Source organism: Acartia tonsa, chromosome 13 (assembly GCF_053477335.1).
Source record: "Acartia tonsa isolate MP-2025a chromosome 13, ASM5347733v1, whole genome shotgun sequence".
NCBI lineage: Eukaryota > Metazoa > Arthropoda > Copepoda > Calanoida > Acartiidae > Acartia > Acartia tonsa.
The window spans coordinates 26,946,457-27,005,082 of record NC_137272.1 but is presented as its reverse complement, the minus strand read 5'-3'; the positions used below and the strand labels follow the sequence as shown (position 1 = coordinate 27,005,082).

Sequence of the window (58,626 nt, the reverse complement as noted above, 5' to 3'; positions counted from 1 at the left end):
AGTCCTCCAGTCCCGGGTTACCACTGTGGTTGTCCGGGCATATGTTTCTGGAAATATGAAGGTCGTGGAATTAGGGGGCAGGTTGATGTTGGTTTGCTAAAAATAATAAATATTAATATGTGAATCAACATTTTAAACCTAAAGCTTTATCCTAGCTACCAGCCTTAGTTTTCCCTCCCCTTAATTTAGATACAATAGGGGTTAGGATACAATATTTACTTTATAAAGAGAAATGGCAGCTCTACCTGTATATTGGATAGTGCCAGCCTAGATTTCTCTTAAGAGCCGGCAGACATTATAGATAGACGGTCTGAAAAAAGTTTTGTTTTTGAATAATTGGAAAAAAGAAAGAACAGACCGATTATTTATAATATCTGCCGCAGTAGACTGAAAGCAACCTTCTGTTCTGGCTCGACCTAAAAATGGACGGCCGTTAGATTGGACTGCACACATAGATATCAACAAAGTAATCTAAAGAGCACATATTTAATCAGATAACTTGCAGTTAAGATCATTTATTAAGACCCCAAATATTTTAAATAATCTGTAATACAAAATAGAACGATGTCTGTCCGTCTGAAGCTTAAGATCTCTGTAACTACTGCACTGAACCGATTGGGCTCTACTCTTCCAGGGAATATATCTACTGATTATGTGGTGGATTTAAGCTATTTTCTTAGGGGTAGCCAAGACAAACAAAAACATTAGATATATTTAAACAAGGATGACAACATCCATAAAAGCGAAGCACTGAAACGGTAGGACAAACGGACATTAACACTTGAATAGTGTCAGAACTTAATAATCATAATATAAATGTATAAGAGTCAAAGCAAAATTGTAAGTAAATTTGTTGAAAAACTGCTTGATACAGGATAATGTTTATGGACATACCTACATTTTTAGGACTTGATTAAAGAGTTGCTTCGCTTATTACATTATTCTTTGTTGTACGAGGAATCAATATACCAAAAATCAGATCAATCCGATGATTAGATCACATAAAAATTTTTTGTTAAAAAAGTAAAAAAATCAACATGTTTAAAATGGACGTACGGACATTTTGGTAATGATTATAGAGTTGCTTCGCTTTCTAAATCGCACCTAACTAAAATTTGAAATCGATAGGACAATTCTAACATGCCTAAATTAACGAAAAAAGCTATCCGTTACGGACGGACCGATCCTAATTATAGAAAAGCTTCGCTTTTAAAAATGTATTTTTAACTGCTGTAAGTAAACCTTTATACCTAGAAGGTATGGAAATTTAATTTTGATATTATTAACCCTAGTTTAAAGAGTAACTGCGCTAGTAAAAAATGTATAGTTTTATAAATGACATTATGTAAGTGAGAAAGAATCTTGGGAAGAAATATATTACTTTAAGAGCTTTTTTTTTATTTTTCCTTACCATAGATTAAGGGATCATACATAAGAAAATTTTGAATTAAAACATCCTTACAAATCTAATATTGTATAATCCACAATATTTGTGGCGAAGCTACTATATAATTATAAATTTCTGTCAGTTTGAAGAAACTTGAATTTTTAGGTTGCTGTTCAAGATAGAAAGCTGGTTTTTTTAAAAACTAGATTCAATGAACACCAGAACTGGTTCTCAGCTGTACTGAAAAACCATATATAGCATCATATTACAGACAATTTTCCACGAATACTGAAATTAAATTGTAACATTAATACCAGTTTTGTTAACCCGAGCGTTCGGCCCTCGGGTCTACAAAAACTAGTTAAAATCTTAAAATTTTACGATGCGATATATAACTATTACAAAATCCTAAGTAAAACGTCATTCTTTTTGTTTCAATACAAGAGAATTTATTGACTTTTAGCAAAGAATTTGTATCAAATTTTCAAGAAAAGTAAATTTTCACAACTTTTATTTTAAAGGGACTGTGAACGTAATTTTTTCTCATCTTAATATCAAATCTTAACATTATCTCATTCATAATATCACACAGATAGAGCAAAACGCGCTTTTGTTTGCTTAAAAAACGGCTTTTTCCGACGATTTTTATAAGGTACAGGGAAAGGAAGAAATTTTCCGTATTATATAAAATGTGCATTAAATTGCTATTTTCTCCCATTATAGCTAAAATTAAACTTTTTCACATAGTTCATGATTTTTCCTAACGGTTAAGCTGACTTTTAACATAATCCTTGCTTTAAACCAATGTATAGTTACTTAGAAATTGATAAAATAAGCAATATTTTTTATTGAAAACCAAATACAATAACAAATTTAGAAACAGGTTTTTTATTAGTATCCAATTAACTTTAGATGGCCCATCTCTCGCCCACCTTTAATTACAAATTTGTAAATAATAAAGACGCAACATTTCTTTATAAACAGTCTGATAAAAGTGTTAACTAATTCTCCAAAGTGGGTTATTTATTGTCCAACACAATAAAAAAGGATATTATTATTTTAAATAACCTGTGAGATAGCCTGATATCTAGTTGCCGAATGTGTACGCAGTTTCCTGGGTGTTTCCTCATCCTCGCTCAATATTTACTACTAGCTACAAATCTTCAAACTTCCCTTAAAAAAATCAAAATTTGAATGTGTAAACGATTTATACAATATACATTATAAATTTGAATTTTTTAAATTTTGATTTTTTTTTTTTGAAGTTTGAAGCTTTTTTAGCTAGTAGTAAATATTGAGCTAGGATGAGGAAACACTCAGGAAACTGCGTACACATTCGGCAACTAGATATCAGGCTATCACCTGTGAGATTCAACCCTTTGTAGACAGTGAGGTATTTTTATGTCAATACTACGAATTTAAAATTGGTCTTTATTAACCAATTACTACGTTATAAAAAAACTAATTGGCAATTTTATATCATAAAATAAATCCTTAACAGTAAGTAAATTGTTTCAACTATATATGACAAGTTAAATATCCCTACAAACATTATAAGAAACAAAAACGTTCAGATTTTCCCTGTTTTTTCCTTTTTCCCTCCCAAAATACCATAAAATCAAGGCATTATTCCTGCATATTTTTGTTAATAGGACGTTTTTGGTTGATCAGTGTAGTGAAATGTGCTTAGAAAATGTTAAGATTTGATAATCAGATGAGAAATTATTACGTTCACACTCCCTTTAAGTATCAAAGTACATAAGAGTTATTTCTCTATACAGAATTATACAGCGTGGCCACATATTTCAGTATACTGAAAATATTCAGTATTCTTCAGTATTTAGAAATTGGGGGTTCAGTATTTTCAGTAAATACTGAATATTAAGTATTTGAAAATTTTATTCAGTATTTTTCAGTTTTTGGAAATTTTCATGATTCAGTATTTTCATTATTTCTTAAATTCCAAAAATTTTTGCATAAATAAGATGTTTTTTCAAGTAGTTGATGTCAGATTTTTTTCGACGCTTCGCGCCTCACTTTACTTTCCTTTAAATAACCCTATAACTTTGTACATTAATTTTGCTTTTTTTTATGGTAATATACATTTTTTTTCAATTTCATCCCAAATATAAATTTTTTAGATATTTGAGATGCTTTTATACAGTATTTTTTTCAGATATTTTTTTTGTCTATTAATAGAATGAATAATCTAAGGTGAGTACTTTGCATGATTATTGAAGGTAAAGTTTTTTAGCATGCTCTTAACCATAGACGTCCAAGGGGGGGGGGGGTAAAGTGGCGATTACCCCCCAAAAATTTTTTTTCATTTTAACCCCCCCCCCCATTCAAAATTTACCCCTACCCATTTAGGAGGGGGTATTTACCCACCCCAAACAATTTTGGGGGGGTAAATACCAAAAAAAAATCTCTTAACAAAAAAAAATTTTTGCGCGCTTCGCGCGCATTTTTAATACTAAATATTTAATAAAATTAAATTACCCCCCCCCAAAAATTTTATCCCGGGGGTAAATTTTGGGGGGGGGAAACAAAATTTTCCCCTGCCAACAGATTTCATAGAGGGGGTAATTACCCCCCCCCCCTCCAAACAAATTTTACCCCCAGGGTAAAAATTTTGGGGGGGTAAAAAAAATTGCGGCGCGCTTCGCAAAAAAAGGTTGGACGTCTATGCTCTTAACTCAACTAAAAAGCATTTAAGTTTTGTAATCATTTAAAATAATTATCATTCATTTTCTGCTTAATTGGTGCAAGAAAATCTAAGAGGCAAAATTAAAAGATCTTTAAAATATCCCCCTAATAATAAAGCTATGATGATATGAAATTTTGAAATGAGGAATCATATAAAAAAATACTTATTCAGTATTTGTATTTTTTTGATCAGTATTTCAGTATTTTTTCTTATTTTAGGATTCAGTATTTTCAGTATTTACTTTTTTTTCTTCAGTATCAGTATTTTTTTGGTTGTAGCCACACTGAGAATACTAGCGGCTACGTTTCTAGGGCCTATGAGATGCTATACTGTAAAGGAAAATCATTTCGGTTCAACGGTTGAAGAGATCCTTCGATACAAACAGAAAGACAGATATCCAGTTACTTTAATATAAGGATATTAGCATACTCAAGTTGATATAATAACAACACAAAATAAGGAGGTTTGGGTCCCTCCCCTTACAAATTAATCATTTAAGATTCGTAGCATAAATGCATTATTTAAATAAACTTGGCTTAAAATAAATTGAAAAATATTACAGAATTTTGTAGTGTTATGATTGTTTTTAATAAGACTCTTATATACAAGCCTCTTCAAATAATGGATATTCAATACCTGGATATTGTGACAGGGGAATTTTTGTCCTTAATTTAGGTTAATAATAAAGTCCTTTATATTATATATATAAGCGGCTACGCCCCCCTAGAGGCCTCTAGGGGCACTTGAGGAAAGGAGAGTTGAATTTAATAACCCAATTTTAGATTTTAAAAGAAAAAGTAAAAAAAATTTCTATAGGCGATTTCTCTTGGGATAGTGGTGGTACCCTCCTCAAAAATAGTTATAAACCTTTCCGGGACCTGTTCAGCGGTTAGCGAGATCCTTAGGTACAAACACACAGACAAACAGACATCCTGTTACTTTATTATAAGGATTGGTCAAAAGCTTCTCTAACGGAGGGGATGGGGACAAGTCATAAAGGAGGGGGGGGGGGACTTATCGTAATATTAGCCAGCTGGGAGATACATGTTATCAGAGTATGCGAGAATCTCTCGCAATATCCACGTATTCTATATCCATTTATAGAATCCATCTCTTCAACTCTAGTATTTCAAGTACTCCAGGGACACATGGATTGATATAGTATAGCTTCTTCGAAACGGATAGTTATTTGTTGGATAAGAACTGGTTCATAGCTTTACTGAAAATTATGTATAGCATCGTGTTACAGACAATTTTCCAAGAATATTAAAATAAAAACAAGAAAATTAAAACCGGTTTTGTTAGCTCCCTTACCCGGGGATAACAAAATTGCAGCGTGGCCACATTTTTCAGTATACTGAAAATATTCAGTATTCTTCAGTATTTGGAAATTGGGGGTTCAGTATTTTCAGTAAATACTGAATATTCAGTATTTGAAAATTTTATTCAGTATTTTTCAGGATTTGGAAATTTTCATGATTCAGTATTTTCATTATTTCTTAAATTCCAAAAAAATTTGCATGAATAAGATGTTTTTTCAAGTAGTTGATGTCAGATTTTTTTCAGCGCTACGCGCCTCACTTTACTTTCCTTTAAATTACCCTATAACTTTGTACATTAATTTTGCTTTTTTTTATGGTAGTATACATTTTTTTTTCAATTTCATCTCAAATATAATTTTTTTAGATATTTGAGATGCTTTTATACAGTATTTTTTCAGATATTTTTTTTGTCTATTAATAGAATGAATAATCTAAGGTGAGTACTTTGCATGATTATTGATGGTAAAGTTTTTTACCATGCTCTTAACCATAGACGTCTAGGGGGGGGGGGGGGTAAAGTGGCGATTACCCCCCCCCCCCATTCAAAATTTACCCCTAACCTGGGGGTGCCTACGGCACCCCCAACCATTTAGGAGGGGGTATTTAACCCCCCCAAACAATTTTGGGGGGTAAATACCCCCCCCAAAATAAAATATCTTAAACAAAAAAAATATTTGGAAATTTTCATGATTCAGTATTTTCATTATTTCTTAAATTCCAAAAAAATTTGCATGAATAAGATGTTTTTTCAAGTAGTTGATGTCAGATTTTTTTCAGCGCTACGCGCCTCACTTTACTTTCCTTTAAATTACCCTATAACTTTGTACATTAATTTTGCTTTTTTTTATGGTAGTATACATTTTTTTTTTCAATTTCATCTCAAATATAATTTTTTTAGATATTTGAGATGCTTTTATACAGTATTTTTTCAGATATTTTTTTTGTCTATTAATAGAATGAATAATCTAAGGTGAGTACTTTGCATGATTATTGATGGTAAAGTTTTTTACCATGCTCTTAACCATAGACGTCTAGGGGGGGGGGGGGGTAAAGTGGCGATTACCCCCCCCCCCATTCAAAATTTACCCCTAACCTGGGGGTGCCTACGGCACCCCCAACCATTTAGGAGGGGGTATTTAACCCCCCCAAACAATTTTGGGGGGTAAATACCCCCCCCAAAATAAAATATCTTAAACAAAAAAAATATTTTTGCGCGCTTCGCGCGCATTTTTAATTCTAAATATTTAATAAAATTAAAATTACCCTTGCCAACAGATTTCATGGGGGGTAATTACCCCCCCCCCCGAAACAAATTTTACCCCCGGGGTAAAAATTTTGGGGGGGGGTAAACAAAATTTGCGGCGCGCTTCGCACGCCATTTTACCCCCCCCAAAAGCGAATTAACCCCCCCTTAAAAAAATTTTAACCCCCCCCCAAAAAAAAAAGGTTGGACGTCTATGCTCTTAACTCAACTAAAAAGTATTTAAGTTTTCTAATCATTTAAAATATTTATCAGTCATTTTCTGCTTAATTGGTGCAAGAAAATCTAAGAGGCAAAATTAAAAGATCTTTAAAATATCCCCCTAATAATAAAGCTATGATATATGAAATTTTGAAATGAGGAATCATATAAAAAATACTTATTCAGTATTTGTATATTTTTGTTCAGTATTTCAGTATTTTTTCTTATTTTAGGATTCAGTATTTTCAGTATTTCCTTTTTTTTCTTCAGTATCAGTATTTTTTTGGTTGTGGCCACACTGAAATTGTTTAAATCTTAAATTTTTTTTTTAATTTCCGCGGAAAAAACGATGCAATAAATATTTTAAATTTTTTAAAAGCGAAGCTATTCTATATGTAGGCTCTGTACGTCATGGTTAGTTCTTATCGTTAATTTAGGCATGTTAGAATTGTCCTATCGATTTTAAACTTTGGATGATTATTCCTGTTATAGATAGGTACGATTTAGAAAGCATAACAAATAAACATAGAATAAGGTTTATAGATTTTGAAGCATGACCGAAAGACAGACAAAACAATTCATATATTTGATGCTTATATGTCATGGAAATCTTTTCTAAACAATAGCTGTGTATAACAACCATAAAATCAAATTTACCCTTCAGTTAAGGACTGACTGACGGACGTATAAAGTAAATTACAGAGTGGCTACGCTACTAAAGATAAAATTTTGTTGTTTTGCTGTGCATGTATATTTGTTTCTTTAAAAGTATTGAAAGAATGTATAATATAATTTACAATTTAATGCTTAACCTAATAATCAAACAAAAAAAAATATAGATATAATTGAGCAAATTGCAGATAAAATAATTAAAACATGATCTATTATTTTAGAAAAAAAGTTTAAGTTTTCAAAAATTGAATTCTCAGATTTTGGTAATCATCAAAAGCTAGGACATCCTTGGCTGGGTCAATTAATCCTCAAGATCAACAAGGGTGTAGTCTCCAGCAGACTGCATGATGGTCCAGGCTTTGGAGAATTTCTCCAACCATGTAGATTGACTAAAATATTACTAGTGTTCAATTCATGATGCAGGAAGAGGAGAAAAATTTCTAAACAATATTTTGACAGTGTTCAACTTTTAAAGCTGTTTTTTATGTTTTTAAAATAATGACGATTTTCTTAAAAGTGTCTAGTCAAGCACTGAACCCACCTTAGTTCATTTATCTGTTGTTACTTTAGGTCAGATTTGGGTAGGTTATATTGGATAATAATTATTATCCAATATTTAAGTAACCCCGCAGGGTTAGAGCACCACATGTATAGGCTCTCAGGGTTACAGCCTTCTACATGGGTTAGTTAAGGTGGGAAAAGTACCCTCCCCCTTTATTTTTAGTTTACATAAAAATAGAGGGTTTTAGTTCTCGTTTGGCACTGTAATGTAAAGCACCATATCTTTAGCTTAATATTTTTTGTTGTCTATTTAACACTTTTGTCTACTGTTACAATAAAATTGTCTCCTAAGTAGAAGATAATAGGCATGGTGAAATGTCGTCTTGAAGAAGAAAAAAAATGTGACCCACCTGTCAGCAAACTTCTGGACATAGTTAGCTCCGCCTGACTTTCCACATGTGTCAACTGTACAGGCACTTTCTCCAAATTCGTCCAGTTCAAGAGCCTAAAAAGATAAAAATTACGTGATTTTTAAAATTGGCGCTTTTCTTTACCCAGCCAAATAGTCGGACAAGCTTTTGTACAAGCTTTAATAGAGGTAAGCTTGTACTAATTTTTTGTACGAATGATTAGGGCATGAACATCAGTTTGTAACTGTTAGCTCTTCTTGTTAATTTAGACATGTTAGAATTGCCCTATTAATTTTATTAGTTGCACTAGAATTCTTACTTACTACTCTAAAAGCATATCAACTCTATAAAAGTCAGTACATTCATACAAAACATGCTGATTTTTAACATTTTTGAAGGAAATAATCACCTTGAGAAGACATAAATCAGCATTCAGCATCATTCCTGTTCTTGAAGTTGCTGCATTCCACTGCCATCTGGGCTCAGTCTCATTATTCACATTTCTATAATAATGGATTTATAGAATACATGAATATTTTGAGATATTATCAAAATACCTGATAAATTGTTTTATTCAGCTGGGTAATATAACGATAGTACCCCCTTTATGACTTTACCCTGTCCCCTCCCCTGCACAAGGAGGAAAGTATTGACCAATATCTGATGATCTATATGGACGACAAAAATTTTATTGTTACAATATCCACATATTCTATATTCTTAATGATTATATTTTCATCTATATTTCCTGAGAAGACATAAAAATACTTTACAAAGGCTAAATTCGTGACGAATACAGTTTTTAATTTTATAGCAGTAAACTTTGAAAAAATTAATGGCGAAGTTAGGTTTATAACCAATTCTGAAAAGATTGGCTCATATTTAGGATATGTTACCTCTGAATCCAGTCTTCACTGAGCATGAGGGTGTAGTAGTTGTTGTTGAACAGGTTACCCTCACCAGATACCCAAGAACCCTGAAAATAGCATGGCAATTAAAAGTAACAAGATAATTTATGTGTGTCATTTTGCCTGTTCCAAAAGATATCACAAACTACTGGACCAATTTAGATTTTCTTTGCAGTTATGATTCTTTTAAGGCCTACACACTACACAGGTTGTAAAAAAATTGGGGATTTTTTTTCTCCACAACTCAAAAATTACACTCTTCCCAAAACAAATATCTTCTTACTTTTTCTTTTCAACTTCCTCAGCAGCATTACAACATTATGAATCATAATACAGAAGGATATTTGTATTGTATTTGTAGCCAGAGTTTTCAGGTGAAGTGTGGCTCAAAGTGAAAACAGCCATGATGGCAACAGCAAGATTTTTACTCTTGTAGCCAGAGTTTTCAGGTGAAGTGTGGCTCAAAGTAAAAACAGCCATGATGGCAACAGCAGGATATTTACCTTGTAGCCAGAGTTTTCAGGTGAAGTGTGGCCCAAAGTGTGAGCACCCATGATAGCAACAGCTTGCTCCTCATTCATTCCAAATCTCTCAGAGTAAAAGGCAGTCAGTTCTAAAATTGTAAGAATTTGTTATATATATATCATTATATATCAGTAACAGGATGTCTGTCTTAACCTAGTAAAAAAGTCTGACTCTGATTATGACGTAAAAAATTAGCCAATGAGAGGCCAGTATACACTGTAATTGACCAATGGTAAAATTTATAGTGGCCTCTCATTGGCTAATTTTTTTTTTACGTCATAATCAGAGTCAGACACTTTTACTAGGTTCTGTCTGTGTATCTGTAGCTTTGTAAAAATGTTTCTCCAAAATTTTTACAACCTTTTTAAACTAAAATGGAAAGTGGTTGTTCGACTTTCACCCTCCCCCATTACCCTAAAGTTTCCCTAGAGGCCTCTAAGGATTGTAAAAGTACATTAAAAATTTAACCAAAAAAATATGCAGCATAAATCTGCCTTTTTCGTAAAGGTATTAAGCTTGTTAAAGGGAATATGCAAAATAAATATAATTTGCTAAATTTTTTTCTTTAAAGACAAGTAAAAACTAGGGAGAATACTTTTTGGAAGCATAAAGAGGGAAGTCATTTTCTAGTAAATCTCGTAAAGGTGTGTGTTATAAGGCCTAAAAATAGTAGTAGAACGATAAGGTGCTCTATATATTTGTATTCCCTATTGAATAGAACAATAGGGAAATTTTTTTTTTTTTTTTGATAACCGTACCTGGAATATCTTTAAAAAATACGAAATTTCTATCAAACGCTTTGTTTGGCTCAAACTGACAAAAATTAAAAAAAAATATAATTATATTAATAATGTTTTCTATAGGTACAAGGTAAAGGTTAAGAACAATCTATACTATTAAACAAAGGAAGAAGCCATTCTTTACAGGTTGATTTATTCAAGGTGACAAAAATTAGTTTTATGTTTGTGGAATTTCATGTTTGTTTGCTTTGAAGTAGAAGGTTTCAATGTGCATTGTTTCATTTCAATTTCACTACAGCGAACAACTACCTTCTTATATAGATTGTATATCTGAATGTTTTCAAAATTGTCTGTATGTAACTTGTTGTGTTGGTTTGTTTCACTAAGTCATTGTATTAATGATTTGTTAAAGTTTCATTTTAATGTCCACTGCTCGTACAACCTGTAAAGAATGGCTTCTTCCTTTGTTTAATGGTATAGATTGTTCTTAACCTTTACCTTGTACCTATAGAAAACATTATTATTATAATTATATTTTTTTTAAATTTTTGTCAGTTTGAGCCAAACAAAGCGTTTGATAGAAATTTCGTATTTTTTAAAGATATTCCAGGTACGGTTATCAAAAAAAAAAAAAAAAAATATTTCCCTATTGTTCTATTCAATAGGGAATACAAATATATAGAGCACCTTATCGTTCTACTACTATTTTTAGGCCTTATAACACACACCTTTACAGGATTTACTAGAAAATGACCTCCCTCTTTGTTCATAATTTAAGTTGAAAAATATCTTTATAACATGGGATAAATCTAATTCTTAAAGTCTGGTAGTTTTTATTACTGAAACTAAATGAAAAGTTAATCTATAGAAAAGTTTGATATTTCTTAACCATGTAATGAAATGATACCTTCATAAGTAAGTGTGGCAGAAGGTAGTTCAACATCATCATCAGTATAAGGAGCTGTATCACAATCAACTCTACCTGTCTGGAAACTGATATCTGAATTAAATACATTTTTAAATAAACACTCCTTGCATAAAAGTAATAGAATGTCTGTGATTATGTCTGTCTGTAGCGATGGATCTCGCTAACTGCTGAACCAATATGGTTCTCCTTTATAGTAAAGCTTAACTTAAGTCCAGGGTAGAATTATATCTAAATTAAATACATTTTTAAATAAACACTTGTAAAAGTTTTACTTTTTATCCTTATGTAAAAGTAAGAGGATCTATGTATGTGTCTGTTAGAATTAACTAAACCAGTCTGCAAGCTTATATCTAAATTAAATACAGTTTTAAATAAACACTTGTAAAAGTTTTACTTTTTATCCTTATATAAAAGAAAGAGGATGTTTATGTATGTGTCTGTCTGTAGCGTAGAAGCTCGCTAACTGCTGAACCATTATGATTATACACGCTTGGTTTTTTATTAAATGAATAAGTTGGGGTACAATGTTTGGCACTTTCGATATAAGTAAATGATAATAAAAAACCCATAGAATGCGATAATAACTTCAGAAAAATCGAAGAAAATAGTTTTCATACTTAATTAACGTTTTTAAGTTTTTCTTCAAAAAGTTTAGATAAGATGCCTTTAAATGTCGTCTATGATTTTGTCAGGGATAAAAATGTAACTTTAAAATAAGAATTACAACATATTTTTTCAATTAGTACAAAGTAAAATATTGAACATTTTATTGATCAGTATGTTTTTAAAAATGTGAAGTAGAAACCTGAATATTTTATCATGAAAATTGTGTTATGATTTGATTGTCTGCTAGATTACAAGAAAAAAGATACTGACAGTACTTGTTGGTTCTTTAAAAAAAATTAGGTAGATTACTTTCAGAACCCCTCTTTTTGCAACGTTATTTCAATAGAACAGAGCCGTAGTCTTAGTGTACTCAATATCTAGACAGCCAACCATTATTTTAGAATTGTTCAATTTTTTTAACTTCTGATAAAAACAGAATTAATGGTATTTTTGTAAATATTATACCTCCAAGAAATGGCTATACTTCCCAATCATATGTTGTGTGGTATTTAAGAGGAATTATTTTGATATAATGTCATTAAAATATTCGTTGAAAAAAGTGCTATTCTAGCTTATACTTCACATTTTAATGTGTATGATAATTCAAATAAAAGATAAGAAGATTTATATTATATTTAATTGTTATAATTATAAAGAAAAACCTGGAAACAGTAAAAAACTGACTTTATTTTATTGACGTAGGGAAAATTTTGTCAAATATTTGAATAAAAAAACAATATACAACAAAACAAACTATTTTTAATATAGTCACAAAAAGGCTTAATGAGTTTAGGAAATATTTCATTCACTAATCATGTCATTTAAACTCTATTACACAGAATACAATGTAAAAAGATGTTCTCATTTTAATTTTAAGTAATTTCAAATGCATTTTAATACCTTTTAATGATTTATTTTTTGAAACATCTTTTTATAAAATGTTATTGATTTTTGAAGTTATATATTAGAATGTTTTTAAATTTTGTTAACATTTTGTTTTAAATGTAGAAAATTGGTAATTCTAAACATTCAAAAAATGATTTTATTAAATTTTCATCACTTAAATTGCATGTTTGATGAAATTTTCAATTGATAATTCAAGAAAAACCGTTTAAGTTTTATTATATTTTACTTTGAATTGTTAAAAAAATATATTATTGTCAAAAAAGGAGAAGTTATGTTTTCCTCAAAAAAAGACCAAAAACATGAAAATTAACACGTGTAATGAGAATTTTTTTCTTTCAGGTTTAATTTTAAGTAATTATTGATATTTTTTGTAAAAAGGGTTTTATATAAAAAGTTTTATAACTTGAGTTAAGTAGTTGTGCTAAAAAAGGTTGCGAATTTATGCAATTTTCTTGCCAAAAAAATTTTCTAGGATTTTAAAAATAGCAAAGGGTGTTATTAGACGTACTTACAGATACAATTGCTAGGTCATTTTGGCCAAACACTAAAATAAAGTTTTTACATCTGAGGGTCCAGCCGTGTATAGTAAAGCTTAACTTAAGTCCAGGGTATAAATAACTGAGTCAGTCTGCAAGCTTATATCTAAATTAAATACAGTTTTAAATAAACACTTGTAAATGTCTTAATTTTATCCTTCTGTAAAAGTAACAGGATGTCTGTGATTATATCTGTCTGTCTGTAGCAAAGGATCTCGCCAACTGCTGGACCCATATTATTATCCTTAAATTAAGCTATTTTAGAGAAGGGGGTACCTCTACAATCCATAAAAAAATCGTCCCTGAATAAAGATTAGCCTTCCCAACTCTCATATTTGTTCTTTTATTTTTTTATTTTTAAAACTAAATTTAAAGTAAAAAATCTTCTTCACCACCCTTCTCCTCTTTCCTCAAGATCCCCTAAAAGCATATAGGGGCGTAGCCGCTAGTACATGTTTGTTTTTAGATAGTATAAAGTAATTGTAAAACTTGGAAAAACTGAAATGAAGAACCTTAATGGCTTACCTAAATCAGATTCTTCAACGCCATCAGTCACACTGACAGCCTAAACAATAGATCCATAATCAGTATAGGGGACCAATAAGAACACAATGCAGGAACAATCTAACCATATTATTGGTTAGAACGTACATTTTGGTACCGAAGGACAGTTATTTTTTTATTTCTTCTAAAGATGACAAGTCAGATATGAATAATCAAATTTCTTAAGATGAAGTTCACAGAAATCTTCCTCTGCTTGCAATTCCTTTTTGAACTTTACGGATTTTTGTGTCTAATAGCCCATCTAGGGTAATACATCTATTCCTTTTAGATCAATTCAACAATAGAGTAAAACACTAGAGGGTGATGAGGTTAAATAACTGTATTTCCATACCCTAATGACCTTGTGCCGACTCTCAATTGGGTCTTTGAAAATCAACCAACGGTGTTGGAAATATTTACACAGGCAAGTAGCAAAAAATTAATTTGCTAGCAGACGAAAAAGGTCATTGTAAAAATGGGGGAGGTAGTTATCTGTACATACATCTATACTATAAATCTGTTTATTCATTCAGGGTATTTCTTATAGTATATATAAAGTATATAAACAGTTTTAACAGCTTTAAAAACAAATAAATTTATAAAAAGTATTATTATTCCTTTCTTATAGAACAATAATATGAAGAAAAAAATATTTTCTATTTACTGTTCCAAGGGCTTTTGATCAAGACATCTAGCTGATAAAATTTCATACCTGTCTTAGGGCTAGTTGACCAGCATAGGCCCAATAGTCAGCTCTGAAATTAATAAAATAATAAGGGAGAGAGTGGACAATGAACTGATTATTACTCTAGTCCCCAAAGTTTTATGATAAAGTTGGCTGAAACACTTTGAGGACTTTTAAGGAATTTTGATCGGTTGGATCATTAAGTTGAGTGTCCAATCGTTTCAATCACTGATTGTAAATGTGCAGAAGGGGTAGTTTTGTGTATGATCATTGGGAGTGTACATTAATTTATCGACCATTGTCTTATCCCTTTAATTCCCAGTGGAATAATATTACTATACTCATGGTTCTTGGGGTATACAACAATTGACAACAAATTGGCGTTAATCACCAATTATGATAAACAAAATTATCCCCTCTTTAAATCAAATTAATAATTGAAATTATTGTTTGAAATGTTTGAACACAAGCATCCTACGATTGTGTCTATCCTTATAATCAAGTAACAGGATGTTTGTGTGTCTGTGTGTTTGTGTGTTTGTACTGAAAGATCTCGCTAACCGCTGAACCGATCGGGTTCTCCTTAACAGGGTAGCTTCTCATAGGTCCCGGAAAGGTTTATAACTATTTTCTTGGGGGTCGGGACACCCCCACCCCCCAAAAAAATTAAAAAATGAGGGGGGGCTGCACCCCCCCCCAAAAAAAACAATTTTGGCCTCACCAAATTTTTTTAAAATTTTTCTTTTAAAATCTAAAATAAGAAATTGAATTATTAAATTCGACTCTCTCCTCCTCAAGTGCCCCCTAGAGGCCTCTAGGGCGTAGCCGCTAGTAAATCTATAATACATTACATGCAGGGCTATATGGATATTAGGTGTTTTTGAGTTTTCTTAACCAGATTTTAATAGAATAAAGATCAATCAGGCAACAAGCCCTTTCAATTTTAATTTTATAAGCTTTATCTAGATATAGTTTAGAACAACTCCTACTCTTACTTCAGATGGCATATGCCTGACAAAGCAGTAGATTTATTTATACAAATAATGCAGTTTAAAAAAAAGAACTAACCTAGAAAGAAGAGCATCAAATTCGTTTTCAACATAAAGCTCCTCCAGAGCTTCAACTAAAATAACAATGGATTTAGAATATTTAATTCTTATAATGAAGTAACAAGATGTCTGTTTTTCTGTCTGTTTGTACCAAAGGATCTCGCTAACCGCTAGAGGCCTCTAGAGACGTAGCCGCTCGCATAAGATATAATAGAGGGGAGGAGGAAAGGTAAATAAGATGGATGGGGGCTATTGTTATTTAAGCTCGCTATGAGTTTCACTTTATAAGAGAAGATGAAAAACTGGTGCAGCATCCAAATAATAATAAATCCATTAAAATGGCATAAGTTCTGTTTAGAATAAAGATAATTCAAATTTAGTTTACATAGACTCATATATACACAGGCATAGAACAATGGACGTTAAAACATCTTTTTTCCAATCTATCTTATATAAAGTGTCAGTTTCTGCCTTTGATATCAATTTTATGATTTTATTTAAATTTTTGTGTAAAATTGTCTGTAATACGATGCAATAATTGATTATTCAGTATGGCTGAGAAGTGGTTCTAATCCAGCGGATATTATTCAGTATTGAAGCCATACTTGAAAATGCAGAGAGAGAGAGGGAATAATGGGCTGTTTATTACACTAGTCCCCAAACTTTTTGTAATAACGTTTTCTTATTTGTTGTCTTAACGTCTTTGGGGACTTTACTGAATTTTGATTGGGTGGTTTATTAAGTTGGGTGTTCATTCGTTTACACCAATAATTTTAATCTACAGAAGGGGTTATTTAGCGTGCCATCATTGGACATGTACATTAATTTATCGGCCATTGTCTTATCTGTTTAGAAAATGATTACCTACTCCCTGAAGACCAGCATTATCTGGGTTGTTGACGTTCAAACATCCGTTGCATCCTCCAACACAATCATGGAAAGCAAGCCTAGACAACATTTCAATAAAAAAAAAAAATGTTGGACTCTTAGGAAATATATATCTTATTCAGACATCAAGTTCAACTTTTTAAATAAATTTTTTTTTAGAGAGGGGTTCTCCTAACCTTCCGCAATAAAGGTACTAAGAAAGAGAGGGAATGTCTGATTGAGCCAATAGGAGAATCGCATCGGAATTTACATTGGATCTCATTGGTTGAAATTGTGTACACATTTTGCTACAAAGGCATGTTTTTTTTCATTTCATACATACATAAAAGTCAGCTGTTAACAGCATATTTTCTTAGTAGAAAGCTTTGCGGAATCAGAATTAATTGCCCAAAAATTTCGTTTAAATTTGAAAGCTTAGTAACGAGGTGGATTCTTAAAAAAAAGTTAGGCTGGCTACTCGCTGGTGAGGCAAAATTATTTTTGTGAAAAATCCTCCAAAATCGAATAAAAAAATTTACAAAAATTAAGTAAAATTTTAAAGGGTTATTAACATATGATTTTGTTTAATTTTTGTAGATTTTTAATGTGCTTTTGGATGATTTTTCACAAAAATAATTTTGCCTCACTTTCGAGTAGCGAGTCTATAATTTCTTAAGAATCCACATCAGCTTGAGTCGAAAGTAAACAATACTTTTGTCTGCTAGAAATGTTCCTTCTTAGATTTGACGAAAAAAGGGTTCATAATATGCTTCTATTCTTCTATTTCTATTCCTTCCGCCCACATTAGACGTCATATTTTATCAATCCTTATAATAAAGTAATAGGATGTTTGTCTGTTTGTCTGTACCGAAGGATCTTGCTAACCGCTGAACCGATCGGGTTCTCCTTAATAGGGTAGCTTCTCATAGGTCCCGAGAAGGTTTATAACCACCCCACCCTCCCCCCCCCAAAAAAAAAAAATTCCACCCCCAAAAATTTTTTTTACTTTTTCTTTTAAAATCTAAAATAAGAAATTGGGTTATCAAATTCGACTCCCTACTCCTCAAGTGACCCTAAAGGCCTCTAGGGGCCGTAACCGCTAGTATTATATAATTAAACTATAATACCTGACAATTGTTGCTGTGTTTTGTCTGACAGTGCGCAGAATTTTCTTATCAATACGAGCCAGGTCACTGCTGCCAAGTCCGTGCACAGCCACAGCAAGACTAAAATCAGGACAACTTCAAAAATGAAGAGCATTAAACCATCACGAGACCTATGTGAAGCTTCCATGAAATGGAGAACTCAATAGGATCAGTAGTTATTGAAAGCCTAGGCTACAGATAAAAAAAACCTAACTATTTTATATAACAGAATAGGAATAAAGAAATTTCCTTTACAATATAGCTTTCCTTAGGTCCTGGTAAGGTCTATGACTTTTTTTGGGGGGAGGTTACACTACCTTTCCATGAGGAATCACTCCTAGAAAAGAGATACGAAAAAATATATTAAAGTACTACCAGAAGCCTTCACTGGCATAGAAAACATTTTAAAGTGCCACTAGAGACCTCTATGATTATATAATTTAATGGAGAACTCGAGCTCACCCATAGAAATTTATTTCCTTTATAGTGTGGTATCCGCCGAGGATCAATGGCAGACACCGGAGTTCGATTAGATTACGGCAGTGTGACAGACGTGGACACCTTACTATAGAGAAGCTACGCTTCTCTAGCTTTCACTAGATAATGATCAACATCTACTTTCAGTTGTCACTTTATTGAAGGGTTAAGAGATACTGGAGTTATATACAACAAACAATAATTACATGGATAGGAATAAATAATCATAACATAAAAGCATAAATAATATATATACAATGGTCAGTTTGGGCAATAATGATTCCCCCATCCCTGGAAAGGGTGGGGGAGAATTAAGAATACAGTTAACCATAATAAACATGACAGATTCAAATCATTAATTCTAAGCGTAGGGAGGGGGTCACTAGACCCCTTCCCCAGGACTCGGGGGAGGGCCATTGACCCTCCACCGAACCCCAGATCAGGGGTGCCATAGACATGGCTCACGGTTGCCGAATACCACAACTCTCCCCTCGGAAGGCTGGGAGATGGTTTCCCTACCAGACTTCCGACAGTGGTTGAGGCCTTCGGCCCGCTCCTTAGGGCTAAAAATATATACAAACGATAATGATTCAATGGAATCCTAGTGGTGAGTATCTTCTTAGGGTTGATGGGCTCCCAATGTGGGATAGAAGGCAGAGGCTGCCTTGGGTTGGATACGTTGGTCAGCGCCGGCAGGTATCAGGTTTGGTGGTGGCACATTTGTTGCTGGAACGGTCAGCAGTGGGACCTGCGGGTTGTTGTTGGCAGCGGCTGGGGCACTGGCTGCCAGGTTGAGTGTCTGAGCAGCGGCCTGTCCTCCTGAGGGGCCGCGGGGTCTGCCAGAGGGCGGTCCTGGTCTACCTGGGCGGTCATGCCCGCTGTCCGTTGATTTCATAGACACCATTTCCTCGGCTGCTTCCCTGCCGATGGGGATGGCATCCCAGTCCACTGAAAAGTCCCGGGACTTGGCATGGTTGAGCCTGGCTCTAGCCATCGCCTTCTTATACAAGGCTGGGTGGTACAGGAACACTTGTGATATCGCATTCAGGGCTGCCCGGACTCCTCCTTGTGCTGCTGCCAGAGAAATGATGGTGAGGTCCCCCAGCAGTTTGAGGATCAGCAGCAGCAAGCACAAGATGGCGGCGCCATCTCCCCACTCGTGGATGGCTTGTCTAAATCCTGCCCAGACATCCAGGGCTGCCTCTCCTTCCTCCGCCAGTCGGTCAATGTTGTAGGACACTATCCCATGGTCTCCTGTGGCCGAACAGCTGCCTTGCTGAACGCAGGAGCCATAGGATAGGCCGGTCAGCATGGCACTCTTGTATGCTGGGAACGCCAGCAGCTGTTGCCAGTCGTTCAACTCAGCCTGTGAATACAAACCACCTGAACTGAAGTCATCTAAGGGGTCTGTCAACAACTGCTTAGGCGTATCCAGCGGGGGTGGCCTCTTCTTGGGAGCAGGGGTCAACTCTATCCAGCCTTCCTCTGCGTGCACAGTCAGGGGGTAGGTGGAGGAACAGGGAATCTTGGTGGCGTGCTCACTGTATACCCGCGTCACGGCGTCTACAAAACCTGTGGGCTCCACTGGCACTTTGTCCCAACACTCCTTGTGTTCGCGGACAACATACTTGTGCCTTTGGCAGGTCAGCTGCAGCAGGATGTCTCCCCTCAGTACCGAGAACGTGCTCCCCTGGACACGCACCGGGTGGGCCGGATCTAGTTGCTGGAGCTTCCAGCAGTTGGCCGCTACTTCTTCTGCTGCAGTGCTCCTCATGCGTGTTTCCAGGGTGAATCCAATATAACCTGCATGGATCTGTGCTTGGAGGGGAACGTCAACAACCCTGGCCGACACTCGGGGCAGCGCAGCCGCGGCTGGGTCAGCTGCCACAAACAGCGCTGGATGGTTGGTGGCATGGGCCTCGAAGTCGCAGTTCACAATTGAGGTGGGGCTGGTCATGTTGATGAAAAACTGGGCCTGATGGTCGACCAGATATGCATCCCTCACCAGGCTGGGCTGGAGGCTGCGGATCAGCCTCAAGGGGCAATCTCTTCCCAGGTGGTCCCACACATAGGTTGCTTCCCCAGTGATACAGGACAGCTCAGAATGGGGACAGTCGAGGGTCAGGTGGTCAGACTGGGACTCCACCCGTCCATCCTCCACCACATAGGTCTCCTCCTTGACCAGCAGCCGCCGCTCCTGGAGCACTAATTCATTGCGGTAGAGCTGGCCCTCAAAGTGGACGTCCTCCCCCTCGCAACCCACCCCCTCGGGGCTGTTGACGAGGGCGCCCACTACATCCACGGTGAAGAACAGGGGGTGGTTCAGCTGGAACGTCAGTGGCTGGGTCTTGCCTGGCAACGTGTATACTCGGTTCCTGGCCAGGTCTCGGCACGCTTCTGGGTCTATCTTGGTTGGCCTCATGAGGGTGGGGACCGAGGTCACCTTGAGGTGACCCCATACCCCACACCTGAATGTCCACTGGGACACGGTGAGCTGACAGCTGAACCCAGTGGTTTCCCTCACCTTGACTTGCTGCAGGACGTGGATGTCGTGGCCCAGGGGCACCTCCTGGTGTAGGGGCTCCGTGTCACACATCTTTTCTTTGTTGTAAGACGTGACATGGGTGGGGTTGGCACAGTCCCACCCCACCAGGACGTAGCTGGTTGTAGGCCACACGGCTGCCAGCAGGAGGCCCCACAGGACCATCCACCAATGGGAGAGGCTTCCAGGTAACCATCTTCCTCGTGCACGCGGCTGGGGATCTCCGGTTCTGGTCACGGCTGCTTCTTGGGGCTGGACACGGCTGGGCTGCTCCTGGCTAGACACAAATTTCCATTGAGCGTTATCTGTATGCGGCCGAGGCACCCCGATACCCTCCCCAATGACAGACTGGCAAGCGACTGGCACTTGCCTGGGTGTCGGCTCCCCTAGCCCTAAATGCTCCCTTCCCTGGTCCAAGGCATGCCCAGTGGCATGGGGCTGAAGTGCATGTGGCACAGGCTCGCCCTTACTCAATGCTCTCCCCTGCCCTAGGAACTCAGGTGCATGTGGCACAGGCAAGCCCTTATTTTCCCAATTTTCAATCTCCCCAGCCTCAAGTGCAGGGGGCACAGGCAAGGCTGGGTGTTTACAAGGTTTTGGATTCAATACATTTAACAAATTCAACTTATCCTGATGGTGAGCCGCTGGGTTCCCTTGGCTGGTAGAGGGCTCTGGATGGCATGTAGCTGGACTCTCCCTGCAGGCTGGTGGCGCTGGCTGGCATGTAGCTGGGCTCTCCCTGCAGGCTGGTGGCGCTGGCTGGCTGGGGGTGACGGGTGTCACCCCTTCCTCTGGGACCGCTGGCTCGTTCCAGGACTCAGGTCTCTCGGTGGCGGCGACGGGTGTCGCCCCAGACATCAGGTTGGAGGCTGGTTCGTTCCAGGATCCAGGTATCTCGGTGGCGGCGACGGTTGTCGCCCCAGGCACACGGTGGGAGGCGCTGGATAGCACCCCCCCATCATCCCAGGTGGCGATGCCGGGTGGCGTCCCATACATCGATGCAGAGGTGCTGGCTAGCACCTCCTGCCTCTCTCGTTCAGCGGCTGCCAGGGCCTCCCCATACATCGTCTCAGGGACGCTGGACAGCGCCCCTCCACTCTTGCTGGGTAGGCTCGGTCGGGCAGGTTCCATCATATTGAGACTGAAAGGCTGGGGCCTCAGCACCTCTGGCTCGGCTATGTTGTTGGGCTGTATCAGCTCTGGCCCCAGATGGTTAAGACTGAAGCCTAGGCCAACCCGGTTGGGCTCAGCCGCGCCGCCCAGTACGTTGATCCTAGCTGGGACAGTCCCGAACTGCGGCATCCCATCGGCTCGGTCCGCAGCTCTGGAGGCGGCTGCTTGCGGTGGTGGTGCTGGGGGCGCGCTCCCTTCCATATGGACCACTCTGCTGGGCTTCCCTGGAGGGGCACCTTTGTCGGCGGTGCGCCTGCGGCTGGCTACCTGGGCCCAGTCAGCTCTACACTCGGCCGCCGTGTGGCCGTCATAGTGGCAACGCTCACACTTGGCAGAGCGGTCACGGCGTGGCTGGGTGCGCCTCTCCTCTAGGCTAACTTCCACAGGCGTTGGACAGTCTCGAGCTCGGTGGCCTCTCCCCTGGCAGCGGTAGCAGCGGCCTGGAACCTTGTCATCTGGAGCGACCTTCCCCATCTGGTGGAGACCCGGAGCCAAGGAGCCAATCTCCATTGGCTCCGACTCGTCATATTGGGGCAACTGGATGCAGGCAGATCCAGTCAGCCCGTCGGTCGAGTCCACTAAGCACACACCCTCCTTCAGCTGCTTAGTAACCATGGTCACGGTGAACATGGCCTTGCGAGTGTACTCAGGTACACTCGCAATTTCATGGTTCATCATGAGGCGTTTTACATTGGCGTTACGAATTCCACGGTTTAATTCGTCCACCAACAATTCAAGATCCTCATGATTGTAGGCGTCCCTATACAAGGCGCACTTTGTTGATATGTACGCCTGTATAGGTTCTGTCGAGTGTTGCTTGTAGTCCCTAAACGCTTGTTTAAGCGTTTGGGACTCAAAAGCAGGACGAAATAACAATTCACACTCGGTCTTGACCTGCTCGTAGGTCAAGGCTTGGCCTGCCTCGCCAAACAGATGGGACGCCATTTCCGCCGCTTGCCCTACCAATGACAGTAGTAGGGCGTTGCGGCGGTTGAGGGAATCATGAGGTGGCACGCGGTAAGCCGCCCATGACATTTCCAGTCGGCGGATATGTGCCGACCAGGACTGCTTGGGCGGCCCTCTATACTCCGGCAGATTGCTCAGCATCAGCTTGCGGTACTCGGCTGGGGCCGGCTGAGGGTCATCCTGGAGCCATCCTGGGGCTTGGTCACCTCCTGGGACTTGATGCTGGTCCATTGGGTCAACGGTGAAACGGCGGGCACAAAGTTATACAGGACTACAATGAATGGGTTGTCACTTGAGGCTTCCTAGCCTAACAGCCAACACTGTTTGTATCACTAGGTTGGGAGTTTTAGTTGCAAAGGTATAACTTAGCTGTACTTATCAATAGTTAGGTGTTGAGGTAGATAGATGTTGAGGGTCTGAACTGCTGTCAGGAACTGATTGGGTTTTCCCTTATCACACTAGAGCTAGGAGGAAAGAAACTTGCAATTCTTTATTTGCTAAAAATACCCCTGTTAAATGCTATGGAGTAGCTCTGCTCTGGTGTGAAAGTGTGTGTGTGTGTGTGTGTGTGTGTGTGCGTGGAATCTTCTGTCCTTGTAACGCGCGTTCGCGCCGTCAAATCCGCGCACACGGGGAAAACGCGCTCTCACCCCTCAGCTCGCTCCCTCATTGGTCCGTTTCGTCCGTTGGATTTATGATGTTTTCCGCACTTTGTTGCGCTACCCGTGAATGGCGCTCTGTATATCCGATCGCTAGCTCCACACTACAGACGGACTTAGCCTAGTGTGGGTAGGAAGGGGGAAGCGCGTGAGGGGACGGGGGTAACTCCGTCCGTTCCCACTGTGAGGGAGGGGGTAACTGTGTGTTGGTGTAATGGGGCCTCTGCTTCTTAATCTTAGGCTTATCTGTTATATAACCCTGATTGTATTTGTCTTCAAATGGAGAGGGGCCCCCTCCCCTTCCCTTGGAATAAGGGGTGTATTTGTTATTGTGCTGTGGGCTTGAGATTGTTTTGATTATATTACATCTAACTTTTATTGCTGTCCTTATCACAATTGCATAACAGATTTGTTGACCAACTCTGTTCTATTTTTAGCTGTTATCACAATAAACAGTAATCCAAGCCTGTTCTATTCTTAGATTTATCACAACACAACAATTTGTTTGCCAAGCTTTGCTCATAAATCTATTGTTTGGTCATCACATTAGGGTGGTAATCCCTGCAAATGTGATATAATATCTGTCTTCTAGATGGGTGGCTGCGTTGTAGCTTCTCAGGATACTCGGGGTTGACGTAGTTTTTCTCTGTTCTGGTGCACTACACCCGTATGTTAGCTCGCAGCTTGCAGCTATGTGGCATGTTTCAGCCTATCGGCGGCAGGGAATGTCCCGTCCTGCTAGCGCCACTGGTTCGGATCCTGCTAGTTCTTGCAGTAAAGTTGGCCTATTTTCAGCCGTCTACACGTATTTGGCTTGTTTCAGCCGGTCCGCAGGCCTGTTTCAGCCCTTTTGGCGCTCAATTCTCCGTTAGATATCAGCGCTGCTCGCGGTTATTCGTCAGATTTCGCTGTTTTGCTTCCACAACTGCCGGATGCAGAGTTAAACTTTGCTGTCCAGGGTGGGTAATTCAGGTTGCTTGCGTCAGTTTTGCCAGATTCACTGCTGGGAGTACCTTAGCCTCAGATGCGCGTCTGCTCTACACTTGTGGTTCGCCGTAATCTCACACAGCTGTCACCAAAGTTGTGGTATCCGCCGAGGATCAATGGCAGACACCGGAGTTCGATTAGATTACGGCAGTGTGACAGACGTGGACACCTTACTATAGAGAAGCTACGCTTCTCTAGCTTTCACTAGATAATGATCAACATCTACTTTCAGTTGTCACTTTATTGAAGGGTTAAGAGATACTGGAGTTATATACAACAAACAATAATTACATGGATAGGAATAAATAATCATAACATAAAAGCATAAATAATATATATACAATGGTCAGTTTGGGCAATAATGATTCCCCCATCCCTGGAAAGGGTGGGGGAGAATTAAGAATACAGTTAACCATAATAAACATGACAGATTCAAATCATTAATTCTAAGCGTAGGGAGGGGGTCACTAGACCCCTTCCCCAGGACTCGGGGGAGGGCCATTGACCCTCCACCGAACCCCAGATCAGGGGTGCCATAGACATGGCTCACGGTTGCCGAATACCACAATAGATCTTTAATAAATGTAGCAGGCCCATTCGTAAATGCTAAAAATTGGAAGTTTTTTGTGTAGTAAAAGTTGTCGCAAATATAGGTATTAAATAATATAAATATACCTGGCAAACAAAAAAGCAGATATTCCAAATTTCATTGTTGTACGGAGAGAATATTGAAAGATATCTGAACTTTGGGAAACAATGTTTCATATTTATAAATAGATAACCTTTTTACACTTGTTTAATAAAAATAAACAAAAGAATTGACATATTTATTAGTAGCGAAGCTACTCTATTTTTCACTTTGCCTGTTTGTCAGTCATCTGTCAGTCCGTAAGTCAGTGCTTGAAACTATGGGGTGAATGTGATTTTTCTCGAATTCCTATAACATATTTTGTTTCTGTCTGTAGACCATACTAAACAAGAAATGTTTTGTGATTTCCTTTGCATTTTTGCATATTCTCTTTTTTATGACAACTGAATATCTGCTTTGTAACTCACTTTGTCAGTTTGTACATTCCATTATTTATTTGAGCTTCGCTACGTATAGATCCTTGTTTTATAGTACTCATGATTCATAAGGCTAAGTTAAAAGGTATAGGGAATATCAAATGAAAAAATGTACATTTTTAAAACAAGACAATAATAATACAATTCCATTAGAAGCGCAGCAATATCTTCCTTACTATAAATCAACATACAACACCGTCCATTTAAAGTGAAAGGAGAAAAAAATGTCAATTTCTTTTCAGAAATACTTTTTCAACCTATCAAAACAAGAATGACAACATCCATAAAAGCGAGGATCTGAATCCAGCGGATATTAATCGGTTTCGAAGCCATAAGGGAAACATTTTTTGAAGTTCTTTTTATCAATTTAAACAAATATTATTGTTTTTATTACAATATTCCTTTATTCCGGCAATAAGTGGCCAATTTTCAGATAAAAGATTTTTAGAACAAACAAATGAATAAGAACAACAAATATACAGAGATCTATAGGGATAAGACAATGACCGATAAATTGATGTACATCACCAATGATGATAAACAAAATTACCCCATCTGTATATGAAAATTAGTGGTTAAAATGATTAAACACTCGACTTAATGAATCAACCAATCAAAATTTAATAAAAGTCCCCAAAGGTGTTAAGCCATCGAATAAGAAAACATTACTATAAAACTTTGGGGACTAGTGTAATAAACATTGTCTCATCTCTCTCTGACAAAAATACATATATCACGTTTATTTCAGGAAATTAAACGTTTATTAATTAGCTATAAAAAATTATTGATTGATTTAGTAATAAAGCAGTTGTTCAGTAATGGAATATATACATAAAAAGAAAAAAAAATCACAAAACCTTCTTACATAAATTATATATTGGTCTTTTTTGTCATTACCGACAAACCGACGGGTTAAGTAAATTAAATTTTTGTTGCTCAATTTCCCCAAGGATACGAAGGGATAAGAAAATAGAGGATAAAATAATGCATAACCCCAATGATGATGTACAAAATTTCCATCAAAAGTATTGCTTGCAACTTTTAGACGCTTAACTTTATAAACCAACCAATTAAAATTTTATTTAAGTACCCAAAGTTTTGAATGGAACGAACATGAAATTAGTGTAATTAACAGTTCAATGCCCCGTCCCTTCACAAAAGAGGTTTCTTGATTATTTTATAACCCCTGAATTGCCAATATAAGCGATTTTTGAATTATATTAACTCTAATAAACAGAGGTGATGTTATTATATCAACATAATGTCACACATTTCTTGGTCGATGCTGGTTTTAAGTGTCATTAGACAACCTATACAAAGAAGGACGGAGGTACCAAAAGTCAAATTAAAAGTTCTCTCAATCGCTGACTTAAATACTTTTATTGAATCTTAGTTGGTTAGTTCAAACTACCAGTATTTAAACTTTTCAACCTTTTTCTATCTATAGAAGTGTAATCATTGAGGATGTACATTAATTAGTAATTTGTTTAGTATTACAATAACTGAATAATCAAAATATAAATGAATAAGAGTCAAAGCAAAATTGTTAGTAAATTTGTTGAAAAACTTCTTGATACAGGATAATGTTTATGGATATACTTACATTTTTAGGACTTGATTATAGAGTTGCTTTTCTTATATTATTGTACTTTGTTGTCCCAGGAATCAGTATACTAAAAATCAGAACAATCGGATAATTAGATCACATAAAAATTTGTTGTTAAAAAAGTAAAAAAATCAACATCTTTAAAATGGACGTATGGACATTCTGGTAATGATTATACAGTTGCTACGCTTTCTAAACCATACCTAACTACTACAAAAATCACCATGCAAAGTTTGAAATCGATAGGACAATTCTAAAATGCTTAAATTAACGAAAAAAGCTATCCACCTCGGACTGACGGACGTACGGACGGACTGACCCTAATTTTAGAAAAGCCTCACTTTCAAAAATATAATGTAGAGTAATAAACAAATGAACATTTTTTTTTGTGTAAAAAAAGCATATTTGTACCCTATCACACAAATTTTGAATAGTTACGTCACAAATATTGTTCATTTTCATGTTTAGTAACAGTTGTAAAAAGTTAAAAAGGATTAATAACCGGGATGGCGACATACATAAGTAGCGAAGCACAAACAAATCAAATTAATAATCACGAATCATGACTGACAGACCGACAGACATTGAAGTAAATTACATACTGGATGCTCATTTTTATAGAAAATCTTCACAAAAATCAGTAGTCTATATTGAATGCCATCTGACAAACCCACATTTCATCCATAGTGTTACTGACTGAATGACGGGCTGACAGACAAAGTGAATTATAGATTAGCTTCGCTAAGAAAAACATCCACAGTAGCGAAGCAAAAAGTAGCTTTTTTTTGTGTTTTACGTTTCACTTTAGGTCAGGTTAGGTTAGGTTATATTGGGTATACCATATAGCCGCCCTGCATGTTACGTATAGGCCCTTCAGGGTTAGAAACCCCGCAGAAGCTAGACCTTAAAAAAATAACCCCCTCTTACATTCAATTAGAAAATAAAAGAGGGTAGAGGGCCATTGCTCGATAGGCATTTTATGGGAAATTAAATTTTCACTTTTAAAAAAAAGTACGTGTAAAGCCACTCTTGAAGTAATATTAAATTAAACAACTGTTTTTGAATATGTAGAAACAAGGATGACAATGTTCAAGATGTGCAGTCATCCAATGTTAAGAAGAAAAGGGAACGGCCACGGCAAATAAACAGCAGCTTTACTCATCATTATTTGCCCTAAGATTGAACATAATTGTCCTTTTTAGAAGCGTAACTTTTCCATAATTATAATTGCGTCTGTAAGTAACGGATAGCTTTTATAGTTATGCATGTTAGCATTGTCCTATTGATTTTAAACTTTGTATGATTTGGAAAGCGAAGAAAGTCTGTGCGTCCTATTAAAATATTCAACTTGATGATACATTTTTTTATTCATCTAATTTTTGAAACAATGATTCCTAGGACAACAAATTACAATATTCTAAGCGAAGCGTCTCTATAATTAAGTCCTAAAATGTAATTATGTACTTATTTACGCAATTTTGCAATTATAAATAAAACAAAACTCTATATAAGTAAATTTGCAACAAATTTGCATATAATTTTGTTTTGGCTTATAAATCAATATTCTGCTTATTAATTTCTGACACTTTACAAGTGTTAATGTTTGTTTGTCCTTAAGTCTGCTGATAGAGCAACATTTCATGGATGACTTCATCCTTGCTAGGGAGATAGGGGATATTCGGCTGTTTATCACACTAGTCCCTAAAGTTTTATAAAAACGTTTTCTTATTCAATGGCTTAACAGTTTTTCGGACTTTTAAGTAGAGTGTTCAAATGTTTCAACCACTAATTGTTATCTACAGTGAGCCTAATTTTGTTGTGCATCATCATTTGGGATGTATTGTACATTAATTTATCGGCCATTGTCTTATCTCTTAGGATCCCTGTATCCTTGCTATATTAATATTTACACTAAAATTGTACATTATTATTGTCCTTTTATCTTCGAGATTTGTTTATTTATATTTATGAATCATTATTCTATTTTTTATTACGACATAAATGTTTTAAAACAGCTGTTTATAACCTGCAACAGTAGGGATACACTTGGATCTAAAGGGTCGATAATTCATGTACATCCCCAATGATGATACACAAAATTACCTCTTTTCTAACTCAACGTAATGAACAAACCAACCAAAGTTTAATCCAAAATCCTCAAAGTATTTACGCCAACAAATAAGAAAACACAGTTAATAAACTTTGGGGACCAGTGTAATAAACAGCCCTATGTCCTGTCCCTTCCAGAGGGATACGGCACTTGAAGTAAACAATGTTGACCCCACTCGTAAACCAAAATTAAGGGGGGTTTAATGGGTGTTAGCATTAGGGGAGTGTATTACAGACAACAAGCTAGTGTAATTTTACCATCAGGGGGGTTGGATAGTGATACATCCCCCTCCTAGTGTCAACCCCTTAAAAATTTTCTAAATACTCTATAGTCAAAGAAGAGTCCTCTGATTTGTTTAAATTGACTCGCAGAAGCTTTTCTATAATTAGGGTCCGTACGTCCGTCACAGACGGATAGCTTTTTTCGTTAATTTAGGCATGCTAGAATTGTCCTATCGATTTCAAACTTTGCATGGTGATTCCATTAATAGTTAGGTACGATTTAGAAAGCGTAGCAACTCTATAAGCATTACCAGAATGTCCGTACGTCCATTTTAAACATGTTGATTTTTTTACTTTTTTAACAACAAATTTTTATGTGATCTAATCATCCGATTGATCTGATTTTTGATAAATTAATTGCTGGGAATAATGTTTTAAGCAAAGCCACTCTATAATCAAGTCCTAAAAATGTAAGTATGTCCATAAACATTATCCTATATCAAGCAGTTTTTCAAAAAAAATTACTTACAATTTTGCTTCGTCTCTTATACATTTATATTCTGATTATTCAGTTCTGACATTATACAAGTGTTAATGTCCGTTTGTCCTACCGTTTCAGTGCTTCGCTTTTATGGATGTTGTCATCCTTGTTTCACACCCTTTTCACTTTAAGGGATGTGTGACTTTTTTTACCATAACACCCCACTTGTCTGTTTTAGGGGGTATTTCATTAGGAGTACAGAGGGTTATAGGGGGTGGAGACCTGGGTTGTTGTATTAACCCCTTAAGTTTTGCCAGGGGGTGTATCCATCCTCCCTTTCGCACGCCTCTGATTGTATTTATTGGTTATTGTTGTGCTTTTTTATATGTTCGATCATAACGTTACATGTATTTTTCCATATGACTGTCAAAATACCATTAATATCTACCTAAATCATTTTATATAAATAAATCAATGCATAAATCCCATTAAAAAAGTTTATTGAATATAATCAAACTTTGAAAATGAGAGAAAAGTACAAAATGGAGATTTTTCTATTAATTTTATGGTTTCCAAACATGTAAAAAGTTACAACCAAATATGCATTTTTTTATTAATTTTATTAGTTTTCCATGAGATAGAAAGATATTTCAAAACTGATTTCTTGGGCATGTAAGGGAACTGTCTCAGTATCTAAGGTCGAAAAAGGTCTGTTTTGTAAGCATTTTTGACAGACTTTTGGCCAAATACATGTTATGTTATGATCTAACATATAAAAAGTAACAGACAGTATTTGCTTTAAGAATGTATCCAATTTTCAGAAAAACTTAAAATCTAATTTTCTTGATTCCTTTCATTTCTTTCTATTGTATTTTTTACGCCTTTTTCCCTCAACTAAGTATTTGGATTTACAAAAATAGATATTTCATTACTTAAATGTTTTACCAGATTTTCATGTTCTCTAATAAAGTGATGCTTACATACAGTTGGCTAAAGTAACGATTTACCCCATCCCATCCCTACTGGATGAATGAACTGGCCATTAAACGATTCCATTTTAGCAACCTAAATTGACGAAAAATTTTTCCTATGTTAATATATCCACGTATTCTAATTAATTTTTACAAACTAAAAGTAAAAGTGTACATTATTTGGTTCTTTCCCTTTTGAGTGCCTGCGGTGCCTTAACCCTAAAAGAATAACCAGTAGTTACCCTTTACCCCCGATCGTCGATCAACACGTAGCGCATCCGCTCGTCGTCGGGTAGGTGATTGGTTCGAATATTGGACCGACACCACGTCATAACAAAGACGTTAAAATTGGTTTCTACTGCTGTTCTGTCAGGTGACCGACATAAAAAAGACTAGGGTGAATGCCTTGGCCCATAAACAGGCCTAACTCATTACCATGAACAGTTAGGACTTCTCAGACAAAGGTCTTGCAATCAAAGGGTTGGTTGTCTGTTGGATGTTTCTAAGCCTAATATCCTTGGTTGTTAGAGTATCGCATCCCATGACACGTGGATGAGGCTCTGGATTCTCTAGATGGTAACTTAAAAATCGAAGGAGAATCCCGCCCTTACGAGGTAAATAAGTAAGTTCCCCTGAATTTACCTAAAGTGGTAAACAAACAAACTATTTATTGTCCTCTCCCTGTTATTTTCTATCTATTTCAAAAAAAAGGTGAAGAAGGAGGGTCGTGCTCGACTAGAAACTGCAAGGAAAACTACACACTTTTTTTACCAGTGGCTTCGTTTCTATGAATAAACATTTCTAGTTTTACTAAAATACAAGACAAGCGCTACAATTTATCGAAAAAAAAACTGTCAAATGAAAAGAAAAAGCAATATATTGACAAAAATGGACGAAAGTTTTACACAATTTTAAAATGCTTTTTAAAAGCGAAGCTTTTCTATAATTAGGGTCGGTCCGTCCGTCCGTACGTCCGTAACGTAGAATTGTTCTATCGATTTCAAATTTTGCATGGTGATTCCTTTAATAGTTAGGTAAGATTTATAAAGCGTAGCAACTCTATAATCATCACCAAAATGTCCGTACGTCCATTTTAAACATGATGATTTTTTTACTTTTTTAACAACAATTTTTATGTGATCTAATCATCCGATTAATCTGATTTTTGGTATGTTGATTCCTGGGACAACAAAGTATAATGTAATAAGCGAAGCAACTCTATAATCAAGTCCTAAAAATGTAAGTGTGTCCATAAACATTATCCTGAATCAAGCAGTTTTTCAACAAATTTACTTACAATTTTGCTTTGACTCTTATACATATTATGATTATTCAGTTCTGACACTATACAAGTGTTAATGTCCGTTTGTCCTACCGTTTCAGTGCTTCGCTTTTATGGATGTTGTCATCCTTGTTTTTATATAAAAATAAGATACAACCAATGTACAGTATGCACAAATTTAGATTTTAAAACAAAAACTTTAAGATTTTAAGTGTTTGTGTCTGTTGTTCTGTCTGTAATATTACGGGGTTTATCTATTTTTTTTCGCTCAATCCTTAAATAAAAGTAAGTTGACTGTTTGAATGTTACTTAAACTAATATCCCAGTAGAGTATCGCTATCGCATCTCATTACAAGCGTATGATGCTCTGGCGGCCTCTCTATAATACATTTGCAATCGAATGATTTATTCAATTTGTGCTTTAATGAAAGCTAAATGGCTGTTTAAACTTTTCAACCAATAACTCTAAACATTTTTTTATCTTCTATTGTCTTATCCCTTAAAATTCCTGTCTTTTTGTTTGGACAAGAATAAATTGTAGAATATGAATTACACTAATAAAAGCGTAATAATAATATCGCAATCTTCATATACAAAGGACAAGAATATACATATAACAGATCTATAGTATATATGTTTATATAAATAACAAACTCCCTCCCTTTTTCAATGACCTTTTTCGTATGCTACCAAATTGTTTTCTAATACTTGGCTGTGTTAAAACACACCACACCATTGGATGATTTTCAATGACCCAATTGAGAGTCGGTACAAGGACATTGCGATGGGGAGATATTTAACCCTTTCTCCCTCTAGTGTTATACTCTAATGCTTATATAGCCTCGTATAGCCTATGAGGACGGGATTCAACACAAGATATCATTTTAGTGTAATTATGAATCATGTATTATTTAATTTAACCAACCCTTTGATTGCTGAAACCTCTTTACTGAAAGTCCTAACTGTGAAAGGTAATAAGTTTCGCCTTTGCTTATGCCAAGGCACTCCCTCTACTCTAAATACTTAAGTCGCACACCTAGCAACCGTGAGGACCATTTTTAATGGAATTATTGTCATAGATGGTAACTCGGTCATAATAATCCGTTTAACTTAAAGTATAAATTTCTAGCAGATGAGGATATCTGTTTATATATATACTAGCGGCTGTGCCCCTAGAAGCCTCTAGGGACACTTAAGGTAGGAGGGGGAAAAGTCGACCTCATTCCATTTTAAATTTGAGTTTTGAACAGGTAAAAAAAAATATTTTTTTTTAGGGTGGGGAGGGGGTGAAGACACTCTCCCCAAAAATAGTTCAAAACCTTTCCAGGACCTATAAGAAACTTCACTGTTAAGGAGAAAAATATCGGTTCAGCGGTTAGCGAGATCCTTCGGGACAGACAAAAAACGCTTACTACTTTATATAATAGGATTTAATCATTTTGATTTAATCTCATAATACGAGTGACGACAACCAATTAGAGCTAACTTATTATCAGGAAATTGGTCTGTTTATTACACTAGTCCCAAAAGGTCAATAAGAACGTTTTCTTATTCATTAGCTAAACAACTTTGGGGACTTTTATTCATCTTTCGGCTGGACCAAAAGTTTCAACCATTAATTGTAGTCTACAGAAAGTGTAATTTTGTGTAATATTATTGGGGATGTACATGAATTTATCTGCCAGTGTCTTATTCCTTTAGAACAGTCTGCTTAACATATGGAATAAATGCAAAAAATGCCTTCCCTTGCCAAAATGTTGTTGGATTTTTGCTGCACCATGTTTCTATAAGATCAGTAATTTAATACTAGATAATAGCACTTATGCCCCTAGAGGCCTCTAAGGGAACTCGAGGAAGGGGGAGTTGAACTCCAAAATAGTTATAAACCTTCCCAGGACCTATAAGAAGCTACCCTGTAAAGGAGAACCCGATCGGTTCAGCGGTTAGCAAGATCCTTCGGTACAAACAGACAGATAGAAGGTAACTTTATTATAGGGATTTATTGACAAAACAAATATTAAAAGAATGAAATAAGTTAAAGAGTATCCCAGCTCTATGAAAACAATTTACCACAATTAAAAAGTTTGACCACAAAAATGTAAAAAAAAATCAATGTTTAATTTCTAAAAATGATCAAAGTTTTCATAAATATCGAAGCTTTTCTTTAAATATTGTATGTGCGTCGACTGTCAGTAAAATATAGCTACGGAGTCTACAGTCACACGACACTTTATCTACACACATTAGTTTATATGCTACTAGTGGCTGCGCCCCTAGAGGCCTCTAGAGGAACTTGAAGAAATGGGGGGGGGGGGGAGGGTTAAATTCGACAACTTACTTTTATATTTTAGCTTTAAAAAAAATTATCACAGGGCTGCGCCGCAAGTAAAAATAAAATGTAAAAAATTTCCAGGGGAATTTTTTTTCTATGTTTTTTTTTTCTTAGTAGGATGGTGGTACCCACCCACATAATAGTTGTAAACCTACCAAGAAATTATGAGAAGCTACACTGTAAAGGAGAAATGTCGATTATGCAGTTAGCGAGATCTTTCGTTACACACAAGACAGACCCGCGACCGTGGCTCAACACGTAGCGCATCCGCTCGTCGTCGGGAAGGTGATCTCGAATCTCGGTCCGACACCGCGTCACAACTAAAGACGTTAAAAATGGTTCCCACTGCTACTATGTCAGATGCGCGACGTAAATAATTAGAGTGGAGGAATGCCTTGGCCCAAAACAGGCGCAACTCGCTACCATGCAAAGTTGGGACTTCTCAGACAAAGGTGGTGCATCTCAGAGAGTTGGTTGTCTGATGGGTGAATGAACGCTTTACACCGCAATCATAAGTATTGTATGTATGTTCCAAGGTGCGTAAAGAGAGGTCTAGTACCCTAAGCAACACCTAGCCCCCTAGAGTCTTAACTCTTACACACAAGACAGTCACATATCATGTTTCTTTTATATCAGGATGTACTGAAAAGTCATTGCTGGATTATTAATTATTGCAATTTTCCCTCCAAACCTTGAGGTTGTTTCCATTATTGCTAAACCGATTAATATCTGCTGGATTAGAACCGGTTCTAAGCCATACTGAAAAATCATGTATCGTATCGTATCATATCCAGTTTTCTACAAATATAAAATGTACAATCATAATATTTAAACCAGTTTTATTAGCACGTGCCTTTGGCATCTCATGGCTAAAAAACTGGATTTTAGTCTTATAATTGGATATTTTTACATCCGCGGAAAGCTGTTTATAATACGATGCGATAAATAACTATTCTTGTTTTTTTTTATTAAACATCCTTGTTAAAATACATTTAATTCTTTTTATGTAAATCCTGTATTGTAAAATAATAACATATGTATACATATGTGTGTATCCCATAAGATCCTGTAAACGGCTACATTGAAAATTTTTTGGTCCTGGTTTTGGGAATGTTTTAGGATATTTAGCTAGGGTTAGGGGGAGGTTGTTAAACCTTCTATTGCAACTAGTAACATAGTATGACAAATACTAGTTTAACAAGGATGACAACATCCAAAAAAGCGAAGCTCTGAAACGGTAGGACAAACAAACATTAACTTTTGTAGAATGTCTGAACTGAATAAGGAAACTGTTTAAAGGACATACTTACACTTTTAGAACTTGATTATAAAGATGCTTTGCTTATAATATGGGAATTTATTGTCCTTGGAATCAGTATTCCAAAAATCAGATATATAGGATAATTATATCACATAAAAATTGTGTCAAAAACTTAAAAACCAACATGACATGGACGTACGGACATTCTGGAAACGATTATAGAATTGCTACGATTTTAAAATCATACCTTACTGTTATTGAAATCGCCATGCAAAGTTTGAAATCAATATGAAAATTCTAACACGTCTAAATTAACGTATAGAGCTAACTGTGGTCTTTAACCTAATTATAGAAAAGATTTGCTTTTAATAAATAAATAGTACGACATATTTATCAGGTGTTCATATTTTCTTTATCTATAATACAAAGAAGAACGATGTCTGTCTGTTTGTTTGTCTGTGAGTTTGTTTGTAGCGAAGGATCTCGCTAACCGCTGAACCGATCGGGTTCTCCATTACAGGGTAGCTACTCATAGGTCCCGGAAAGGTTTATAACTATTTTCTTGGGGGGTGGGACACCCCAAACCCCAACAAAAAATGAAATTTTCTTTCTTTTTAAAACTAAAATTAAAATAGTGGGGTCGACTAGCCCCCCCCCCAAAAAAAAAAAAAAATCCCCCCCCCCCCTAAAGATTTTTTTATTATTTTTATTATTTTATTATTATTTTTTATTTATTTTTCTTTTAAATCTAATATACGAAAAATTGGTTTGATCAAACCTCTTGGGGCAAAGCCCCTAGAGGCTAGGGGCGAAACCGCTAGTTCTATAGAAAACAATGACGATAATTCAAAGCAATGGATATAGAATACGTGGATATTGCGACAAGGAAATTTTTGTCGTCAATTTAGGTTGCTAAGAAAGTCCTTAGATAAGGGACAATATGTTACACCATGGTCAGAGGAGGGTATGGGTAAATTAATGAGGGGTGGGGAGTATATTAAAATTAGCCAGCTTTGTGAAACAATTATGATGATATATGAGAATCTCTCACAATATCCACATATCCCATATCCCTTAAACAAGGTGCCAGGGAGGGGACAATGAAAATTTATTAACAATACTCTTATAAGCTACCGGAGGCAGGATTCAAGAAAAAAGAAAAGTGAAGATTATGTGTCATCAATTGCCATATCCCAAGATAAAGAACAGCTTTAAAAGAACATAAAAAATTACAAAGGAGATAGAAAGAAGTCCCTCAGTGACGTCATAAAAAAAAGGGATGAGGAGAGGGAAAGAATACCCATAAAAAAAAGATGGATAATCCCTCGTTTTTATGACGTAACATGCTGATTTTTTGAGGGACTTTCTTCATCTTCCGAAATTAATTCGAAGAAAATTCGTGATTTTCAGCTGTCGTTGGGGGCCAACACATAGTAGAATTGCCGACCTTTTTATCTGACCCCCAAATATTATTTTATATTTATTTCGCTTGTTGGCTATACCTTATTCCTGGAATAAGATATTGAGATTTCCCGCAGTAGGACGAATTTACATTTTTTTAAAATGAGACCACTATCTCTTATTGCCACTCAGAGAATGTAATTAAAGGTACATTTGGTTGGATGGATGTACGGACAGATTCTAGATTTAGAATTGCTGCGCTATTAAAAACAATATTATTAGGTAGCACAGCCGTAACAGAGTAATAAAATTGAAGATTAAAAAATATCTTTAAGTTATAATGTACGATGTTCTTTACGTAAATTAGGCATATTCATATTTAACATAACAACTGCATATAAATGGACATACTTTATAATTCACTAACGGCTTCGCCCCTAGCCTCTAGGGACTTTGCCCCAAGAGGTGATAAAAAAAATTTGGGCGAAATACGTAAAAGGACCAAGAAAATCCCCTACAAAAAACAGAAGGGGGAAATGTTTTTTTTTATGGGGGGGGGGGGTTGGTGGTGTCCCACCCCCCAAGAAAATAGCCTAAAACCACCACAGGACCAGTAGGTATATTTTCTGAAGAGTAGAATCTAATCGGTTCAGTGGTTATTGAGATCTTAAGGGACGGAAGGACAGACAGACGGACGGACAGACAGACAGACGGACGGACAGACAGACAGACATCGTTCTACTTTGTATTATAGATAGAGTGTCTGTGCTACTAAAGGTTTCTTGTGGTTAATATGATAAGAAAGTAAACGTCTTGGAATTATTATTTTATTTTTATTAAGATGTTTTAGTTGTTTTTAATTATTGTTAAAATCATTTTTAATTAGAAAAAAAATATTTTGATTTTCTAAGTTTTGGAAAATCAGGGGGAAGGGCTGCACTGTTATTTAGTTTTTGGAGGGGGGGGGGGGGAGGAAGATAATCATCATATGAGGTATTTTGATTTTGGGACGTCCAATGGGGGGGGGGGGTATTTGGGTAAAACTAAAAATTGGACGTCCCTGGAGGGATTAAAAATATTTTCTGGTGCGCTTCATGCACTGTCTGATATAAATCATCACACTATTGATTGATTGATTGATTAGGTAAGACCTTACTAAAGCACATCATAAGTCATGACCTATATTTCTTGATTAATACCTCTGGGGACGGTTGATAACAACGTAGGGTCCCAAGACATTAAAATCCCAACTATAGCATGATGGACATGGACAATACATAATATTGTTTGTTATTGGCATAATACTTTAGGATTTGGAAGAAAAATTTTCAGATTCTTTTAGTATAAGCTTTAAAATGTAAATTTTTGATTTCTGAGTTTTCATTAATTAATTTATTGATCATTATGATTCCATCAAATAAAAGTGATTTTTATCAGGTTAAAATATTTAATTGTATGCAGTGTGAATCTACAATATAATTCACCTGTCTGTCTGTCTGTAGGTTTGTAATGCCTATTTAAACAAACCAACACTTAACTTCTTCGCATATGTTATTTACATTACATTGTTCTTGTAATTTTGACAAAAAACATTTCCTTATTTTCTCCATTTACAACGATATTAATTCAAATCCACTACTTAATCTGGGCAAATTCACATAAAACTTCATAGGCTAGCATAAGGATTCCTAAGTCTTAGATTTCATTTTATATCTATGTAAAGTTAAGGAAACCCTAACACCTAGGATAGCCTACAAAATTTTATTGCAGTTTCATTTTGTAAATTGTTACTGGTATCAAAGAGGCAAAGAATTGTTCTACCTGTAATGTTCGCACACTTTGTAAACCGATAAAGAGACCCAAAAAATCCCCCAAAAGCATTTTATTATAAAATATACAATTTGACATTTGTATTAGATTAGTCAGAATAAGGTTTTAGGCTATTGTTCCATGGCAATGTGCAGGGCAAACAAAAATATTAAACAAAACAAGGATTAGTTATTTAGAGAATCGTTTTACAGACAGCTTTACTTGGACATTAATGAACAGAAATAAGAATTAAAACCAGTTTTTATAACCCTGAGGGGGCCGCAGGCCCGGGCTATCAAAATTTTATGATGTTATTTTCATGTACGTGTAAATTTGTCTGGAATACGATTCTGTTCATAATATTCAGTACGGCTGAGAACCGGATCTAATCCAGCGGATACCACTCGGTTTCGAAGCCATACTAGAAAAATTTATTTATCAAGGAGCCTGAAATCCAAAAGAACGTTACGGTGCCTAGAATATCAGAATCTCAAGAATCAGAACCTCAACTGGTAAGACTTGATAACAAAACTTCTCTGCAATCAGCTTATACCAACAGCAAAATTAATTTTTAAAAATCACGATACCTTTACGTGATTTTCAGCTGTCGTTGGGGGGGGGGGGGGGGCAACACATAGTACAACAGAGGACCTTTGCCCCACATATATTATTAAGATTTATTTCGCTTGTTGGCTATTCCTTATTCCTGCTCTGCAATAAGTATGCTGATGTAAAAAGTGTTGTTGTTTATATATAATGAATACAGATTAATAATAGTTATTTATCGCATAGTATTTAAGAGAGCTTTCCACGGATATTAAGATTAAAGATATCAGATTTAAACCAATTTGTAAGCCCTTAAGATTTTATTTTAATATTTTTGGATTTTTCAGGACAGTTATTTTTCATTGTAAAAAGGCATAAGTTTTCAGAAAAACTAATCTTGTATTATTAAGCAGGGAGTAAGGGAGGGGACAATGGGCAATTAATTCAATTTAAGTGTATTTGCTGAAAGACCTTGAAATCCAGATTAATCTAGAAAATATGGAGGAAATTGTAAAGGGAGAGTTAATACAATACAGAAAACTATAAAATAAGAAGAAAGTTCCAAGAAAAAAACATTCATTTGAAAATTATATTACCAGTACATCAGACTGACGTAACCATTCTGTAATTAATAACTAGAAAAATCTCCCTTGAACCCATTCAACCCATAGCCCCATAACCCAAAATTTAATTGGATTCTTAGATTTTTTATTAAACAAATATCACAATAAAGTTTTTATCTATGAAATGATATTTTCTGGAGAGAAAAAAATTGTTAAAACCAGCCACATCATAACAAATTAAGTTTATTGACACTTGTCTGCAATATTCAAAACTAACAATTGAGATAGCGGCATTTGGTGCGCTAGTACCCAAAGTCAAACTGCTAAATTCTTGCACATTCCCTTTAAGCCAGTACTCAAAGTCTGAGACTCCTAAAAATTAAATATTCGATCCATTGTCCCCTACCTTACTCCCTGATTATTAAGTTTACTAATTTAGGAAGGAAAATGTATAAACCTACGAGCCTCATTGAAACGAACAGCTGTGGTTTTTGCAGTAAAACCTCTAACAAGTGAGAATTTATTCAAAAAAGTTATGCATAAATACTAGAAAATTAGCAGCATTTGATTGTATAGTGGCTTCTTTCCTTTTCTTGTCTTGAATTTTTTTTAGTGGTTAATTGGTCATTCTTTCTGGAGGCCATATATGTTCTTAAAGGGGGAGGGGGGGTATAGTATTAGACAATATAAAACAAGTTAATTATCTCTTTAAAACAAAGTTGTAGATCTCTTATTTCTGAATCTATCTTTGAGTTAATCAGTTTATTTTCTTATGAAATTAACTTTTTTTATTTAGTTATTTATGCCCTGGTTTATGCTATTCAAAGAACAGGTATCTTAAATAAATTGTATTTTAATAATTTCCTCTGATTTTCCATAATAAGGCAGGGATCTAAGTGAGATGCAGAGTTAAAATTATTAGATACTTTATTTTATATGGTTTCAAAAATCCAAAATCTAAATTTAAAATCTTATTTTAGTTGGTAATCAGTTATGGCTTGATAAAGTGTGCAAAAACAATCTAAGATACCCAGGTAAATAATGAATAATGTAAATTTTTAAAATCCAGACATACATTTTGATAATGTTATTTCTATTGTTGTAGACCATGTATGCCAGAATTTGGATAAAGTAGAATATGGGAATTACACTGATGAGGTATGAATTTATTATTTATTTATTCATCTAATGACTTTGATCCATTTATATTCCATCTATTAATCTATCTGTTGTTCCATCTATCAATCCATCTAATGAACCATCTATTGATTCATCTATCGATAAATATACTGATCCATCTATCAATCCAACTATTGATCCACCAATTAATCTATCAAGCAATCCATCTATCAATCCTTGTATTGATCCATCTATCCATTTATCTATCGATCCATCTATTGATCCATTTATTGATCCATCTATTGATCCAACTATCGATTCATCTATCGATCCATCTATTGACCCATCTATCAATCCATCTATCAATCCAACTATTGATCCATTTATCGATTCATCTATTGATCCCTCTATTGATCCCTCTATTGATCCATTTATCAATCCATCTATCAATCCATCTATCGATCCATCTATCGATTCATCTCTTGATCCATCTATCAATCCAACTATCAATTCATCAATCCATCTATCAATCTGTCTTTCAATCCAAGTGTCAATACATCTATCGCGCTCCATCTATTGCTCCATCTATTGCTCCATATATTGCTCCATCTATTGCTCCATCTATTGCTCCATCTATCCCTCCATCTATCCTTCCATCTATCATTCCATCTATTGCTCCATATATTACTTCATCTATCGCTCCATCTATTGCTCCATCTATTGCTCCATCTATTGCTCCATCTATTGCTCCATCTATTGCTCCATCTATTGCTCCATCTATTGCTCCATCTATCAATCCATCTATCAATCCATCTATCAATCCATCTATCAATCCATCTTTCAATCCATCTATCAATACATCTATCAATCCATCTATCAATCCATCTATCAATCCATCTATCAATCCATCTATCAATCCATCTATCAATCCATCTATCAATCCATCTAACAATCCATCTATAAATCCATCTATTAATCCATCTATCAATTCACCTATCAATCCATCTATCGATCTTCTATCGCCTCATTTACTGCTCTATCTATCGCTCCATCTATTAATCCATCTATTGATCCATCAATTGTTACATCTATCAATCCATCTATCAATCCATATATCCAGGTACAGAAAACAGTAAATGACTACCAAGTAATTGAGAGTTATATTGCACTGCCACCCATGATCCTAGCTGCTCTATACCTGGGTCCGTTGTCAGGTATGTTCACAACTAACAAACATAGGTGATAATGATTTGTAGAGAAGCTTTACTATACAAAAAACACTTTACTCTCCTTTACTTAACCTAACCTAGCTTAAAACTGGAAGCAAATTGCTGTTTAAACCTGTGAATTTTTAGATTATGGAAGAAAGCGAGTAATGGTGTTACCATTTATTGGTCATCTCATTTCTGGTGGTTGCTTACTTTTGAATGTTTATTATGAGGCAATTTTCTAAATTTGGTTTTTGTAAGAAACAAGTCTATATCCTTATGGGCTAGGGTATTATCAAAATATAAATTTTTATTTTATTAAAAATTTCTAAATATTATTATTTTGTTATCAAAATTAAATTGTTTTTTTTTTGCAGGAATGGGATGCAAGATACTTATGGCTCCAGGTACATATATTAAATAATATTTTGGGTGTTTAAGGGTTGTGGGTTAATATCATAATACTGCGGTATTGACGTAATTTGTCCTGTCTGATGCTATGTTGGGCGCATGACATCATTGTCATGCACAGTTAGGACTTTAAACCTACTGTGTTTTTGATTTAGGAGTGGAGCATCTCTATAAGCTGCTATCATTGTAACTAACAGTGAAGCTACTTTACAATTCGCGCTCGTTTGGCCCTACGTTTCCGCAGGACTTGCACCGCTACACTACAATTACACTCACACTCTAATACAATGAGACTTGCTTGCAGTGACTGTATAATTGCTTCACTATTATTCACTCAAGTATTACATTACACTGTTTATAAAATGCTAATAAATTTTTTCTATTATTATTTATTTTAAAAATGTTTATTTATCCTTTTCTAACTTTTCTCCATTGATCTTACCAAATGCAAAGGAAAAAGTTTTTTTTCCAGGGAAAGAGAAAATTATTCTTTAATCTTGGATAACATAATTACCCACACGGTTTTCTATTTATAATAGCCACTAGGGATGGGTTAGGTTATATAAGAATAGGAAAGGTAAGCCTGCCGACACAGCAATAAGGATCAGGGATCTAGAGGGATAAGACAATGGACAATAAATTGTTGTACATCCCCAATGATGAAACACAAAATTAACCTTTCTGTAGATTAAAATTAGTGGTTGAAACGTTTGGACACTTATTTCAATAACCAACCAATTAATTTCATTAAGTCCCTAAAATTGTTAAGCCAACAATTAAGAAAACGTTATTATAAAACTTTAGTGTAATAAAGAGACCAGTGTCCCCACCTTCACTGAGTAAGGATTCTTAAAGGTTACTCTCTCTTTTAAACACCCTCGAACCTTAGATTTAGTATTGAAAATTTTATTTCTATGGGGGAAAGGATATTAATCCTCCCCCCCTAATATAAAAAAAACATAAGATCATGGAAAGAAAACGAAGTAGCGGTTTCGTTGTATTTTCACAGTATATAGCTTTTCTCCTATTTCTTGCCCCTGCCGGGGGGCTTTAACCCTGCAGGGCAATTAATAACATTTACCTTACCTAACTTAACCTATCCAAATGCTAGTGTGAAAACACAATGATACCCGCTACTCCGTTTTCTTTCCATGACCCAAAACATACTTGTTTTCATTTTCTTTACATTGATCTCTGTCCTTTTTGAAGTTTTGATCCATCTCAATATCTTATTTGTACAAACTTTTGGAGTGAATATTCTTGTATAATTCGGGGGAGGGATATGTCACTTTAAGGAAACTAATTTTTGCTCTAATTTTCCGCCAGTCAAAAGAAACTCTGTAAAACTTTTACATATATTTTTCATGTTTTTTAGGTGTTTTTTAAATTAAGTTATTTATGAACAATTTTTGCCAAATTTAAGATTAAACCTCATGGCAATATTCATAAACAATAATTTATCTGACACAAATCTAAACACTTTAAATGTACACAGCTGCGCTACTTATGGGTTATCTGATTACCATATTGACGATAAAATTTCCCCTGTCATAATATCCACTTATTTTATATTCATTTTCTTAGGAAACTTACAATATATTTGGTGGCTTTACTGTGGTCAGTATTTCTATGTAAGTACATTTCATTTTTTTTATCAAAATGATGGGATCTAGTGCATGGTAAAATATTTCTGGGATCGATTATTTATCTCCAAATCCAAAATAGTTGTATTTTCTTGAGTCAAGCTTTCCTTTGCATTATTGGATCTAGTCTATTTCAGATTATATTTAGTCCTTTTCATGCTACTTATAAAGATGTGATTGTACAGGTATATAAAATGTATGTCCAGCCGTATGGCGCTAGCTTAGATTTTTTGAGATAATCGAACATTTCATTGTGAACTGCACTAGATCCAAATAGATCCAGCTCAGTTTAAGTTAAAATATCAGTTTATTAAGTTAATTGTTTAGCAAAGGGAGGGAGGGGGGAGGCTTTTACTCACTTGCGCTCATGTGATCTGTTATTCGTTGGCTCAAAAGCTTTGGATACTTCTAACAAATCTTTATTTATTAGTTCTAACTGATAGTGTATAAACTTTTCCACAAATTATTCACTTAGTCTTTCCGTCCGTCAGTCAGTCTTTTAGTCCGTAACGCTATGCGCATCTATCTGTACATTGTTTTTTCTGTCTGTATGTCGGTCATATCTCAAAAAGATTCAAATGAAGGTTTCGTGATTTTCTTTGAATTTTGCACATAGTCTCACTCTTTTCTTTGTTTTGAGAACTAAACCTCTGTTCTATAACTCACTTTGTCTATTTGTCCATTCCACGATGGCTTCCCTTCTTGTTGATGTTGTCATCCTTGTTTTAATTAGGACAGGATATATCGGTGATGTGACTAAGGTTGAGGAAAGAACTGCTCTGATTTCTATTCTTTCAGGTTACCTTAACCTTCTATTTAAGGCCAACTAAAATTCTCTAATCGGGATTTTGAAAAAAAGGAAAGATTTAGGCTATAATTGATTTAGGTCTTTACACAAAAACGACCATCACGTCTTTTTAAAAGCGAAGCTTTTCTATAATTAGGGTCGGTCCGTCCGTACGTCCATCACAGAGTTAGCTCTTTTCGTTAATTTAAACAGGTTAGAATTGTCCTATCGTTTCCAAACTTTGCATAATGATTCCTATAGTAGTTAGGTACAAATTAGAAAGCGTAGCAACTCTATAAACAATACCAGAATGTCCGTACGTCCATTTTAAACATGTCGATATTTAACTTTTTTGACAACAAATTTTTGTATGATAACATTATCCGATTCTTCTGATTTTTTGAAAACTGATTCCTATTACAACAAGGTACAATGTTATAAGCGAAGCATCTCTATAAACAAGTCCCAAAAATGTAAGTATGTCCTTAAACAGTATCATCTATTAATGCAGTTTTGCAACAAATTTTCTTAAAATATTGTTTGTACTGTAATTAATATTCTGCTAATTTAGTTCTGACAATCTACAAGTGTTAATGTTTGTTTGTCCTTCCATTTCAGAGCTTCGCTTTTATGGATGTTGTCATCCTTGTTTTTGATTCTTGTTATTCAGGTCTAACATACTGTACCTTTCCCCTGGCAGATTATGTTGGTGTACAAATTTTTACAGTAAGTAAATACTTTAGTACTAGCGCTCACGCCCCTAGAGGCCTCTAGGGACACTTAAAATAGGAAGGGGGGAGTCGATCTACCCCCTTTTCAATTTTTGTTTTAAAAGCTAAAGTAAAAAAAGATTGAGGGAGATAACTTTTTTCTTGGGAGGTTGGTGGTACCTTTCCCAAAAAGATATGTAGTTAAAAACCCTCCACGGACCTAAAAAAAACCGCAAAGGAGAACCATGTCGGTTCAGCGGTTAGCGATAGACAGTTAGACATCCTGTTACTTTTATAAAATGATAATTATTAAATCTTATTTATAGTACTATGGATACAAGGCAGTCTACTGGACGTCCTTCAGTTTTGTCGTCATAGGAATCATCTACATTCAATTTATACCTGAATCTATGATGACCAGAAAAAGTGAGGTACCTATTTCTTGTTAACTCTCTAGGTAAAAACGTCCAATTCTGTGGGAGAAGGGTGGAGAATAAAGGTTATCAAAGTTATTTTGGTAGGTGGAGGTGATAGTTCATTTTTTTCCAAAAATTTAAGGGTTGCTGCCGACAAAAATTTGTTTAGGGGGGGGGGGGGTATACATCCTTTAACCTTCTTCCTAGGACGTTTTAACAAGGTCGATATCATCAAAGATTTTTATACATGATAGGGTCTTAAAAAGTTTTAAAAATTTTTGGGGCTATTTCTTATCAAGACTTTTCCTTGATAAACACAGCCAATTTAGGAATTTAGAGTTTTTAAGAAATAAACAAACTACTAACTATACATTAAAATAGAGGAATAATAAAAACAAATATTTTCAGATAGAGAATAGTGAAGATAGTTGTATGACAAGATCTTGGAAACAGCTCATAAAAAGTTTTAAAATTCTGTTGAAAGCATTTAAGATTATTATAAAGTAAGTGTTTTAAGGTATAAGTCGAAATAAACCTAACCTAACTTGATCTATCTAAAGTAATAAACAAGCAAATGGAAAACTACCCTAACTATTTTTTCAATTTATTTAAAATCAGGAACGGAGGGGGGGGGGGAGGTCTGCGATTTAAAAGGCAATTCTGGAAAAAAAATTTAAAAATAAAACTGAGGAATAATATTATCCTGTGTTCAAATAGCTTGAATCCCATTTTTTTAGTAACAAGTTCCTTCGCCTTAAGCCACAAGGAAAGGGTTTTAGGGTCAGAAAAAAGGCCTAAATAACCCCAAAGTCATTATTAAAGCTGCCCTGAAAAGTACAACCAATTCGGACCAGTATTTTCATATATATTTAGCTTTAGACAAAAAAGCTTGATACTTTATGGAATTGTTTAAAATCTATACTCAATTATCATTGATAGTCTTTAATTTTAAGGAAAAGAGAAACAGGAGAAAGAAAAATTCTGATATTTCTCATTGTTTTGGGTCTAATGGGTAATATTTCAGTAGTAAAGCTACTCCTCAACTAGTGTATATCCGTATGTCTGTACCTCTATCTGTTTTGGGTCTAATGGGTAATATTTAGAGTATTTCTGTAGTAAAGCTACTTTATAACTAGTGTATATCCGTATGTCTGTACCTCTGTCTGTTTTGGGTCTTATGGGTAATATTTAGATTATTTTAGTGGTGAAGCTACTCTATAACTAGAGTATATCCGTATGTCTGTCACTCTGTCTGTTTTGAGTCTAATGGGTAATATTTAGATTATTTTAGTGGCTTGTGCTTAACTAGAGTATATCTGTATGTCTGTCAAGTTATACAATCGCAATTTTCTCAGAAATATACCACACTTGTATTAAACTTTATGTTCTTTTTAAAATAATATAAAAATAAATATCATCTCTATGTCTAATTTTCAATATTTCAGGTTCTGTTAGAACAGGTAAAATATTTATTAAAATATTATTTAACTAGTGGCTATGAATCTAAAGGTCCAAAGGGAAACTTAAACTTGGAGAGGGGAAGTCAAACTCACCTCCATTTAAAATCTTCAAGGATAATTAATATACCATACTTATGTATATGCAGATGTTTCCCCTCATTACTGAAGCACGAGAAAAACTCTCACCCTCTCTTTTATAAACAAATGATTTTGTTTTCTTTTATAAACAATTTTATACAAAGGTTTACTAATTTAACAAGGATGACAACATCCATAAAAGCGAAGCACTGAAACGGTAGGACAAACGGACATGAACACTTATATAGTGTCAGAACTGAATAATCAGAATATATAAGTATAAGAGTCGAAGCAAAATTGTAAGTGAATTTGTTGAAAAACTGCTTTATACAGGATAATGTTTATGGATATACTTACATATTTAGGACTTGATTATAGAGTTGCTTCGCTTATAACATTATACTTTGTTGTCCCAGAATTAAATATACCAAAAATCAAATCAATCGGATTATTAGACCACATAAAAATTTGTTGTTAGAAAAGTAAAAAAAAACAACATGTTTAAATTGGACGTACGGACATTTTGGTAATGATTATAGAGTTGCTACGCTTTTAAAATCGTACCTAACTACTAAAGGAATCACCATGCAAAATTTGAAATCGATAGGACAATTCTAACATGCCTAAATTAACGAAAAGAGCTATCCGTTACGGACGGACGTACGGACGGAAGGACGGACGGACCGACACTAATTATAGAAAAGCTTCGCTTTTAAAAAATGTTAAAACAGATGAAAACGGCCTGTTGTATACACAGAAAAAATTTGAGTGGACAACCGAACAGTATGGTACTTACACCAGCTTTACAGTAAGTAATAAACTTTAAGGGACAGCGGAAAGTGTCATGTATGACGTCATAAAAATACGTCTATATATTATACATCTCTTTTTTGGGGGGTTTCCTTTCCTATTTTTTTAGTCGTATTTTTATGACGTCACACATGACACTTTGCGCTGTCCCATACTTTTAAGTTTCAAGTCTGCTTCATCAAATCCATATATCTATAACGCTTCAAATTTGTTTTCTTTTTTGCCTTATATCATTTTGTATAAAACTGCAGCTGCAGATGACGAGAAATGGCAGTTGACAACAGTAACAGCCGTTGCTTCAACCAACTAAAAATAAATAACACTTGTCAACCGTAATTGTTTTTTTTTTAACTTTTAGCAAAATTCTGTATCGATATGTGCAAAATCCCATATTGGCACTTTCCCTAAAAGTGCTTAGAGGGCACAGAACGGTCCACACTTATAATTGAAGTAAATTAAAAATAAAGATTGGGGCTATCTTTTACCCAAACTAACCTAACCTATTGCCTGAAGTAAAACACATGAAAATACAACCCCTTCCCCCTCCTATTTTAAATCTATCATTCTAATAAATTTATTTTCTCGTATTCATTCGAATCCGGTGGATAGGAACCGATTCTCATCCATACGAAAAAACTATGTCTAGCATCGTATTATATCCAGCTTTCTACGAATATAAAATAAAAATGTACAATAGAATGTACAATTATAAGATTAAAACCAGCTTTTTTAGCCCGTGCCTACGGCACCTAGGGGCTAAAAAACTGGTTTTAATCTTATAATTGTACATTCTATATCCGCGGAAAGCCGTTTATAATACGATGCGAGAAATAACTATTAAAGGAAAATTTAAACATTAATTATTTTAGGTATTACATATAGCTGTAAAGTCGTTGATTGTTCTACCATTGCTCTGTTATTACCTCCAGGTATATTATCATCCTGCCCCCACTATAGAAAAATATGCATCTTAATGCTTCAACAATCAGGCTATATTTTTACTCATCCAACTATTATGTCTTTTTATTTATAACCAACTGAAGATTTGTTAAGATCAAACACTGTGTGTTGGACTTATCCAATAAAAATAACATGTTTAAATAAACTGTGTTGATCACTCTATGTGAATATATAAAGTAGTAAGTTTTTTTTGTCTGAATCTTAAGATTTAAATAACTACTGAAACTGAATGAGATATCATTTCAAATGAAGCTTCATTTAAGCCTCAGGATGGTTTAGGATATTTTTCAAAAATCCAGAGCCCCTAATTGCCAGGAGCCCAGCCTCTAGGTATTTTCTTCCCCCATTCCCTTTTTATATGACGTCACCACAGTGCGTTCGAAGGTGCTTTGACTATTGTGTCAGAACCTAAATTGAGACATAGCGCATTTCATTACCCTAGGTTTGGTAAATTCATTTCACTTTTCAATAAAATCTAAAATGCAGCCGTTTTTGAGAAAATAAGATTTGAAAATTTCAAGTTCAATTTTCATCCACTAGGAGTTACCGCATAATCAAGACAAGAAAAGCAAAGATTATTTAATTATATTTTGCACAAGTTTGCTTTTATAAAGTTCTTCATCAAACCACTCCTGGAGTGAATTGATTCATGGCCATTTTTATCAGTTGCTTTGCTAAGGTCACGGAAATTCAGCCGTAAATAAATCATATATAGAGAGGTTTTATGACAGACTTTAAAAAAGCAAAGTTGTTCAAAATTTTAAATAAATTATCTTTGCTTTTCTTGTCATGATTGTGCGGTAACTCCTAGTAGGTGAAAATTGAACTTGAAATTTTCAAATCTAATTTTCTCAAAAACGGCTGCATTTTAGATTTTATTAAAAAGTGAAATGAAGTTACCTAACCTAGGGTAATGAAATGCACAATGGTCCAATTTAGGTTCTGACACAAAAGTCAAAGCACCTTCATACGCACTGTGGTCACAGGAATCGTCTTGCTCAAAACTGGGACAGTTTGGGGTTCGTCAACACTGAATGTATTTTAAATGTCTGTAGGTTCAACTTTGCTAAAATAAGGAGTCATTTCGGGGCTTTAGTCATTTACAGAGGAATTTAATTTATGTTTTGGTAAGAATTTGTAACTGGCTTTAAAATGTTAAAATAATATTCATTGTTTGATCTAGGTTCATGATTGTGTTCTAGGAATTCTAGGTAAATTTTAGTAGAATAGCTGAAGCGCTGGAAAGTGTCATGTGTGACGTCATAAATATAATTCTTAAAAGGAGGGATAACAGGAAAAGCGGGAAAGGAAACAACTAAAAAAGAGGTGGATAATAGACGTATTTTTATGACGTCACACAAGGCACTTTCTAGCGCTTCATAATAGCTTTACAATATGTCACAGGTCTTATGTTTTTTTTCTAGAATTTTTATTTTTCTCACTCTTTCTTTAAATTACATGAAATAAAGGAATTATGTTCACTGGCATACTTAAATTTTTATGACTTAATTTTAGAGTTGCTTCGCTTAAAATGTTCTCCCAGGAATCATTCTTCCAAAAAACCAGATGAATATGATAATTAAATCATATAAAAACAAGAAGTTAAAAATCAACATGCTTTAAATGGACGTACGGACTTTCTGGTAGCAAAGCGTTGCTGCGCTTTCTAAATCGTACCTAACTCTAAAGAAATCATCCAAAGTTTCAAATCCATAGGCTTATTCTAATATACCTAGATTAACGAAAAAGCTAACCGTGATGGACCCTAACTATAGGAAAGCTTTGTATTTTAACATTGGTAACTAATTAACCATTACAAACAGACAGTAGGACAGAAAGACATACACGATTACTTATAGAGAAGTTTCACTTCTATATTCTGAAAAAAAGTAATTGAATAAAGTTAAATAGAAAAATAATTTGTAAAGATGTTTTTTTATATTCAAATTTTAAAACAAAGGGGAATTTCTAGTTAATTCTAAACAAAACAATCATTGCCCGTCAATTAATTAATTACAAGTTAAATTAATCAATTAACATTTAATGCATTGAGCTATAGAAAATTTAAATTTCTTTTATCAATTTCTCAAAAAAATGTATTTTGTTTTCTTTCATCAAAATTATTTAGTATTTTAAACTATAGAATTCTAATTTTAAACAAACATCTCCCCCCCCCCCCCACCCCTCCTTTTCTACAATACTTCTTTGTAAGCAGAGAAATCCTTATAATAAAGTAACAGGATCTTTGTGTATTCGTCTGTCTGGCTGTACCGAACGATCTCCATAACCGCTGAACTAATATGGTTCTCTTTTACAATTTAGCCTCTCATAGGTCCTGGGAAGGTTTATAGATATTTTGAGGGAGAGTACCACCACCTTCCCAAGAGAAATTGCGACTAAAAAATATTTTAAATGGTCGATAGGCGGTGCCACTGTGTCGAAGAAACATGAAAAAAAAACTGCTGATATTACCATGGACAAATTATTCTCAACTTGGATATTTTTAAAGAAAACACTAAAAGAAAGTTCTAGTATAGAAAAATGTAAAAGAAACCACTCTATCCTTCTCTCTCCTCCTACATGCTGTTTTGAGAACTTATTGGTTCATTGCATTCACATTTTAAAATTTTAGGGTATATGAGTGAAATTGAAGAAAATCTTGTCTTTGCTCTGGCTACAAAAGGTAAATATAGTGAAAATTGTTTTTAATAAATAAATACGACGGTTTCCCTCATGTCACACTTTCTGAAAGAAAATATATTTATGTATGTGCAATTTAGGTTAGGTTAGGTAAAAGTTAAGAGAGCGTTGGCCAGGTGGGTGTAGGGTTTCGATGGGGTCATGAAAAAGGTTTTATGGAAAGCATCGGAAATTTTTAGGTTTTTCAAAGTATTTTTAAATTGAAGTATTAAAATTAGATAAACGTAAAAATTGAGATTAATACATTAATAAGTAGACATAAGCCTTTTTTTTTGTCAAAGTGAAATGTCTTGGCTTTAAATGGTGCATTGATTATTATAGTATGTATTTTCATATTAACCCGCAACCTTAGCATAAATGACGGCATGCCTGCTTGCTTTCAGAGAGGTGTCTGGTTTGAGTCTGAACCACAATTTGTCATACTAGAGATTTTAAAATGGTACCTGCTGCTAATAGTGAGAGAAGGGGGAATGCCTTTGCCTTTGTTTGTCAGTTGGATGTTACTCAACCTAACATCCTAGTGGGCTTGGAGCATTGCATCCCATTACAAGCATATGATGCCCTTCTTGAAATTGAAGGAGGTCTCTATCCCAACAAGATAATGAATTGTCATATTTGTAGGATGGATGTTATATTATGGTTCAGCCCTTTCAGCTCTTGGGTAAGATTTTGAAAATAGATTGGTTTTACTATTAACATCATATAATCTTCATAAATACATTACAAATTAAAAAAATGAATTTACCCTCATGACCAGAAAATTTCTTTAGTCCAGATCTAAGATTATCAGCTTCAGGTTCTCCTGAAACATTTCTCTGTTGTTCCTCAAGATAGACAGCTGATTTTTTTGTGTGACGATTCCCTAAAACAATGAGCATCTAGTATACAATTTACTTGGTCTGTTAGTCTGTCAATCAGGCTAAACCAATTTTATGAAAGTTTTTGAGAATTTTTCCCTAATAAATTTATTTTTGTTCACAGTTATTTCAAGATTTTATGCTTCACTATTTTTGGATATTTTCATTCTTGTTACTTGTTTATTTTAGAGGAAGTAAAAGTACACCTGAAATATCTATTCTATCTAAATGTGTTCCCTCGTCTGAACTTGGATCTGTAAGCATCATATTTAAAAGCGAAGCTTTTCTATGATTAGGGTCGGTCTGTCCGTCTGTCCGAGATAGATAGCTTTTATTCGTTACTTTAGGCATGTTAGAATTGTCCTATCGATTTCAAATTTTGCATGATGATTCCTGTAGTAGTTAGGTACGATTTAGAAAGTGTAGCAACTCTATAATCATTACCAGAATGTCCGTACGTCCATTTTAAACATGTTGATTTTTCTAATTTTTTAACAGCAAATTTTTATGTGATCTAATTATCCGTTTGATCTGATTTTTGGTATATTGATTCCTGGGACAACAAAGAACAATATTTTAAGCAAAGCAACTCTATAATCAAATCCTAAAAATGTAAGTATGTCCATAAACTCAATAAACATTATCCTGTATCAAGAAGTTTTTCAACAAATTTACTTACAATTTTGCTTCGACTCTTATACTTTTATATTTTGATAATTCAGTTTAGACACTATACAAGTGTTAATGTCCGTTTGTCCTACTGTTTCAGTGCTTCGCTTTTATGGATGTTGTCATCCTTGTTAAAAGCACAACTTTTCTATTAATAAAGTCTCTCCTTATAAAATGGATAGCTTTGATTATCATTAGACATGTTTGAATTATCCTAATTGACTTCAAACTTTGCATGATGAGTCTATAAATAATTCAGAGCTGGAACTTTAAATCATTTTAATGGTGCGCCAAATCAAGGTGAGCCAACTTTCCACCAATGAGAGCACAGCATTTTATGAAATGCCGCACTGTGATTGGCTGAAATTCGGCGCACCCTGATTTGGCGCACCATTGAAATGATTTGAAGATCCAGCTCAGTACAATTTAGAACTTATATAATATTTGACAACAGTCTGTTAGTCCATTTAAAACAAATCAGACCTGAAGACATACAGGTTAGTTTGAAAAGTTGTATAAAAGAACTATATCATTTTATAAACTTTAAGGTCTTAACATTGTTTAGCCTGCTCAGAACTGCCTGTTCCTACATTCTTTTATCATTTATGAAACAGGTAAAATTGATCTGAAACATAGAATAAAACCTCAAATATTTCTTGAAGAAAAGATGGACCTTATTTCAAATTGTGCCTTTGTCCAGTTGGGACAAAACTGAAATAATAATTTTTGATAAAATATCTCAATAAAAATGATTAGTATTTTGTCCAATTTTTTTCATAGTCATTTTATTACTAAATTCATGATTAAATTGGTTTCTTTTTTATAGTTTTGCACACATTTTAGGCTAGCCAGGCAGAATCTTCTACCTAGATTTCATATTCTATACATTTTTCTCTTAAATGATGAATTTGAAAAAACCACTAGCAAAAGGATTAAAACTTTTTGGAATGGAACAATTTAATCTGAAATCATTATTTTGTGTTATCAATATTTCTTATAAGGTTTATAATGAAACAATTGACGTATTTCCTGGCTCTCAATATGCCATTTCTGCTGGAATTGGTTTTCTCAGGTAACCAACTTTCAAAAATTTTTTCAAGCAGGGGCTTCAAAACCGATTATTTCTGCTGGATTAGAACTTGTAAATCATGAATAGTATTGTATTAAAGACAACTGTCCACGAATATAAAAAGAATCATATAATTGATAACAGCTTAGGCATAGCCCTGGCCTATGACCCTACGGGTCTAACAAAACTGGTTTTAATTTTAAAATTTTTACATTTTAATATCCGCGAAAAGAAGTCTTGAAAACAATAGGATAAATAAATATTACCAATTTTATTAGTAGCAAACTAATAAAACTTTATCGTTAGATCGTCCGTAATGCTAAAGTTTTTGTGATTTATTTTTATGAAGTTTAATGTTTACTTTTATGACACTACTCTATAGTTAATTATTTCCCTCATATCCATCCATAATTTTTGAGCTTCGCTACTTGTGGATGTTGTCATCCTTGTTCCAGTATATTGTGGTATTTTGAAAAGAATTAATTGCAACTATAGAAATTAACTACTCTAAACTATAATAACTTTGAAAATCATTTTCCAGTAGGGTTTCGAAACCGATCAATATCCGCTGGATAAGAACCGGTTCTCACCCATACTGAAAAATCATGTATAGCATCGTATTACAAACAACTTTCTACGAATAATAAAACAAAACCATATAATTAAATAGATCTGTTAGCCCAACTATGTGATCCATCGGGTCTAACAATGCTATTTTCAATTATATAATTTATCATTTTAAAAGCTGCCTTGAAAACAATGAGCTAAATAATTACTTTTACCTATTTTTAAAAGCGAAGCTTTTCTATCATTAGGGTCGGTCCGTACGTCCGTCCGAGTTAGATAGCTTTTATTCGTTAATTTAGACATGTTAGAATTGTCCTATCGATTTCAAACTTTGCATGATGATTCCTGTAGTAGTTAGGTACGATTTAGAAAGCGTAGCAACTCTATAATCATTACCAGAATGTCCGTATGTCCATTTTAAACATGTTGATTTTTCTACTTTTTTAACAACAAATTTTTATATGACCTAATTATCCGTTTGATCTGATTTTTGGTATATTGATTCCTGGGACAACAAACAACAATAGTATAAGCGAAGCAACTCTATAATCAAGTCCTAAAAATGTAAGTATGTCCAAAACATTATCCTGTATCAAGCAGTTTTTCAACAAATTTCCTTGCAATTTTGATTCGACTCTTTCGATACTTTTATATTCTGATTATTCAGACACTAGACAAGTGTTAATGTCCGTTTGTCCTACCGATTCAGTGCTTCGCTTCTATGGATGTTGTCATCATTGTTTTTCAGTATGCTGGTAATGTTATGTATGTACGCTTGTGTGAGAAAGAATGAGAGAAAATATGGACCACTGGGGAATAGAAACTTTCATCAACATTAAACATTTATATTGTAATAGTACAGATGATCATGTTAACTTTTACAAGCAGGGATACTTTACATGTGTTGTGCGTTGGTTAAAAAAAATATTTTTACCTGGATCTTTCTCCAGTTTTTTATGTTCTATGAAAAGTGGGCTAAAATAACCCAATCATATATAATATTTACCCCATCCCCTCCCATCCTACTGGATAAACGGCCCGACCAATATATGCGAGGGAAAATTGCAACATAGATTGACGACATTTTTCTCCTGTCATAATATCAACGTATATTCTACATCCATTGTTGGTTAGCGTTTGATTGTTCATAAAAATGACGGCCCCCTAAAAAGTGACAGCTTTTATTGACTTAAAATTCTATGTTTTTTATATGACCATTAAGAAATATAAGTTTTCCGGAATTTTAATGTTAGGGGGAGATTTGAAATCTGCATCAAATTTTAAGGATTTTTATAAAATTCGTTTTTTGTATAATTCTTTATCTAAAAGCGGAAATGCATTTTAAGTTAATTAATTTTGACCAATAGGATAGGTGGATTTTAAACTACCTGCGCTCTAATTGGTTGAATGATGCACGCCATCCAATCAGAGCGCAGATTTTTTAAATCCACCAATCACAGATGCCAAAATTAATTAACTTAAATTGTATTTCCGCTTTAGATAAAGAATTATAGAAAAAACGAATTTTATAAAAAATCCTCAAAATTTGATGCATATTTTAATTCTCCCCCTAACTTTTAAATTCCGGAAAACTTATTTATCTTAATGACCATGTAAAATTTAAAAAGTGGTCATTGCAAAATATATTTATTTGCCCTATTTACTAGTCGACATTAAATAATATAAAAATAGCAGGATCTATGTTTGTCTGTCTGCCTATAACAAAGGATATCCATAACCACTGGACTGATATGGTTCTACTTTACAAAGTAGATTCTCTTAGGTTCTGAAAGGTTTATAACTATTTAGGGGGGGGGGGGGGGGGTACCACCATCCTTCAGAGAAATCGCACAGAGAAAGAAAATACCAAAAACATTAAAAGTGCCGTTATAGGACTTCGTTGGCATAGAAAACAATTTTTAAAGTGCCACTAGAGGCCTCTAGGGGCCTAGCCGCAAGTGTAAAAATAAATAACTTAAAATAGTGAACATTTATTCTTGTCTTCTACTTTCTTGTTAAAATTATTTACTACTATTGGATGTAAAAGTTGTTGTTTATTAATATTTATTACTTATTCTATCTTGTTTTGTTTTTGTTTATCAACTTGCTGCTATGTTATTCAACAAGGATGACAACATCCATAAGTAGCGAAGCACAAAAAAATCATGGATGAGAATACGGACATTAAATCAAGCATAGATTTATTGGCTGGAAAAATCACGAAACCTTTCTCACGTAATTATGTATTATTTAAACAATGAATTACTTAATGAATACTTTATAGGGAATCTTCATAAAAAATTCAGCCATATATCTTGACAGACTGACAGAAAAAGTGAATAATAGAATAGCTTTGTTACTAAAAAACTTTGTATACTATGCAATCCACAAGAATGACAACACCCATAAAAGTGATTCTTGTTCACAAACCTGCAATGGTATTCAATTTAGAGTAACAGAGATAATTTTTTTGAAAGATGAATGCCGCGTTTTTTCGATTCGCGAAATTTAAACAGAGTTTACATTTATTTATTCAATTATTTCGCTTTTGTTAGTACGGCCTTCATAGAAGAAAAACAAATGATCTCCAATCCATTTTTGCTGCATATTAATTAATGCATCTTTTATTATACAAATGCCCAAACTAATAATTTTAAAATTTTGAATTCTTGTTGAAGTTGTATACTCTGTTGAAATCCTATCGTCTTCGTTCAATCAATCAATGTCTCAAAAATGTCGAAAAAACGCGGCATTCATCTTTCAAAAACCCATCTCAGCACTTCAATATTGAACAAGTCTAAATTAAATTTT

At 34.8% G+C, this 58,626-nt stretch overlaps 2 protein-coding genes across 2 annotated transcripts; one reads left to right on the top strand and one right to left on the bottom strand.

Moving 5' to 3' along the window:
* Positions 1 to 7,738: 7,738 nt before the first annotated feature.
* Positions 7,739 to 25,460, bottom strand: LOC145303756 (putative ascorbate peroxidase). Its single transcript, XM_080145365.1, has 12 exons — positions 25,379 to 25,460; positions 17,882 to 17,980; positions 16,752 to 16,834; positions 15,907 to 15,961; positions 14,866 to 14,908; positions 14,136 to 14,175; positions 11,542 to 11,634; positions 9,873 to 9,982; positions 9,358 to 9,437; positions 8,871 to 8,964; positions 8,462 to 8,556; positions 7,739 to 7,939 (listed from the first exon to the last, which is right to left on the bottom strand). The coding sequence occupies exons 1-12, from the start codon at positions 25,411 to 25,413 to the stop codon at positions 7,852 to 7,854; spliced, it is 915 nt and encodes a 304-aa protein (XP_080001491.1). The 5' UTR covers positions 25,414 to 25,460; the 3' UTR covers positions 7,739 to 7,851.
* Positions 25,461 to 38,722: 13,262 nt separating this feature from the next.
* LOC145303943 (solute carrier family 46 member 2-like) lies at positions 38,723 to 57,310 on the top strand. The gene is made up of 25 exons (XM_080145615.1): positions 38,723 to 38,870; positions 39,686 to 39,754; positions 40,791 to 40,863; positions 41,148 to 41,183; positions 41,332 to 41,385; positions 41,457 to 41,509; positions 42,591 to 42,684; positions 42,826 to 42,911; positions 43,056 to 43,085; positions 44,674 to 44,720; positions 45,466 to 45,530; positions 46,190 to 46,245; positions 46,556 to 46,660; positions 47,054 to 47,148; positions 47,599 to 47,657; positions 48,091 to 48,105; positions 48,915 to 48,991; positions 49,863 to 49,922; positions 51,137 to 51,164; positions 52,586 to 52,636; positions 53,275 to 53,314; positions 53,700 to 53,766; positions 54,728 to 54,793; positions 55,181 to 55,251; positions 56,564 to 57,310. Exons 1-25 carry the CDS (start codon positions 38,838 to 38,840, stop codon positions 56,652 to 56,654), a joined length of 1,521 nt encoding a protein of 506 aa, XP_080001741.1. The 5' UTR covers positions 38,723 to 38,837; the 3' UTR covers positions 56,655 to 57,310.
* Positions 57,311 to 58,626: the final 1,316 nt, after the last annotated feature.

Excerpts from the sequence above, each read along its gene's own strand:
- LOC145303943 (XM_080145615.1), top strand. The coding sequence starts at position 38,838 with ATGATTCCATCAAATAAAAGTGATTTTTATCAG. Across the intron at positions 47,149-47,598 it reads GCATTTAAGATTATTATAAA|GAAAAGAGAAACAGGAGAAA; the intron begins GTAAGTGTTTTA and ends TTTAATTTTAAG. Across the intron at positions 52,637-53,274 it reads CTTTGCTCTGGCTACAAAAG|GATGGATGTTATATTATGGT; the intron begins GTAAATATAGTG and ends TCATATTTGTAG.
- LOC145303756 (XM_080145365.1), bottom strand. The coding sequence starts at position 25,413 with ATGAAATTTGGAATATCTGCTTTTTTGTTTGCCAG. Across the intron at positions 14,909-15,906 it reads TTTGATGCTCTTCTTTCTAG|AGCTGACTATTGGGCCTATG; the intron begins GTTAGTTCTTTT and ends TATTAATTTCAG. Across the intron at positions 9,983-11,541 it reads TGCCACACTTACTTATGAAG|AACTGACTGCCTTTTACTCT; the intron begins GTATCATTTCAT and ends TTACAATTTTAG.